General features: G+C 35.8%; 1 protein-coding gene and 4 pseudogenes across 4 annotated transcripts; 4 read left to right on the plus strand and 1 right to left on the minus strand.

The window, feature by feature from the left end:
* The first annotated feature begins 8081 nt into the window (after positions 1-8081).
* LOC120118669 lies at positions 8082-11250 on the plus strand (annotated as a pseudogene).
* A 15431-nt stretch (positions 11251-26681) lies between these two features.
* LOC120118296 lies at positions 26682-27650 on the plus strand (annotated as a pseudogene).
* A 4521-nt stretch (positions 27651-32171) lies between these two features.
* On the plus strand, positions 32172-33139 carry LOC120118298 (annotated as a pseudogene).
* A 5394-nt stretch (positions 33140-38533) lies between these two features.
* On the plus strand, positions 38534-50004 carry LOC120118512 (GATA transcription factor 25-like). Of its 4 annotated transcripts, XM_039138544.1 has the most exons (8): positions 38619-38918; positions 39173-39256; positions 39330-39460; positions 46109-46204; positions 46393-46498; positions 46771-46830; positions 46942-47096; positions 49667-50004. In XM_039138544.1, exons 1-7 carry the CDS (start codon positions 38619-38621, stop codon positions 47050-47052), a joined length of 888 nt encoding a protein of 295 aa, XP_038994475.1. In that variant the 3' UTR covers positions 47053-47096; positions 49667-50004. The 4 variants fall into 4 exon arrangements, with proteins under 4 accessions (XP_038994477.1, XP_038994476.1, XP_038994475.1 ...); XM_039138543.1 differs by lacking the exon at positions 49667-50004 and having other exon boundaries at positions 46942-47244; XM_039138546.1 differs by lacking the exons at positions 46771-46830; positions 46942-47096; positions 49667-50004 and adding an exon at positions 46568-46682 and having other exon boundaries at positions 38534-38918.
* A 5916-nt stretch (positions 50005-55920) lies between these two features.
* Positions 55921-70963, minus strand: LOC120118515 (annotated as a pseudogene).
* Positions 70964-72089: the final 1126 nt, after the last annotated feature.

Below are 72089 nucleotides of genomic sequence, written 5' to 3' on the forward strand. Positions count from 1 at the left end.
AATATATCATTTCAAAATAACTATCAGAAGCCTAAACTTTAAACTTGATATTAATAACTTAAACCGGTTTAATGAATCAAATTCTATATTTTATTTAGGGGGGAATCGATACCCCCCCCAGGGGAATTGATACCCCCTGAACATACTGGAATTTTTCGTTCAAGAGGGGGAATCGATTCCCATTCATAGAGTATCGGTTCCCTCTACCCAAAAATTGTATTTTAAGCTCGAAAATCATCAAATTTTCCTTCAATTCTTCTATTTTAAACCCCTACCATGTCATTAAACTCAAATACCATTACTTAAACTAACTTATATCCATGAAAATCCTCTATGACTTCAAAATCCTATTCTTCATATGAAATTCAAGAATCATACTAAAATTTCAATATGTTCTAAATACAATTCTAACACTTCTATCTTCTTATTCTCATAGATGACAAGTCAAATTCAACTTAAAATTCAACTTATCAACTCTATTCCATGATTTCATATAAAAACTCATTTTCTTTAATCTATCATAACTCTCTTTTATCTTTTGCTTTTAAGATAACTTAAGCTTTCCTTAAGCTTAATTATCATCTAGTGATCATAACCCAACTTTTAAAACAATAAACAATTAACAAAATAGCAAACTCACCTTTGATGTCTCTCTCTCTCGTGTGGAAGAACAAAGGAGATGAAGTGGAGAAAAATATCTCCTCATCCTTATCCCACATGCTTATATATCATTTAATTATAATTTTCAAGTCAAATGACCATTTTGCCCTTTAATTCTTTGGATAATTACTATAAACTTTTAGGAAATATTTCTGAACAAATCATTAAACTATTAAACTATTCTACTTTAATCATCATATTCTGAAATTTTACAATTTTGGTCACTAACCCGTATTTTGGGATGTTACATTCAGCCTCATCACCCATGGCTGCAGCACAGACACCTCCTGTACAGTTTTTACACTCAACGATGTCTGGGTTTTATGAGTTTTCCCAGTTTTCGCAGGCCGGTGGGATAGTCAGTCATACATCTTTAGGGTCCTTATTCTATGGAGGTGCTTCATCGTCATCAGCTCACCATCAACCTAATGTACCTACTCAGGACGACGACGACGACGGTGGTGATGATGATTACAGTGAGGAGTCACAACCAGTGATACGAAGAAATCCTCCTCGAGACCGACAACCACCGCCCTACGGAACACATTCGCGTCGCAGGCATCGATAGATTTTGTTTTTTTATTATATTTGTATTTAGTTTATTGGACTTTTTAATTGTAATTTTTTATTATTTCTCATTTAATCCTTACTTTATTTTGTTAAATTTGTTTGACTTTTGTTTTAATGTATTTCAGTTAATTTTGTTTATTACCATTTAATATCAGTTATTGTAATTTGGTTATCATTTACCATTTAATACTTATTGTAAGTTTGTTGTATTTAAAATTATTTTTGAAATACCAAATTGTTTGATAACTTTCTTAAGTTTGTCACTTATTATCTCTTTTATTATAATCACATATAACGCAAACGTCCAATCTCGTATTATTGTATCATTTTTTAATCTTCATCAGCGATTATCAAATGACATTAACTTGAAGTAAATGCAAATCAAAGTACAAAATTATTATTTGATAAACAAATACATCATTTCCTCATCAATTATTACTTGATGGCAACAGAAGTGGACATGTTTTTCTAGTGTGTCCTGGGTTTCTACAATGCCCACATCTTCTGTCTTGTCTAGATCTTTCTCGAATATTCATATCGCAATGAATTCGATTGGATTTTGGACTACCACACTCCCTCAATAAACTCGGATATGGTACAATCGAAAGCCAATCTTGAACCTCATCAGGGTCTTTTTCATTACCTATAGGGGGAAACTCAAATTCGTATACCTTGAAAATTCAGATAGTAGGTATACGAGATCCACAAAATGGTTATAGTCTTGACGTGTATACGAGCAAGCTGCTATCACATGAGAGCATGGATACTTAAGAGCTTGAAAAAACCCGCAGTCGCACGTTCTGTCCCTTAGATTTACTCTTAACGACACAACTTCAATCCCTTGAAGAGGTCGCGACAACTCTGTGACACGAAACATTTCATGCCTTCTAGAGAAGCTTGTTGCAGATATTCCATTTGATGTAAAATTTTCTATAGATCTGCAGCTAATCTAGGGTAATAGATATGACCGCCTTACATCCAGGTTTGAGCTTGTCCCCCGAGCTTCGCAAAAAGTGCCATCAAACGAAAATATATAGTCTGTACCAAAGCCGCTACTTGTAAGTGACGTGCACCCTTTAAAGTTAAATTGATTGCCTCTACCAAGTTGTTTGTCATGTGTCCATATCGATATCCACCATCATATGCGTTTGTCCACATTTCTTTATCGATGAGGCTGATGTAATCGTATCCTTCCTCGCTATTCGCCCGCAAATCTTGAAGCATTGATTCAAACGTTCGAGGAAGTAGTTCGTAACCTGATCAAAAAATGTATAACTTACTAACTTGCTTTCTTTGCAAAATTAAAACGATCAAAAGAAAACAAACTACATCAGTTTCAGTTACCCATGCGCACAATTAATTGACGCTCATCATTCTTCTTATACCTTCCATGGTAGTTCTCAGCAATGTGTCGGAGACAATACCTATGTTGGACAAAGGGTGGTTGCCACATTGGACCCAAAGACTCCATTACTGCTTTGATCCCAGCTCTACGATCTGAAATAACACAGATGTTTTCCCTTGTGATAACACGTGCACGTAAATTTCGGAGGAAAAAACCCAAGAATCTGTATCTTCTCCTTCGACAAGAGCAAAAGTAACTGGAAGAATTTTGCGATTGCCATCTTGGACAACTGTCAATAATAAAACTTGCTTGTATTTTCCATACAAGAAAATCCCGTCAATCTGGACCATAGGCTTACAGTATTTGACAGCATTAACGCACTGTGGGTAAGTCCAAAAAACCTAGTAGAATTGGCATCAATCGTAGAGAACTCGATCATTATGGTATGCATAGGAGGTTTCGAAGTCCACAATTGTCCCAGGATTCAACCTCCGCACCAGCCTAAACCAGCCTGGAAGTTTGTTGTAAGATGCATCTCATTCACCATGAGTTTGACAATGGCATTTTGTTTTGCCAACCAAGCTTTTTTATAGGAGACAGTGTACCCATACTGCGATTGTATAGCTGAAATCAACACAACAACAACTATATGAGAGCTTGCTTTTACCATGGGCATGATGGCTTGACATATCTCTTCAGAGTCCAAGTTGGGATGATCTTGGTTGACCCCTCCAGCACAACATGTGTGAGGACCGTTGTATATTGTTAGTTCCCATCTGTTGTTTTTCCTATTCCTCTTCGATACACGAACCATCCAACTACATCCGTTTTCGCGTCGGGCACAATAGCATACATATTTTTCGGTCGTAGAGCGGTCGACTCTAGACTGAACAGAATTACAGAAATTGTAATTTTTGATAGCCATCATCGCTTATTCCTTGCTTGAAAACTCCATGCCTAAAGTTAACTCACCATTATTTATTGATGAGTAATATCCATAGTCACCGAGATGAGGCATATCCGCAAATTTTGGCCCGTACATTGCATCATAATCAGCTTCATACACGTGTGTTGGAGGGCCATTTTGTGCCACATTTGCTGGAACTTCATCTACATCATCATCACCATCGGAGTTAAATTGTGGTGATTATGGGTGAATGAATAGTCCAATCTCAGCACCATCCGCACCAGGCTTACGAAGCGGTTCTTCTGGTGGAGATGATGGTTCCTCTATGCTCTCCACATTTAGGTCGAAGAACCTACTACTGGCATGCCTTCCCCTTGAACTAGAAGGCATATCTGGATTGAGATCGAAAAAGCTCGCAGTCAAATGCCTCCCCCTGGAGCTTGAAGTCATCGTGTCAAATGGAAACTGCACAGATTGTTGCGTCAATGGCATCTCCATGTTAAGGTCAAAGAAATTTGCAAATGAATGCCTTCCCCTCGAACTGGACGAGATGTTGCCATACAGATTGTTTGTGGACCCACCTCGGTACATATCGTAAGGAGTTGAGGATGAATGTCTCCCCATTGAAATTGATGTGTCAGCACCATGATGTGTATTTCCCATTATGGCATTAAAATCATTACACATTACTGTAGTTGGGCTGTCAACTTGATCAACTTGTTCAGCCAGCCCATAGTGTGAGCTTAATGGCTGACCCCGAACAGCACGCACTTGAACAAACTTTGCATACATCTCAATATCGCCGTCTGAATAATTACTTTGAGAATCAACCATCATTTCAACATCATCATTGTTCGATAGTTCAAACGCTGTATAAATAATGGCAACAATGATGTTGGAAATCTGTACTGCAACGACGACATTCTTCTACTACTTCCAACATGAACCTTCCTTGAATCCTTCGTTATCAGCTCCTCAAGAGTTATGTTTCTCTTGAATGATATTTTAACACACTCATTTGAAACGAATACACGCCAGTTTCATCTTCTCGAATTTCTCCATCATAATAAACAATAGCTGAAAGTCGCGTCATTCTTAGAGTTTAAAAGTGCAACAATATATATTTACAAAAAAAAAACAACTGAAACAAACCTGATTAAATAAATAATATATGACCAAAAATATAACAGAATAAATTTTTTACACATAAACATAAATAATTTAAATAATATAATTTTATATTATTACCTGCACCGCAATAATATTTCGACGTATGCTCCCACTTTCTAATTCTACAAACAAAGAAATTAATTGAAAACAATTAGTATAATATTTTTTCAAATAATCATATATAACTATAAAATAAATATTATAACAAAATTACCTTATAACGAAAGATCGAGCAAACTTCTGAATCAAATATAAGATGATTATTGGATGTTATTTACTTATTCAAAGGATTGTTGGTGAGAGAGTTTACGGGAGACGACTATTTATAGCCGAGAGAGGATGTCTTAAAGCTGAGAAGTTTGGGAAAATAATGCAAGGCGCGGTCCCTACACCGCGCCTTGCATTATGCATGTTTGATAATTGAGATAATTGAATAGCGCGACCCTTGTCCCGCGCTATATCTTACGTGGCGTAAGGCGCGGCCCCTGCCCCGTGCCATACACACGTGTATCCATGTCAGCATAAGGCGCGCCTCATGGGGGCGCCTTACCCCACGTGGCGCCAAATCAGCGTATAGCGCGGTGCAGGGGGTGCACCTTACTGCAAAGGGTGTTAGATCGGAAATATAGTCTGACCGGTGCCTGATCGAGAATATTAAATTAAAAAGATGATTTTTCAGGAAAAACACCCAAAATTAAGTTGACATTATTATTATTAATTTTATATTTAATTAAATATTATATAATAAAAATTACTAAATAAAAATTATTTATATGAACACAACTCTCTTAACTCTTGAATCTAAGGTAATTGTGTTGAAGCGTATCCAAACTCAAAATCTCTTAAATGTTGCAAAAATAATGGTTCTAGCTGAACTAATGTTTAATTATAAAAAAAAAGTTATCTTTGGTTTATTGTAATATTAATATATGATTATTTGTGAAAAATTAAAGTTAGGTTGATTGTTTTGATTCAGATATGAACCTTAAGTTGAGTCGCAAATTAATCTATATCTACGTAATATTGATATACTTTCTCTAAATATTTTTTGTTGAGAATTTCGTTGAGAATTGAAATATATAAAGTAACAAAAAATTCAAAATTTTATTGAATAACAAATTTTTAATTGAGATAGTATTTAATTTAAAAAATTTCTTAATTACATCGACTAATATATTATTTAAGCATAAGAAAAATTTTAGAATGACCATTGCACATCAAAATACAATATTAACTAGAGATACCAAACTACATTATTAAATAAATTATGTTTTAAGAAAATATTAAAATATTCAATCATTTCTCTATAATTAAGCTCTTATAAAAGTTTGGTTTTGATCCTAATACAATTATATTTAAATTATTTATTTTTCTATTAAAAACCATAATTAATATTCGATAGAAATACTGTGGATATAGTTTTTTAATAAAAAAAGAGAAGAAAATCTTAAATTCCGACACCAAAACCTTCAATACAGTAAGCTTTGTAACTAACGTGCCGCTATCTTTTCACTACATGCCCACGCTCTTCCGTTCGCTTTCCCTCTCTACTGCATGATCGATTATCCTAACGCGTGGAAGAATTATAGACGTGGACTCTCAAAATACAGAAAAGAAGAAAAATATGTATAAATATTTGTAGAATATTTTAAATTTATACAGCCTCTATAAAATTTGTGATTTAAACGATAAATTCATTATATCATTTTTTTAAATAACAAAAGAACTTATTTTGATTTTTTTGGGACAACACTTACAGTCTACAAATAATATATAATCCGATAGAACTTTGTGTTTTACTTCAAAATTAAACGCTAATGAAAAATATTTTATATCTTTAAATCAGGAAAATAACAAAAAAAAACTTAATTAGTCGCTGTTAGATCTAATTAAAAAGCGCTTGAATTTTTGCACGCCTTTGGCTCGCGCTTCCATAACGAAGAGACATTGATGTGTTAATTTTCATGTGTAAATTTAATATTTAAATTATTTATTTTTATTCTGTTTTGATATATAAATTTTATTTTTTTAATAATTATTTTTAACATTTATTTTAAGTTTTAATTTGGTATTCTATTATTAAAAAATTAAAAGAATTATTGAAATGACATATTTTATTTTTAATAATGATATGATATTTACAATATTATTTTATTATGATATATCAACTTAGCATTAGATTTTTAGTATAAGAATATCAAACGAAAATAAAACTAATAATTAAATATAATTTTAAAAAATAAAAAATAAATAAAAATAAAAATAATAATTTAAGTACTAAATATTAATTTAACCTTTTAAAGAAAATTGAGTGTGCACGGTCAAAGTGTTGTTAAATGACTTACCAAATACCATGCACGCGAGGGGTTAAGGTGATAGGCGGGTGCACGGATGGATTAAGGAGGACAGTGATCGATGAGGGACACGTGTGTTAGGATTTGGTTTTAACCCCGGCTTCTACGGACGTGTAGCCGCCAGTGGCGTGCCTTGTGACGTATTACGATTTGTCCCCCCCCCCCCCCCTTTCTGCGAATTTCTACATACTTTGCATTGAAATATTGTAAATGAAGAAAATAACCAAAAAGATTTTTCCTTTTGGAATTCGATTCATTTATGAAAATTAAAGGGTCTTGTACCAAGGAAAAAGAAAAGGAAGTGATATGGTTGTTGGCTTTTGGGCCATTGGGAGTCACAGTTTTTCAAGTACCGAATGTACTACTATCACCGAGCCAAAGATGGGCTGCCATCTCATTTTAAGTACAAAATATGTTCGATATAGGCGTGCCACATGGATACTTAAACAAAATGAAGAATCAAAGCAACATTAATCCACGATGAACATGCAAGCAGAGTTTCATTTAGTCCACCAAAGAATAAATCATAGAACAAGTATGATATAAATTAATCAAAATTATGGCTTAAGCATGTTGTGACGTATGAATAATGAATGACTACAATGAGAACAATGATAGTAATACAAAGAGCAGAATTTTGCATACCTTAGTCTGTTCAAGCGACAGCGAATATGCAGCCATGAAACATGCAATGCCTTGTACAAAGAGAACATAATCTTGTTGATCCAAATCAACAACTTCACCTTGCCAAAGATCATTTGCATTGACCACGTCCCAACATAAAATTCACACCCCTTGAATTATTTTAAAATTTTTCATCCAAAATTCAGGAAAAAATCAAAATTGAATTGAAAATAATTGATATGTATAGTTTTAATTATATAAAATATAGGAATAATAAAATTGTAGGAGAAGAGAATCTGGCAAATGAAGGCCACTGACAGCAATTCCTCTATTTAAAGGTGTTTATCAGTGGATGGAACACAATCCGGGCGAGCTATCCTCTCCTCCTTTTCTATCTCCAATTACTTTCATTGATCGCCAAGTATCTACGTTTTGATCCATCGTTCTTTGATGGCCTTTGTCGATGGGATCTCTTCTTCTTCTACTTGCGATAAAAGGAGAGATTCAGATTAGCAAGGCAAATAAGAAAATATGATGCTGCATAAAGTTGCCAGCAATGCATTTTCCTGGTGGTGGGCTAGCCATATCAGAACAAAGCAATCCAAATGGCTTGAACAGAGTCTTCACGGTAATCTAACAATTTCTTTTCATTTTATGATTGTATTAATTCATCTCCCGACATGAATACGATGATATCGCACTCTAAATATATGATGATATTAGACAACGAGTAACAATGCTACTAGTTAATATCCAACAGACTATTGCTTTTTATTTGACTTGAAAATCAGAAGTGTATGAGAAAGTATCTGGCATGCATGAAATCATTGATGATGATGGAGAATCCTTTGTGCGAAGGGTAAATATGTATTATAGGAGACCGGAGCTTTTAATCATTCTTGAAGTATTTATGGAGCATTAGCCGAGAGGTATGATCTCTTATCAAGGGATCTACAAAGTGCCAATCGCACCATTGCCACTGTGTTTCCCGATCAAGTTCTGCATTCCATTCATGACGACGAAGAAGAAAATGGTTGCTTTGCATCGACTTCTTCGAGGTCCGATACACCGGTGTCATCAAAACCGGGATTGAGAGCTAATATTCCGAAGAAGGATTTTCGGAGCCAGTCGATGTTGGCGTTGAGAAAGGGACAGTTAAAGAAGTCTTTTAGTTTGGCTCATGCCGGTTTATGTCCGAATTTGGGGTTGAGCAAAGAGGAGGCATCGGAAGAAATAAACAAGCTCCAAAAGGAGATTTTAGAGATGCAAACTGAATGGGAGTTTGTGAAGAACTCATATGAGCAAGGGTATAAGAGATTATGTAACATCGAAAGTAGCATAACCGAGAAGCAAAAGAGGATATACAGTTTGCAGGACGAGTATGATGTCGGATCCGCTATCGATAATAACGAAGCTCGGCTTCTAATGGCGAATCGAGTTCTTAAATCTTGCCGAGAGTTGTTGGTTAAGTTGCAAGAAACACATGAGCAATCAACTGAAGAAGGAAGAGCTGAATCCAAAAGGATTAAGAAAGTTAATGATACGTTTGAAGCTCTAAGGAGGAAGTTTAATTGCCCACCAACAGTTCAGCAGGAGGAGCTAAAGAAGGTGAGCCTATCTACGGATTTCAATAAAATGGTCCACGAATTCGAGAATGCTGAAAAGGGGAGACAGTATATGGAATCGTTGCAAAAGGAGATCAAACAGAAGTTAAGCTCGAGTGTCTCCCTTACATTGTCACAGCTTGCCGAAAAAATCTATGACCTCATACAAAGAGTTGTTAATCTGGAAAATGCGGTCTTTTCCGAGACTGCTTCAGTAAAGAGATTGAAATCCGATGCTGATAACCTTCAGGAACACGTCAAGAGCCTAGAAGAAGACGAGGAGGCGCTGGTTGGAGACTCAGACAGCACAGAACATAGGATTAGTGCATTGGAGGGGGAATTAAGTAGAGTTAAAGATCTTCTTAGAACTATTATAGATCAAAATAACAGCCTCAAGGCTCATTTCACTGAAGCAAACTGTAAGATCAATCATTTATCAGTGCATTTACATGCTGTGAAGATGGATGAGGAGGTCGACGATATGTAACTCTCCAAAGAAGGAAAAACCGAGGTGGATGAGTCAGTTCCTGGGATAGTTCAGCCTTAAAAGGCGCGGTTGGTTGAAATGGAAGTGAAGGAAGGAGATGACTCAGCTGAAGGAAAAAATCATATTGATTCCGAATCAGGTAATAAGATTGATGCTGAGTCGGAAAAGTGTACGGAACAGATGGATGAATACGAAGCAGAGAATAATTTTTTGTCGGAAACAGCAAGCAGTACCATTGTTGATTCTGAATCAGGCAATAAGATTGATGCTGACTGGGAAAAGGGTACGGAACAGATGGATGATTACAAAGCTGAGATGATATCTTTGTCCGGAACAGCAAGCAGTACCATTGATACCGAGAATCCGGAATTAGAGACCGATGAAGAAGAAGAGCTACAAAACTGGAGGAAGCTCTACAAGAGTGGATCAGGTGAAAGGGAAAAGATTTTACTAGATGAGTACTCTTCGGTTCTTCGGAATTATAAGGATGTAAGAAAGAAGCTTAAAGAAGTTGATCAGAAAAACCGGGACGATTACTACGAATTGGCATCGGAGATCAGAGAACTGAAGAATGCTCTTGCTATTAGGGATGAAGAGATTCAATCATTATGCCGAAAGTCGAGCTTTATCGATGAAAATAAGGATGGGAACTTAACAGAATATGAAGCATTCAAATACCATGACTAGTCCGGAATCTACATTGTCAGATTTCATTCAGACAACACCAGTGGCAGCTGATGAGGGGAAAGGCGAATCCCTTGAAAAAGAGACTAAAGAACCGAGACTAAAAATCAAGACTAAAAAGATCTTTAACTCGATCCCATTCTTTCTTAACCCCGGAAGGTAAAATCCTATCCGATATCAATGAACTGCTGGAGGATAATCTAGCCTTTTGGCTGAGGTTCAGCACATCATTTCATCAGATACAGAAATATCAAACTTCAGTGCAGGACCTGAAAGGTGAGTTATCAACATCGAGAGAAAGAAAGAAGCAAGAACATAATGGAAAAGGAGCCTCTGGGATCAGAAGCACGCCCCATTTACGCTCATCTACGAGAAATAAAAGCAAAACAGACATGGCTGGAAAGCAATTCAGTGTTGAAAGACCAAGTGCAGGGTCGATATTCTTCCTTGTGCAACATCGAAGAAGAGGTATCAAGGATGAGCAATGCAATCGGCCACGAAGGTGAGCCTGAGCTCAATGGGTACCAGGCTGCAAAGTTCGAAGGCGAGATTCTAGGCATGAAACAGGAAAACATCAGGGTTTCCGACGAGTTGAAAGGAGCCTTCGACTGCATGCAACAACTCAAGGAGCAAATAGAGAGTATAATGGCCAATTTGGAGAATGAAATCGAAGCATCAAGGCAACAACAACAATCTGGAACCGGATCACGGCATAGAATCCCTCGCGATCCTTCTTATTCGGAATCAAGTTAAGGAACCAAAAACGGTCTTCGATGTTTATGTGCGGGCAGCCACAATTTCAGAGACAACGCAGTTACCTTGCAGAACCTACAGACCCTTCGTGAGACACTGTAATTTTCTTAGACACCGTTTGGAAGATTTCTAGTTTCTTTTTTTACTTTGATTCTAACTGCTTTAAAACCTTTTTCTGCATATATTACTCGTTGGATTCTTAATATTAATTTATAGTTCTAACGTAGAACTTAAGAGATGTTTTGTATGATTATAGTGCGTTGATTCTTTCGTTCTCCATTGATGGATCCGATTTGGCTCCTATTTTTGTTTTTGTTGTTGAAATTCATAGCTTTGAAAACAACTAAATGTCTTTGTATACGTTTAATCAATAAAATGTATAGTCTAAGTGATTCTCAAACTTTAAAATTTTTACAATTAAATCCTTTTTATGACTTGCTGGTTAGTCATAATTATTATACTTCTTTTATTTGATTTTTAGAGCTTCGATTAAGTTAAAATGAAAATGAATCAAGGAATGAATGTGACTTAACATACCGATAATATTGAACCTATAATTTGATTAAATATGTAAGATTAAAAAATGAAACAGAATTAGATTAATTAAAGAGATAGTACTTAATCAAATATGCATTAATTAAAAATCGACAATCAAATGAAAGAAAGAATTTTTTTTGAAAGAGGGTACTTTGAATTATCAAATGCAAAGTACACCACCTCAATGACCTAATTAAAAAACCTCCCTAATCCTAAATAGAGGAAAAAGAGTGAACCTAGAGGCGGAAAGGATCAAACATAAGTAAAGCTCTTACAACAAACAAGACGTACCCCAAACCACAACAAAACTCAAACTAACACCCATACAACCCATGTAGCAGTGAGAAATAAGAGCAAAATGAACAAAAAAATCTGAACTTAAGCGAACACAACAACATTGGAGACTATCCGAACAACAACATAAACCAGGTACACCAAACCATCTAAACACAAGCAGACATATCACAAGCAGAACAACAAAACTTCAAAGGACAAGCATAACATGAATCACTTCCTTTAAATGCTCTAATGAGACTGGTAATACCAAACTTGTCGCTCATCCAATCTAGATTCTTCAAAGCATAACTAAAATGGCAACTAAATCCAACCCTTTAATCAATCATCAATATGCATGCACATAAACGAAACACTGCTTTGTAAAACAAAACAATAATTGATTCCCCTTAGACAAGCCAATATGACCGAAAATTTCCACCAAAAAACCTCCTGCAATACTACCACATACTCTCCATACAGTCAATAATTCTTGACAATCATTTGAGACAGCGAAACTAGTCCATCCACTTACCAAATTCCTTAAAAACACTGATCCTTAATTTCGGCGTATAATTTGTACAATTGGAGTACAATTGGCGTAATCCACCATAAAACAGCTTGACAACCAATTAAACTTGAACCCACAATAATTCAGATTAATAATTAAAACAATACAATGATATCCTTACACTACGAAACTAAAAAAACCAACTCCAACTCCTCTAAAAACTACAACAAAAACCTCATAGCCCAAAACCTTATACCTCACGCAACTCCTAACAGTCACGCACCAACTCAACACAATTTTGGTGGCTTAAGAACATCAACTAACTTAAGACCAAGATTCTTACCTAATGTCAGTGTCTCCTCCGCTTCAACATAAGCAACAACCCACCTTTTCTTTAAATCCAAATCTGAAGGAGATCTACCAGATAATTCAGAGGAGATTAGATCAGATTTCAACAAATTGAGTCTCTTCAAGGCTCAATCTCTTCTTTTTTTCTCTGATTTCGATAGGAGATATCCAATAGAGAACCAAATTTATTCTTCTTCTTTTTATTTCTAGTGGACATATTATTTTCACTCGAGTTAACATAATTAATCGTCTCAGGAGACTTCGATAATAATCACTCATCCACTAGTCTGATTGAGCACATCTCTTTAATCGGAATCTCCAAAAGCCTTGAACTGTTGGATAAAGACTTGGACTGCCATAAATCACCGTCTCTATTTAAAGTCATGAGCCCAACACTATCGTCAATAGCCTTGTTTTTAAGCCCATCATTAGACACAATCGACACATCATGCAAATAAACTTCAATAGCATCATACAATTCCACCTCAGAACTCACGTGCCCCCTACTTGCTGCCTCCAGAACATTAAGAGTGCCACTCCTCTGACAAAGTGAAACATGCGTAGCTACCCCATTATGATCTGTCTGGGGACCAATTCCATCAGCCCATTCCTCATCGAACATATGACCATCACCTACTTCCTCAACAATTGAACACCACGCTCCACCTCCAGTAAACGAGCCATCTATGAACTCTCGAAACTCTTCATGAACTTCTGTTGAGATTTTTATGGAATATAATCTTCCATTGAAGACGATAGAAACTTTCTCTGGAATGTCCGAAACATATTGAACTTCCATCAAAATCCTTGCTACATCGAATTAATAAATTGTCCAACGTGATGTGCGCATTTCACATGCGTTAAATGCGTATTATAAATATCATAAGATTATGTTAGACATTCTGTATTCTCTTTAAATTAATGTGTAATATAACACTAAATACTAAATCCGTAACAAGAAATTTTGCTCATGATTAAAAAATGTTGTTGAATTGGTCAATATAAAAATAATGATTGATTCTTTCTTTACGTAATTATTTTGGTTCGATAAATATTAATTCTAATCGTCTACCGTGACATCCCTGACTCAATTTACAATTGAGTTGGTACGAGGTGTTACACTAAACTCATATCAACTCTGCCTAAACATCATGGGAAGTTCTATGGTGCGACACCCTTAATATACAACTAAAGAAAGTCGTTATCGGTTTTATTTAAAAAAATTGAATAAAACATTATTATTTCTACCTAAAACATCAATATTTTTTAATATTTTCGGTAAAGTGCCCAACAATAACAAAACCAATAAAGCGTCCAATAATAACAAAACCGATAGAAATAATAATGCTTCCGGTAATTTTTTACCGATGTTATTATTTAAATAATAACAAAACGAGTAACACCTTTTTCTAATTGTATATTAAGGCTGCCACACGTGATTATTTCTCAAACTTCATTGTATCAATTTTTTTATTAAGTGCTTGAGGTTTCTTTGTATCAGAAGTCTTCCGTACAACACAATCCATAACCATCAATTTTGTGGGATAAGCATTTATAATTCTACATAATATATTTTTAACTTATAAATATATTATTTATATACACATAACAGTCTCAGCTCAGTATTTATATACATGCAACAGCCTTACATCAACATTTTAAACACACAAATCTTATCACATTAATGAAGAATGTTGACTTTAATCAATTTATGTTTTCATCCGATTAGGGGTTATTATATCTTAAAATAAAATATTAAAAATTAAAATATTGAGAAAAAGGATTAAAGTGTGTTGAATTAAGATTTTGATATAACAATAAGTTGCAAAATTTTATTTTGGACTTAATCGAAATTATAAAAAATTATAAAAAATATTTCAAAGTCCAAATTATCTTGAAAAATATGTTTTAAATGTTTTCCAACTTAGTTAAACCTTTTCAAAACCATACTCGATCATTTTTGCGCATTAAAGTTAAGTTTCCAAGGATTTTGGCTCAAAAGATCGATCCCCTAGCAAAAAGATCGATCCCTTTGAGCAAATGATTGATCCCTTGGATTCTAGTGAGTTTGGGATCGATTCTTTTATAAAAATGATCGATCCCTCGAGGAAAATGATCGATCCATTCACCAAAATGATCGATATATTTGTTTCAACAGTGGAATTTTTTGAAAAAAGATCTATCACTCGATGAAAAGGATCAATTCCTTCCCTTAAAAGATCGATTCATTTGTTTCAACAGTTGAATTTTTTAAAAAATGATCGATCCCTTTTACCAAAAGATCGATCCCTTGGGCATTAAATGTTGTTTTTGGTTATAGGTATTGGCTATAATGATCCCCAGCTCCAAACAGCTAAAATTAATGGAGAAGCTATAAATTGAAGGTCAAAGCTTCACAAGGTAAACAAAAATCATATTGAACCAACCTACCAAAATCAAAGTTTTGTTTTGTGCTTAATTTGTCAAATTCTTTGTTATAAACACACTTGTGAGCTTTATTGCTTATTTTGCTCAAGTGTGATTTGTGTGAGAGTTTAATTATTTGCAAACACATTTGCCTTTGTGAGATTTTTCTTTTGTTTGCTAAATTTGTAATTTCTCTTTGGAAGAGTGTGTAAGCAAGGTTTTGAGGTATAAACCTTGTGTGTCTTTGTAAGGTTACACCTTATCCTTAAAGGTTTGCAAATCTAGTAGATTTGAGAAATCCTTAGTGTGGATAGCTAAGGTAGTAGATGTAGACTTGGTTTAGAAGTCGAAACACTCTAAATTGTTGTGCAAAGTTTTTATTTTTTGATTGCTTCTACAAAATTCTTAAAAGGCCAATTCACCCCATCTTGGCTTTATTCGGTTATTCATAATAGTTAATAATTGGTATTAGAGCGGGTCACAAATGGAAGGTTTAACAACCTTGTAAAGATCCTTGAAATCGAAAGGAGGGGAAAATTGAAGATAGGAAGCTCGCCCAACTCAATGCCAACGCCATGCACATATTCTTTTGTGTTCTTGGCTCAGACGAGTATAGTAGAGTGTTGAAAATATTTTGATATTTCGATATAACAAATTAAGGGTTATTTAATTTTAAGATTTCACAATCATTTTTAAAGTATATTCGACTCAATTATTCGAATATCAAAATATTACTCTAAGTTTTTTCAAAGATCAATTTCAATCCTTACTAAAGTGTAAAATTTTTAAACAAAAAATATTTTTAAAACAATTTTACAAAGTATTTCGAACAAAAAACGAGCCAAAAATCAATTTTATGAAGGGATGTACCAATGCACTCCATGATACATCGATGCACACCCATTTCGAATGCATTTTGTATACCGATGCACAAACCATGCATCGATGCACTCCTGAATATTTTGAAACATCGAATGTATTTTGTGTACCGATGCACAGACCATGAATCGATGCACTCTTGGCTCTTTTGAAACATCAAATGTAATTAGTGTACTGATGTACCCCTAGTTTACCGATGCACTAAGTCTTATAACGGTCGAAATATTTAAATTTTACACATAGTGTACCGATGCACTATGTTAGTGCACTGATGCACACACGCTCCCAACTATTTTATTTAATTGTTTTCACACAATAACGACTCTATTGACTTCACCAATGATCCCCAACGTTCAGAAGTGATCCAAGGTGTATTTAAACAAGCTTAGGAGCCATTGATAAAAAACAATTAAGAAGAGAAGCTAGAGAATCAAAGAGAAAGCATCTAACCTCAAGTTTGAGCATTTCAAGCTAAATTTTCATTCAATATTCATTTTTATTTCATGAACACTTATTGTGCTCAATTGTATTCATTTTTAGTGTCATTTCTTTGTTCTAGATTTGTGCAAACATCTTACCTTGTGAGGTTTTCAGTAAGTTTGCAAATTTGTGTATTTCTCTTTGGGAGAGAGTGTTCTCAAGAATTTGGGGTATAATTCTTGAGGGAGTTGTAAGGTTACTCTTTGTCCTCAAAAGAAAGAACAAATTAGTGAATTTGTTGGAAAATCCTTAGTGTGGATAGCTAAGGTAGTGGACGTAGACTTTGGTTTAGAAAGTCAAACCACTCTAAATCGCTGTGCAATTATTTTCTATTTTCTGTAAAAGCTTCCACCAAAATTTTTATTGCCAATTCACCCCCTCTTGGCCGATTCGTCGATCGATTAACTCAACAATTGGGATAAGAGTCTCACTTATTTGAAGGTTTAATCACCTCTTGAGTCAATTTGGGAAGAGTTATATCGATATTCAAGTCATCAATGGCCTCCACTTCAAACTCCTACTTCGGTCTTGATTTTATGCCCGTCAACAAGCCTCATTTCTTCAATAAAGCTAATTATGCTTACTGGAATAATATAATGAGGTATTTCATTCAAGCAAGTGATATGAGAGAATGGAATATAATAGAAGACGGATACTTCATTCCTTCCACTCATTCAAGATTATGGAGTGAAGCAGAGACAAGAATGTTTCAGCTCAACTCAAAGGCTATCCATATTATTTTTTGTGCTCTTGGACCAGATGAATACAAAAGAGTTTCATCTTGTACAACCGCCAAGGAGATATGGGATAAACTACAAGTCACTCATGAAGGCACAGACGAGGTAAAAGAATTTAAAATTAGTCTTCTAACTCATAGCTATGAAAATTTCAGGATGAAACCAGATGAAGATATCAAAGCTATGACAGATATATTTTCCACGATTGTCAACGGTCTCAAATCATATGGAGAGATCATTCCAAACGAAAAGCTTGTGAGGAAGTTAGTTTACTCTCTTCCAAAATCTTGGCAATCAAAGAAGACGACAATCATCGAGGCTAAAAACTTAAAGGCTCTAACTCTTGAAGAGTTAATTGGTTATCTCCTCACTCATGAAATGATTCTTCAAGATGAGGTAGATCTCGAGAAGATTGACGAGACAAAGAAGGAGAATGAGAAAAAGAGAAACGTGAGAGTTGCTCTCAAATCTACAAAACATGAGAGTGATTTGGATGAAGATGACGATGACAAGGAAATGACATTATTTGCCAAACGGTTCAGAAAATTGATGTTAGGATTTTCGAAAGCTCAAATCGACAACCGGAACAGTTTGTAAAGAGGGGTCGGAACGATTTTGTGTTTAGGGAGTAAAGAGATTGAATGATAGAGAATTGCACAGCGATTTATAGTGGTTTGACTTTCTCAACCAAAGTCTACGTCCACTACCTTAGCTCCTCACCAAGGATTTTCCAACAAATTCACTAATTTGTTCTTTCTTTTGAGGATAAAGAGTAACCTTACAAACTCCCTAGATTTTCCGGGCTAAACTAGAACCTTTCCCTAGCTTTTACACGGGATTAGCTAGAACCTTTCCCCTTTACAAAAGGATAAGAAATGTAAACAAGAAAACCTCTCTAAGGTAGGTGTTTACAAGATTGAGCTCACAAGAACAAAATATTTACAAGAGAAAGATGAAATAAGATTGAAAATTTCTTCTCTTGTGCTTGATTGCTTGGATAGTTGTTCTCTTGCTTCTTCAAGTGTCCTTAGGTTGTATTTATAGCTTGGAATGTGTTTGAAGTCGTATATAGCCGTTAGGGATGTTTTGGAGCCGTTTGGAGATGAGAAACAATTAATAAAATAGCTTGGAGCGTGGGGGGAATCGGTACCCCCCTCATGTGGAATCGGTTCCCTAAGTGCAATCTATTTTCGACCGTTAGACAGGGGGAAATCGGTACCTCATGGGGGGGGAATCGGTACCCCCTGGGGGGGAATCTGTACCCCCTGGACATTCTGTTTTCTCGGAGCCAAAAACCTGCAGGGGGAATCTGTACCCCCTGGGGAGAATTTGTACCCCCTGAACAATCTTATTTTTCTTGGCTTTGAAACGGTTCGAAATACTTTGTAAAATTGTTTTAAAAATAGTTTAAGTATAAAACACAATTTTACACTTTAGTAAGGATTAAAATGAACTTTGAAACACTTGGAGTAATATTTTTATATTCGAATAATTACATCGAATATACTTAGAAAATCTTTTGTAAAATCTTAAAATTCATTTAACTTAATTTGTTATATCGAAACATCAAAATGTTTTCAACAATCTCCCCCTTTTTGGTATAACAAAACATTTGAGTAATTTTAAGATTTTGAAATCAAGTTTGAAATTACTCCCTCTTACTTTAACACTTCTCCCCTTTAACACCTTAACACTTCTCCCCCTTTTTGTTAAATCAAAAAGACTCTAATCTTTAAAGTTCAAAATAACTTTGGAGAGTAAGTAGTAAATTTGACATTTTAAAAATCATTTGAAAAATCAAAGCTCCCCCTCAATAAATGCATTCCAAATAAAATTATGCTTTTAGGATCTTGACACTTAAACAAAATTGAATTTCAACAAAGAATAACAAACATGTTAGTAGCACAAGAAATTCAATACATCCAAGTCTAAAATACTTTATGCAATATCAATTATTTAAATTAAGTTCATATGCATAAAGTTTTCCAAAAATGTTATGCATTTGAAAATTTTGATATCAATTGTTAGAGAGATATCATTTTCATTTAAACCACATGCATAAACATTTAATTTTAGGTCAAAAAATTTAAATTTTATAAAATCAAAACATTTGAAAAGTTGATATCAATTGTTAGAGAGATATCATTTGCATTAAAACCAATTTTGACCAAAATTCCTTATGATGAACTAAAAATTAAAAAAATCATTAAAACTTTAAAATGTTCATCATAAAACCTTTTTAACATACATGAGATTAAAACAATAATGTATAATTATTTAAAAACAAAACTCATGCTTGCTTAAAATCAAATGAGCAACCAAATAACTAAAATTAAAAACATTAAGCTTAGAGGTTACCCATTCATTTTCATGTGTGGCTAGAGCATCTTAAATATCGTCATTTTAATAACAATTGCTTCCACACACCTACAAGAGACATTTAAGTAGATTTTGGTATCCAAATTACTTTGGATCCTTGGACGTTAGTTTTAATGCCCCTTGTTCCTTTCGGAACCCATACTTGCCTAATTTTAAAATGTTTTCCTTTCTTCAAAGGACAAGTATGTTCCAAATGACCATGATAATGTCAATGTGAGCATTTTGCCATTTTTAAACATAATAGATTGTTTTTAGAAATTAATTCTTTTTCTTTTGTTAAGCTTTCAAGCTTAACTTCTAACTCAAAATTTTTCTTTTCTAAATAATTTATTTTGATTTTTGAAAGTTCTAAATCATTTTTCAAAATTTCATTTTGATTTTCAAAATCAACTCTAGCTTTCAAAATCGATTTATTTTCAATTTTGAGTTTTGAAATTAATTTCGTATATTTGGAATTCATGGTCTCAAATCCCAAATACAACCTATTATAAGCATCTTTCAACTCATCAAAAGTAAATGAATTAAATTCATTTGAGTTAGAAGATATCTTGGGCTCTTCAAGAGCCATTAGAGACACCACCTTTGTTGGTTATTCTTTCTTGTTTCCATGGATTTCATCTAGCTTATTCCAAAGCTCCTTGGCACTTGAACATGAAGAAACCTCTTCATAGATTTCAGGACCAAATGCACACAACACCACGTGCATGGCCTTGGCATTAAGTTGAGTTTTTTTCCATTCTTTGTCACTTCGCTTCTTATCCTTCTTCTTTGAAGAAGAGTAGCCGTTCTCGATTATCTCTCATGCATCAAGATCATTGGATTGGATGAATACCTTCATTAATTTCTTCCAATGACGATAGTTGTCTCCATTGAAGTATGGAGGCTTGTCCGTTGGTAGGGAGTCTTCCAATTGTTAGGATTTTCAGAAGCTCGAATCCACAAGCGGAACGGTTTGTAAAGAGGGGTCGGAACGGTTTTGTGTTTAGGGAGTAAGGAGATTGAAGGATAGAGAATTGCACAACGATTTATAGTGGTTCGACTTTCTCAACCAAAGTCTACGTTCACTACCTTAGCTCCTCACCAAGGATTTTCCAACAAATTCACTAATTTGTTCTTTCTTTTGAGGATAAAGAGTAACCTTACAAACTCCCTAGATTTTCTGGGCTAAACTAGAACCTTTCCCTAGCTTTTACACGAGATTAGCTAGAACCTTTCCCCTTTACAAAAGGATAAGAAATGTAAATAAGAAAACCTCTCTAAGGTAGGTGTTTACAGGATTGAGCTCACAAGAACAAAATATTTACAAGAGAAAGATAAAATAAGATTGAAAAATTCTTCTCTTGTGTTTGATTGCTTGGATAGTTGTTCTCTTGCTTCTTCAAGTGTCCTTAGGTTGTATTTATAGCTTGGAATGTGTTTGAAGTCGCATATAGCCGTTAGGGATATTTTGGAGCCGTTTGGAGATGAGAAACAATTAATAAAACAGTTTGGAGCGTGGGGGGAATCGGTTCCCTAAGTGCAATGTGTTTTCGACCGTTAGACAGGGGCAATCGGTTTGGAGATACAATGTCAATGACTTTACAACCATTAGTTTCAAACATGAAATTGTATCCCTTATCGCATAATTGACTAATACTTAATAGATTATGCTTTAACCCATTTACATATAAAACATTCTTAGTTTGTATGGAAGATGTATTACCTATTGTACCTATACCTTCAATGTGACCTTTTGAATTATCACCAAAAGTCACCTCTCCTCCATTTTTGTCGTTAAGCTCTATGAACTGGCTCTTGTCTTCGGTCATATGTCTTGAGCATCCACTATCAAGGTACCATGAGTTTGAACTTGTTTCTCATTCCTTGTAGCAATGCTCATTTCCCTACAAACATAGATTAATTTTTTATTTTTGGTACCCAATTTCTTTTGGGTCCATATTCATTAGTCTCTAAAATTCTAGTCCCCTTAGGTATTCATTTATGTAGGATATTCTTGTCTTTAGTAGTAATGAGTTCTTTAGGAACCCATATACTTCTAATGATTTTTTCATTTGAGGTTTTTCGGGGACCTATATGATTGTAGTTTTTAAAACTTTTTCTAACGAAGTTGGTTTTTGAACTTTCTCCATTTTCAACACGTTTTGTTCCAACTTTATCAAAAGAAGCTTTAAGATCATCAATTTTCTTTTGATGATCATCATTTACTCTTGAAAGTAAATTATGCAAATCAATATTTTTCTTTTCAAAATCATCTAGTTTGATTTGCAAATCTTTGATTTTACTTTCAAGATTATTGTTGGTCTTGAATATGAGATTATTTTCGTTTTTCAATTTTGAAATATCATTTTTGTATTTTAGAAATAATTTCTCATAATCTGAAGCCAACCTAGTATATTACTCTAACAGCTCATCAAAAGAATAATCTTTGAAATTAAATGAGCTAGAGGTTACCTTAGAGCTTTCCCTGATGGCCATCAAACACAAGTTTGCTACTTCTTGTTCCTCTTCATCGGAAGCTTCTTCATCGCTCCATGTAGCCACATGTGCCTTATGCTTCTTCTTGGATTGACCATTTTTCTTTAATTGTGGGCAATCATATTTGACATGCCCGGGCTTTTTGCATTCATAGCAAATAATAGGGTCATTCTCTTTTGGTTCATTCTTGAAGTCTTCACTGCGTTTGAATTTTCTTCCTCTATTGGGCTTCATCAATTTTCTGAACCGTTTGGCAAATAATGACATTTCCTCTTCATCGTCATCTTCATCCGAATCACTCTTATTTTTTGTGGATTTGAGAGTAATTCCCACGTTCTTCTTTTTCTCTTTCTCCTTCTTTGTCTCATCAATCTTCTCGAGGTCTACCTCATCTTGAAGCATCATTTCATGAGTGATGAGAGAACCAATTAACTCTTTGAGAGTTAAAGACTTTAAGTTTTTAGCCTTGATGATTATCGTTTTCTTTGATTGTAAAGCTTTAGGAAGAGAGTAAACTAACTTCCTCACAAGCTTCTCATTTGGAATGATCTCTCCATATGATTTGAGACCATTAAAAATCCTGGAGAATCTATCCGTCATAACTTTGATATCTTCATCCGGTTTCATCCTAAAGTTTTCATAGCTATGAGTTAGAAGACTACTTTTAGATTTACCTCATCTGTGCCTTCATGAGTGACTTGTATTTAATCTCATATCTCCTTGGCGGTTGTAAGATGAAACTCTTCCGTATTCATCTGGTCCGAGAGCACAAAAAATAATATGGATAGCATTTGAGTTGAGCTGGAACATTCTTGTCTTTGCTTCACTCCACAATCTTGAATGAGTGGAAGGAATGAAGTATCAGTCTTCTATGATATTCCATGCTCCCATGTCACTTGCTTGAATGAATTACCTCATTCTATTCTTCCAATAAGCATAATTAGCTCCATTGAAGAAAGCAGACTTGTTGACGGGCATTGAAGCAAGACCAAGGTCGAAGTTTGAAGTGGAGGCCATTGATGACTTGAATATCGATATAACTCTTCCCGAATCGACTCAAGAGGGATTAAACCTTCAAATGAGTGGGGCTCTAATACTAATTGTTGAGTTAATCGATCGACGAAATAACCAAGAGGGGGTGAATTGACAATTAAAATTTTGGTGGAAGCTTTTGCAGAAAATATAAAATAATTGCACATCGATTTAGAGTGATTCGACTTTCTAAACCAAGTCTACGTCCACTACCTTAGCTATCCACACTAAGGATTTTCCAACAAATTCACTAATTTGTTCTTTCCTTTGAGGACAAAGAGTAACCTTACAACTCCCTCAAGAATTATACCCTAAATTCTTAAGAACACTCTCCCAAAGAGAAATACACAAATTTGTAAACTTACAGAAAACCCTCATAAGGTAAGATGTTTGCACAATTCTAGAACAAAGAAAGAACACTAAAAATGAATACAATTAAGCACAATAAGTGTTCTTGAAAGCAAAATGAATATTGAATGAGAAAATAGGCTTGAAAATGCTCAAACGATAAGTTCAAGGTTTTCTCTTTGATTCTCTAGCTTCTCTTCTTAATTGTTATTGATCAATGGCTCCTAAGCTTGTTTAAATACACCTTGAATCACTTCTGAACATTGGGGATCATTGGTGAAGTCAATAGAGTCGTTATTGTGTGAAAGCAATTAAATAAAACAGTTGGGAGCGTGTGTGCATCGATACACCATCAGGGTGCATCGATACACTATGTGTAAAATTTAAATATTTCGACCGTTATAAGACTTAGTGCATCGGTACACTAGGAGTGCATCGGTACATTAATTACATTCAATGTTTTAAAAGAGCCAGGAGTGCATCGATGCATGGTCTGTGCATCGGTACACAAAATCCATTCGATGTTTCAATAAATTCAAGAGTGCATCGATGCATGGATGTGCATTGGTACACAAAATGCATTCGAAATAGGGTGTGCATCGATGCATCATGAAGTGCATCGGTACATCCCTTCATAAAATTATTTTGTTTGCTCGATTAAGGTTCGAAATACTTTGTAAAAATTGTTTCAAAAATATTTTAAGTTTAAAACACAATTTTACACTTTAGTAATGATTTAAATTGATCTTTGAAAACTTGGAGTAATATTTTGATATTCGAATAATTGAATCGAATATACTCTAAAAATGATTTATAAAATCTTAAAATTCAATAACACTTAATTTTTTATATCGAAACTTCGAAATGTTTTCAACACTCCCTCATTGACGTGATAGAGCATTGTCAAGATGTTACGATTGTGGAGGTTCGAGCAATCCAATGTTAGTTTGATGAATTTTCCTTTCCTTCTTTCATCACCATCTTAGGTCATGCATATCATATCATATCATATCGTTTTTATCGCATCTTTAGACTTTTCTACATTTTGGATATTTGACTTTTGATGTTTGGTATTATGAACATATGTTGATTTGATATTTGGTTAATTTTTATGGATATTTGAATTTATATGCATTTGATATTTTGGGATATTTATGCTTTTGATACCTTATTATATTTATTGTTGATTCTATCTTATTTTTTTTATTTACTTTATCTCCATTATTATATGCTACTAACATTGTTGAATTATTTTTGATATAACAAAAAAGGGGGAAAATAAGTATAAAATGAAAAATGATTTCTTCAAAATTAAAATTGGAGCTTAAATTTTTCATAAATTCTCAAGTTGTTTTATTATTTTTCTAAGGTGGAGCATTTTTCAAAAACAATTTTTCAAAAGGTTTTGTTATTTTAAAAATTGGGGAGATTGTTGAATTAAGATTTTGATATAGCAATAAATTGAAAATTTGATTTTGGACTTAATCAAAATTATAAAAAATGATTCAAAGTCCAAATTAACTTGAACAATATGTTTTGAATGTTTTCCAACTTAGTCGAACATTTTCAAAACCATACTCAATCATTTTTGTGCTTTAAAGTTACGTTTCCAAGGATTTTTGGCTCAAAGGATCGATCCCCTAGCAAAAGGATCGATCCCTTGAATTCCAATGAGTTTGGGATCGATCCCTTTACAAAAAGGATCAATCTATTGAGGAAAAGGATCAATACCTTCACCAAAAGGATCGATTCCTAGATGAAAAGGATCAATCCATTCCCTTAAAGGACTGATCCCTTTGTTTTAACGATCAAATTTTTTGAAAAATGATCGATCCCTTTCACTAAATGATCGATCCCTTGTGTATTAAATGCTGTTTTTTATTGTAATTAATGGCTATAATGATCCCTAACGACTAGAATTAATGGAAAATGTATAAATTGAAGGTTAAAGCTTCCCAAGGTAAACAAGAATCATACTGAACCAACCTACCAACATCAAAGTTTTGTTTTGTTCTTAATTTGTCAAATTCTTTTTTGTAAACACACTTGTGAGCTTCATTGTTTGTTTTGCTCAAGTGTGATTTGGGTGAGAGATTAATTATTTGCAAACACATTTGCCTTTGTGAGATTTTTCTTTTGTTTGCTAAATTTGTAATTTCTCATTGAGAGAGTGTGTAAGCAAGGTTTTGAGGTATAAACTTTGTGTGTCTTTGTAAGGTTACACATTATCCTTAAAGGTTTGCAAATCTAGTGGATTTGAGAAATCCTTAATATGGGTAGTAGCTAAGGTAATGAATGTAGACTTGGTTTAGAAGTCGAACCACTCTAAATTGTTCTGCAAAGTTTTTTTTTCAATTGCTTCCACCAAAATTCTTAAAAGGCCAATTCACCCCCTCTTGGCGTTATTCGATTGTTCGTAAGAGCTAACAAAGTGATTGTTAATCAAACATTAGAAGTAATTTTTAGTACTATATCAAAAAATATTTTTAAAAAGTTTATAATATACAAAATATTAATATTAAAACATTTTTAATAGTTTTTACAATAAAATATGTAACACCCTAATTTAGGGGTTATGTTTCTTCCATATTAATTATGATACTGAATAAGTTATAAACTACTTTATATTGAGAATTTTTATATAGTATTTTTTTTATCGAATGAGTATTTTAAAAAAAAGTCCGCTTTTAAATTTCTAAATATTTTTTTAGTACATAAATTAAGAAAGTGAAATATTTTATCACATGGATAAATATGTGTATTGGATTTATAAAGCTAAGATAAGTGATTGATTGAATACAGTGGAGTGATTTGTTTTTATATATATATTTCAAGATAAGAGATAAGTGATTGATTGAATATAGGGGAGTGATTTGTTTTTATATATATAAATCTCAAGATAAGGGATGGGTGATTGATTTAAAGAAATAATTCTTTTATTATTATTTTATTCAAAATATTTAGAAATATAAATTTATAAAATATTTTGGGGTTTGTTTTATAATATTTCTTTGTTTAACGTGATTGGCCATTGTTTCTGGAATTCTGGTATATCTCTAACATAAGGATTTGCTTGGCCAAAGGAGAAAAGAAAAGGTTTTGATGGAGAAATTTGGCTATGAAGAGATGGTATTTTCTGGTTTTTAAGACTACCCCTTCTTCACCCCAAGGAACCAAGTGTTTCCATTTTTCTTTTCTATTCAGAAACATGGGTTGTTACCCTGATAAACCAGCCCTCATCGATGCTGATACTGATGAAACTCTCTCTTTCTCTCAACTCAAATCCACTGTCCTCAAGCTTTCCCATGCTTTTCTTGATCTGGGTGTCAACATAACCGATCGAGTCATGATCTTTGCACCCAATTCTATCCACTTTCCTCTTGGTTTCTTCGATGTAACTGCCATAGACGCCATTGCTACAACGATCAACCCCTTGTATTTTCTCCATGAACTCTCCAAACAAGTCAAAGTCAAAGATTCCATTCCCAAGCTTGTTGTGACTGTCCCGGAGTTGTTAAACAAGGTTAAGGGTGTTGTTTTAACACTGGAATTTCATTGCAGCGGCTTTGATGGTAACCATGGATCAAGAACTTGCGAGGAATATGCATCGGGTTTACTTGTGTGTATTGTCAATGTTTCATGTGTGTGGGCTGGCAGTTATAGCTTACGAACAGCTGCAGAAGGGGAATTCGTTGGTGTCAATATCCAGGTTTGACTTTAGGATGTTTTTTTTAGGAATATAGAGAAGTATAGAATAACTCATTTATGGGTTGTGCATCCGATTGTGCTTGCCATGGCTAAGCAGACTGTTGTTAACAAGTTTGATCTTTCTTTGGTGAGGCAAATCGGTTATGGTACTGCTCTTCTGAGGAAGGAAATGATGGAAGGTGAAGATATACGATCTGGCCGGCTAGGCTATTGCGGCGTCCTTCATAACTACGCCCTTTGTACCATCAACAGGTTGCGATTGGGTTGCCAAATCCGACTCGGGAGCTTGGTTGATTCTTCATCCCGATGCTTTAAGGCCAAAGAGCTGGTTGCTTTGGGGAAAACTCAGGCATTAACCCGAACCCGAGTGGCTTTGTAATGAGCTGCAGAGTCCACGGGGAAAGGGAGAGCAGCAAACAGTCGGTGCAACTGGCCATGCACACGTAACATGCATAGAGGATGCTTTGGTCTTTGGTTCATTACCACATGATACAACTAGATTTAATAATTAAGAGTGGTGCATGCAAGGGACACTCCATGTGAGTTATGTGGCAATGCTTCACACATCAATTATTTGAAAAATGGAGTTATGATTCCCAAGGAAAATCACGTGGTTGGTTATTAAAATAAGTGGAAAATCATCATGAGTCCTCAAGTCTTGGTAAGAACTTGGTCTTGTCTCATAGTTTCCTATAGTTTTAGTTTATGGCTCAATAGTATAAATTAATTCGGTTAAGTCCCTAATTTTTAGTGATTAATCATTAAAGTAACCCCACATGTATTCTATTATACTAATTGGGTTTACAAATTATTATTTCAATTCTAATAAGTTATCTTTATGTCGAGGAAATTATTTGGATAGATTTAGTAATTTTGATGACCTGGATCGTGAGGAAAATATTGGAAGTTGATTTCAAGATCGAGGGCGTTCAAATGGAATTTAATGGTTAAACAGTATGGCAAAGAAATCGAGGTAATACTTCACTACCTCTTTATGCTTTATGGAACATGTTTATATTGATAAATGCATGAACAAGATAATGTTGGACACTTTGGAGGAGTTGAATAATTTATACACTCGATATGATGTGGTAGAAATTCTGTAACTGATTACGGATCGAATGACTAATATAAGAGATTGAGGAATTGTTAGATTAAATTACAAGTTTGTGATTAGTGATAAAGAAATCAGCCCTGTATCTGCAACTTATAATTTATTTCATCAAGGTTAAATGTTAAAAGTACTTGGATGAGAAATTGTGAGAATAATATGGTAAGATAAAATTACGAAAATACCCTTATGTTCTAAGATGACAAGAATTGTCCCTGGAAGCTGGTTAATAACTCTGAAAAGACATATTGATCTGGTAAAAATTATTGATGTGCATAAGAAATGCTAGTTTTGATTAGGAAATGCGGATAACCGATTTTTAGTCTTATGAGGGTTTATGAAAGATACTAGAAGTCTGTTAAGGGAATCATTTCAAGATCAGAGAGTGTTCAAGAAATCAATTAATCATAGGATCTCTAAATTATAATTATTTTCGTTAAAAGCTAATATCGAAATTATCTGGTTAAGAAATTACTAAAAATGCCCTTAAGAGGTTGAATAGTCTGAGTTGACTCTGAATGAGAAAATACTTTAAGGATTCGTACTTAACTCGATTAAGTACGGATTTGATTGTTAAGATCCTGACTTAGTTCAGGAAAATTCCTGATATTCTGTTTGTAAAATCTGAGAAGACATTTGACCCAGAAATGTCCGAGTTATGAATTTAATAGTAAGATCAAGACGGAAGGAAATGATTGAAATACGCTGAATCTGTAAAATGACCAAAATACCCCCGTAATGGAAATGACTCAAGAATATCACCAAGCTCAGGAATGATTGGATATCCTCGAGCTCTGAAATGAATGGAATAAAACTGAACACCAAAATTACCAAAATACCCTTTTGGCCTATATTAAGTAAATGCCTTGGATTAATTAAGGAATCCAAATAAGCATAGGTATTGGACTACCTTTAAAAGTTATGGAACATAACTTAAGTGACCCGATCAACCTTAATAATATGTCAGTACCTGAACGACATAGATATTACTTGAATGCGTGTTCGTCTTCTCAAGTTTGGCTCAATGATAAATTTTGGAAGTATTCAACTCAGCTCAACTCTAGATCGTATTCAGTATTAAGAATTGGACGTTTGTTCGACAATCAACCACGAAGACCAAATTGAATGGAATGGAAGTACAACATTTATCTGAATTCAGGAACGTTTGAATTACTCTGGAAAATCCTGAAGTAACTGGAATGGAGATGACTGCTAAATGAAATAGGTAACCTCAATGACTGAGGATTTAGTAAGTAATTTGGATAAGTCTGGAAACTCTGATGAGTTTACGTAGTGTACAATTACAATGGGTTATGAACAAATTAATCAAGTATGTCAGCATTTCATGATATTGTGGAAGTGTGGAAATGAAATAAAGACATTGGAAGATCTATTCAACGATGATTCCGAAAATGGTCTATGGACAAGAATTATGGTATTAAAGAGTAAATACCCTGGAAGAACAATGAATTGACCAATCGACAGGCATTAGTTCTGGAAACTATTCATGTAAGAGTTGTCTGATAATCCGATCAATCGACATAGAATATAAATGTCCTGAACCTTCATTTCTTCCTTATTAGCTCAAGTCACATTCTGAATAACTGATGATTCTGTCAGTTAATGAACTCTTCCAATAGTGATTCTAAATTCCAACATTCTATCGACATACTGAAGAACTGTGTTTCTCTGCCTGATACAGTACCTCTAAATAATACCTGTAAACTCTGGTGTGTTCCCTAATTTCATGAATATTTTATATGATTTCAAATTTGAATTCTGTTATGATACCTGACCTGGATTCTGATCTGATGTTGACATGGATTCTGATCTGATACATGACCTGGATTCTGATATGATACTTGACTTGAATTATGTTTTGATTTTTGATATATCCGTTTACGGACGGAACATGTTTTATTGGGGGGGTATTGTTGGAGGAAGATTACTTGGAGGCTCCTCGGCTTTGTGCTCATGGCCTTACTTGCAGGCTCCTCGGCTTTGTGCTCAGGGCCTTACTGTTCGTGACGGGGTTGTATGGTTCTGGGGAACTTACACATTTTGTTCGTGACGGATGGGGGTATATATATATATATATGTTTTAAAAAGATCTGAAAAGTTACATGGTTTTTTTTGGGAACACACTAGATAACCTATTCTGATCTCCTGAACTCAGTCATCCGAAATATTTCTCTGAAACGAAAGCTCATTGTCCGTTACCACCTGAAATATCAGTAGGATCTCTGCTCAACATAAAAATCTGTAAATGTTGGAAACAAAAAGGAAATATATATTTATCTGTATCTGTACGTTCATCAGCATCATCTGGTAGTTCTGTATTAATGAGCTTTCCAAAGCTCACTCTGTTACTCATCTTTTCAGGCTAAAAGAATTGTACCAGTGCAGCTATCGACTTCAGTAAGGGAGTTCTTCCGGCGTTGTTGCAGAGTATGGTACATGTGATTAGGGGGCATGTAATTGTATTTTGATTTATGTACGAGTCTGAAGATCTGTTTTATTTTTAAATAGCGACAAATGAATTTATAAGTTTATATGTTCTGATAAAAAGTTTTAAATTTTCCGCTATTTTTACAGTGGGTCGCTCCGGTGGCCCTAATGTGACTTCCCGGATCGGATCGGGTTACCCTTATCGGTCTGGGGGTTACATTTAGTGGTATCAGAGCTATGGTTTGAGTCAAAATTTTTCAAGATAGACCGGCCGGTTGAATGTCAAAATATGTCTGATCAATACATGCCCCTAGACTGCAATCGTACCTCTCTGAGCCGGAACTCCAGGGCTGAGTCCCTATCTGTAATGAGTAAACCGAAGTTTCTATCTGTTAAGGCTATACTTGTACTAAAAGGAATACCAGTAACATCAGTTTAAACGCTGTGAAGTACCTCACGATCCATGTGAGAGTTATTTATCTGAAAAATTCTGACTTGACTCCGGAAATGAAATTGGTATATGCTACTGCTCTATGAGCCTATTCTCATGACAAAGACTGAATTGATTACTTAAGGAAATTTTCGTTCGGATTCTTTTTTTGAAATGAGGAAAAGTTGTGATAAGAATGTATGCTCAGCTGGTTAAGGATTAGTGGATGATTCGTACTTTTGTAAAAGCTACTTAAAGATATGAAAGAACCGATGGAAGTTTCAATTCTGCAATAATGTGACATGAATAAATTTCAAGGACGAAATTCTTTTAAGGAGAGGAGAATTGTAACACCCTAATTTAGGGGTTATGTTTCTTCCATATTAATTATGATACTGAATAAGTTATAAACTACTTTATATTGAGAATTTTTATATAGTATTTTTTTTATCGAATGAGTATTTAAAAAAAAGTCCGCTTTTAAATTTCTAAATATTTTTTTAGTACATAAATTAAGAAAGTGAAATATTTTATCAAATGGATAAATATATGTATTGGATTTATAAAGCTAAGATAAGTGATTGATTGAATACAGTGGAGTGATTTGTTTATATATATATATTTCAAGATAAGAGATAAGTGATTGATTGAATACAGGGGAGTGATTTGTTTTTATATATATAAATCTCAAGATAAGGGATGGGTGATTGATTTAAAGAAATAATTCTTTTATTATTATTTTATTCAAAATATTTAGAAACACAAATTTATAAAATATTTTGGGGTTTGTTTTATAATATTTCTTTGTTTAACGTGATTGGCCATTGTTTCTGGAATTCTGTTATATCTCTAACATAAGGATTTGCTTGGCCAAAGGAGAAAAGAAAAGGTTTTGATGGAGAAATTTGGCTATGAAGAGATGGTATTTTCTGGTTTTTAAGACTACCCCTTCTTCACCCCAAGGAACCAAGTATTTCCATTTTTCTTTTCTATTCAGAAACATGGGTTGTTACCCTGATAAACCAGCCCTCATCGATGCTGATACTGATAAAACTCCCTCTTTCTCTCAACTCAAATCCACTGTCCTCAAGCTTTCCCATGCTTTTCTTGATTGGGTATCAACAGAACCGATCGAGTCATGATCTTTGCACCCAATTCTATCCACTTTCCTCTTGGTTTCTTCGATGTAACTGCCATAGACGCCATTGCTACAACGATCAACCCCTTGTATTTTCTCCATGAACTCTCCAAACAAGTCAAAGTCAAAGATTCCATTCCCAAGCTTGTTGTGACTGTCCCGGAGTTGTTAAACAAGGTTAAGGGTGTTGTTTTAACACTGGAATTTCATTGCAGCGGCTTTGATGGTAACCATGGATCAAGAACTTGCGAGGAATATGCATCGGGTTTACTTGTGTGTATTGTCAATGTTCCATGTGTGTGGGCTGGCAGTTATAGCTTACGAACAGCTGCAGAAGGGGAATTCGTTGGTGTCAATATCCAGGTTTGACTTTAGGATGTTTTTTTTAGGAATATAGAGAAGTATAGAATAACTCATTTATGGGTTGTGCATCCGATTGTGCTTGCCATGGCTAAGCAGACTGTTGTTAACAAGTTTGATCTTTCTTTGGTGAGGCAAATCGGTTATGGTACTGCTCTTCTGAGGAAGGAAATGATGGAAGGTAAAGATATACGATCTGGCCGGCTCGACTATTGCGGCGTCCTTCATAACTACGCCCTTTGTACCATCAACAGGTTGCGATTGGGTTGCCAAATCCGACTCGGGAGCTTGGTTGATTATTCGTCCCGAAGCTTTAAGGCCAAAGAGCTGGTTGCTTTGGGGAAAATTCAGGCATTAACCCGAACCCGAGTGGCTTTGTAATGAGCTATAGAGTCCACGGGGAAAGGGAGAGCATCAAACAGTCGGTGCAACTGGCCATGTGACACGTAACATGCATAGAGGATGCTTTGGTCTTTGGTTCATTGCCACATGATACAACTAGATTTAATAATTAAGAGTGGTGCATGCAAGGGACACTCCATGTGAGTTATGTGGCAATGCTTCACACATCAATTATTTGAAAAATGGAGTTATGATTCCCAAGGAAAATCACGTGGTTGGTTATTAAAATAAGTGGAAAATCATCATGAGTCCTCAAGTCTTGGTAAGAACATGGTCTTGTCTCATAGTTTTCTCTAGTTTTAGTTTATGGCTCAATAGTATAAATTAATTCGGTTCAGTCCCTAATTTTTAGTGATTAATCATTAAAGTAACCCCACATGTATTCTATTATACTAATTGGGTTTACAAATTATTATTTCAATTCTAATAAGCTATCTTTATGTCGAGGAAATTATTTGGATACAATTTAGTAATTTTGATGACCTGGATCGTGAGGAAAATATTGGAAGTTGATTTCAAGATCGAGGGCGTTCAAATGGAATTTAATGGTTAAACAGTATGGCAAAGAAATCGAGGTAATACTTTACTACCTCTTTATGCTTTATGGAACATGTTTATATTGATAAATGCATGAACAAGATAATGTTGGACACTTTGGAGGAGTTGAATAATTTATACACTCGATATGATGTGGTAGAAATTCTGTAACTGATTACGGATCGAATGACTAATATAAGAGATTGAGGAATTGTTAGATTAAATTACAAGTTTGTGATTAGTGATAAAGAAATCAGCCCTGTATCTGCAACTTATAATTTATTTCATCAAGGTTAAATGTTAAAAGTACTTGGATGAGAAATTGTGAGAATAATATGGTAAGATAAAATTACGAAAATACCCTTATGTTCTAAGATGACAAGAATTGTCCCTGGAAGTTGGTTAATAACTCTGAAAAGACATATTGATCTGGTAAAAATTATTGATGTGCATAAGAAATGCTAGTTTTGATTAGGAAATGCGGATAAACGATTTTTAGTCTTATGAGGGTTTGTGAAAGATACTAGAAGTCTGTTAAGGGAATCATTTCAAGATCAGAGAGTGTTCAAGAAATCAATTAATCATAGGATCTCTAAATTATAATTATTTTCATTAAAAGCTAATATCGAAATTATCTGGTTAAGAAATTACTGAAATGCCCTTAAGAGGTAGAATAGTCTGAGTTGACTCTGAATGAGAAAATACTTTAAGGATTCGTACTTAACTCGATTAAGTACGGATTTGATTGTTAAGATCCTGACTTAGTTCAGGAAAATTCCTGATATTCTGTTTGTAAAATCTGAGAAGACATTTGACCCAGAAATATCCGAGTTATGAATTTAATAGTAAGATCGGACGGAAGGAAATGATTGAAATACGCTGAATCTGTAAAATGACCAAAATACCCCCGTAATGGAAATGACTCAAGAATATCACCAAGCTCAGGAATGATTGGATATCCTCGAGCTCTGAAATGAATGGAATAAAACTGAACACCAAAATTACCAAAATACCCTTTTGGCCTATATTAAGTAAATGCCTTGGATTAATTAAGGAATCCAAATAAGCATAGGTATTGGACTACCTTTAAAAGTTATGGAACATAACTTAAGTGACCCGATCAACCTTAATAATATGTCAGTACCTGAACGACATAGATATTACTTGAATGCGTGTTCGTCTTCTCAAGTTTGGCTCAATGATAAATTTTGGAAGTATTCAACTCAGCTCAACTCTAGATCGTATTCAGTATTAAGAATTGGACGTTTGTTCGACAATCAACCACGAAGACCAAATTGAATGGAATGGAAGTACAACATTTATCTGAAATTCAGGAACGTTTGAATTACTCTGGAAAATCCTGAAGTAACTGGAATGGAGATGACTGCTAAATGAAATAGGTAACCTCAATGACTGAGGATTTAGTAAGTGATTTGGACAAGTCTGGAAACTCTGATGAGTTTACGTAGTGTACAATTACAATGGGTTATGAACAAATTAATCAAGTATGTCAGCATTTCATGATATTGTGGAAGTGTGGAAATGAAATAAAGACATTGGAAGATCTATTCAACGATGATTCCGAAAATGGTCTATGGACAAGAATTATGGTATTAAAGAGTAAATACCCTGGAAGAACAATGAATTGACCAATCGACAGGCATTAGTTCTGGGAACTATTCATGTAAGAGTTGTCTGATAATCCGATCAATCAACATAGAATATAAATGTCCTGAACCTTCATTTCTTCCTTATCAGCTCAAGTCACATTCTGAATAACTGATGATTCTGTCAGTTAATGAACTCTTCCAATAGTGATTCTAAATTCCAACATTCTATCGACATACTGAAGAACTGTGTTTCTCTGCCTGATACAGTACCTCTAAATAATACCTGTAAACTTTGGTGTGTTCCCTAATTTCATGAATATTTTATATGATTTCAAATTTGAATTCTGTTATGATACCTGACCTGGATTCTGATATGATGTTGACATGGATTCTGATATGATACATGACCTGGATTCTGATATGATACTTGACTTGAATTATGTTTTGATTTTTGATATATCCGTTTACGGACGGAACATGTTTTATTGGGGGGGTATTGTTGGAGGAAGATTACTTGGAGGCTCCTCGGCTTTGTGCTCAGGGCCTTACTTGTAGGCTCCTCGGCATTGTGCTCAGGGCCTTACTGTTCGTGATGGGGTTGTATGGTTCTGGGGAACCTACACATTTTGTTCGTGACGGATGGGGGTATATATATATATATGTTTTAAAAAGATCTGAAAAGTTACATGGTTTTTTTTTGGAACACACTAGATAACCTATTATGATCTCCTGAACTCAGTCATTCGAAATATTTCTCTGAAACGAAAGCTCATTGTCCGTTACCACCTGAAATATCAGTAGGATCTCTGCTCAACATAAAAATCTGTAAATGTTCGGAAACAAAAAGGAAATATATATTTATCTGTATCTGCACGTTCATCAGCATCATCTGGTAGTTCTGTATTACTGAGCTTTCCAAAGCTCACTCTGTTACTAATCTTTTCAGGCTAAAAGAATTGTACCAGTGCAGCTATCGACTTCAGTAAGGGAGTTCTTCCGGCGTTGTTGCAGAGTATGGTACATGTGATTAGGGGGCATGTAATTGTATTTTGATTTATATACGAGTCTGAAGATCTGTTTTATTTTTAAATAGCGACAAATGAATTTATAAGTTTATATGTTCTGATAAAAAGTTTTAAATTTTCCGCTATTTTTACAGTGGGTCGCTCCGGTGGCCCTAATATGACTTCCCGGATCGGATCGGGTTAACCTTATCGGTCTGGGGGGTTACAAAATAAGTTGTCAGAGATTCTTTAGATTCGCTCCCACTTGAAACTCTCGTAAAATGTTTAAAAAAACATTTGTTAAAGAAAAAAAGGTAAACTACACAAATGGTCACTAATGTATGAGTAAATTTTTGTTTTTCTCACTAAAGTTCCAAAAGTAACAAATTGATCACTAACATTATCGATTTATAATAAATTGGTCACCTCGTCGTTAGTAACCATTACTGAAGTAACAAAATGCTGATGTGGCATGTTACAGCTATGTTGACCCCTCTTTGACTCTATAAAAAAATTTGTTTGTTTAAAGAAAACTACTCTTTCTTCTTTTCTAACCTTTCCTTCTCTCATTGGTACTTCTTTTCTCTTCTTTTCCAAAATTTTTTCTCTTACTTGTTTTTCATCCTCTTCCTATGTGACTGTGTATGGCCATGGAGAAACAAATATTTGGATTGCATATTCATCTCAAAAAGAATTATTTTTCAGGGTGAGTTATCATATATGACTTCTCTATATTATCTTAAATCATCCCACAATATTGACATCGTCTTTAACTTTATCAATCGCCGTTGTTGGCAAATAAGTTTGAACATGTAAACTTTGGCATCGAGTAATTCTTTCCAACATACCAAAAAAAATGTATCCATATAAAAGGCAACCGTAGTTGCATGACTGTAAGTAATACCTGATGGACTATAAATTGAGGAAAAAGGCAACTAATAAGCAACATAACATCGAAAGAACTTTATCGAGCATGTAAGGTGCATGTGTCTCTAAATTATGGGTTTGGTTCATTTATTAATTTGGAAATTAATTTCTATATTTTAATATTTTTATTTCTCATGATTCATTATTTATTTCTATGATGTTACTTGTTAGTCCAAATTAATAATACTTTTATAATTATTTATCATAATTATAACTTGTAGTTCTGTTTATTACTTGTGATGAGATTTTTTTATATAAAAAGAAAGAAAATATACATCTATTTCATTCTTCAAACTCCAAATAGAGCTTTCTTAGATTATTCACTACTACCCTATATATACTATATAATATTTTTACTCATATGTCAGTGTTGTATATTTTCTTTTTTCTTTTTATATCAAAAATCTCATCACCATTTTTCTCCTTAAACTTGATCGAAATCAGGTTACATTCAGCTTAAAGAACGAGATTATTTGATTAGAAAAATCTCTCTATGAATCATCATGGCTCAAACAAGGGTTAACGGTTGGAGCTATTTCTTAAGCAACCATTCATATTTAATCTCAAAACTTTATGGGTTTTATAAAGAATTTGCCAAAAAATGCAAAAGTGGAGATAAAAAAATACTCTGGGTCTAATGAAACTGTAGAAAGTAGTAAGGGTTTGCATATTGAGAATTGAACCGTGGTAAAAGCATCTCCAATGAGTGAATACATGAAGTAACTAAGTTAAGATTTGATTTATTCTTGTATGGTTTGTTTACGAGTAAATCCCGTTAATCATGTTTTTATTAGGTGCCTAAAAGATGATTTTTGTGTTATTGTTTTTGTAGAGCCATATAGAAAGAAGATGAAGAACAAGAAGGAGAAAAAAAGGTTGGAAAAGCATCTCTAACCTTTCCCTTTTCTTCAAATAAGGAAGAAGATGAAGCGCAATGTGGGGAAGGAAAGGTTGGAAAAGAAGAGGGAAGAAGAGGAAGGATATGGACGAGAATGAAAAGTTGGAAAAGTTGAAAAAGAAAAGAAGAGCTTTCGTTGAAAAAATAAATTCTTTTTCATGGAATCAAAGAGCGGTCAATGTAGCTGTAACAACCACATCAACATTCGGTTACTTCAGAAATGGTTATTAATGACGAGAGGTTGATTTGTTATAAATCGATAATGTCAATGATCAATTTATTACTTTTGAAGCTTCAATAAGGAAAACAAAAATTTACTTAAATTTTAGTGACTATTGGTGTAGTTTAACGAATAAAAAATAAAAACCATTTTAAAAAATTAACCACACCCATTGATTAATTAAATACTTAATTAGGTTTTCGCTTTCACTTTCCTTTCCCCAATTTGTTCCCTGTAATGCTTCAACATTCCAATTTCATCAATGTACGGACAGTCCCAGCCCATGAATGTTTCAGCTCCGATCTCCGACTCCGGCACCGACGTATGTGACGATGTTTCAGCCTCGGCGTCCGTTGATAACCACCAAAACATTGGTTACGACGCTCATCCTCTCGACAACGGCATCGGAGTTGAAGGCGTCGCCACCGATCCTATGTATGCCACAGCCGCAGTTGCTTCAGCCTCTGACTTAGCTATCGTTCAGCGAGCCGACGATGCAAGCCAGCTCACTCTCTCGTTTCGCGGTCAGGTCTATGTATTCGATGAAATTACTCCGGATAAGGTATCGCCTTCCCCTTCAGTCTTTTTTTTCTTTCCCGTTAAGCCAAATTAAGGTTTGCTGAAACGCTTGAGTTTTGAAGAACCAAAAGACGACTTAAATTGAAAAGAAATATGACTTCATTTTCACTTAATTTAAGTTGTTAAAGTAATATTGAACCTCAACATCAGGCTTCTCATCATTCCTGTTTCTATACCCCTCCCCCCCCCATTAAATGCACATTGTAAAGATTTTCATTTCGAATCGAATTTCTGCAGTTCCACGCCGTGTTATTACTGCTAGGGGGATGTGAACTGACTTCAGGTCCCCATGGTGTTGAAATGTCATCTCAGAACCTACGGGTAATTCTCTTAAATTTGTTGAATTTAGAAATTGTTTTACATTCTTTGGTTTTTACCCTGTTTTCATTCTTAGGGTGGTTTGGACTTTCCGAGATCTAATCAACCACACAGGGCAGCTTCGTTAGATAGGTTTCGTCAGAAGAGGAAAGAGCGATGCTTTGTTAAGAAAGTCAGATATGGTGTTCGCCAGGAAGTTGCTCTTAGGTGTGCATTTTCCTTCCCTGACATGCAGTTAGTTTAGCTGTCTGTGCTTGCTAAAGTTCCCATCAAATATCAAACTAGAGAGATCCTTTTATCAATCTTGCAGTTGATGTTAACAACCTACCCTTGGAATTAATATAGTGAGTATGGCCCTTTTGGGGTTTGAGGAATTACTGAGCATCAACACTTTGAGGACAGTATGGTTTATATTGCTAGAGTTATGATGATTGTACGGATAGCTGAAGTAAATGATTTTTATTTACATTTTTTTTGCATCTTTTTCTTATGGCCCTTTTCATTTCTCCTTTTCATGGTTTATGTCATGAGAGTTATGTTAACTCTCATGTGCTACTTATCCTTTCACGTGCTCATTTTCATGGGAGTTTATGATTGTATATCTTAAATGTTATTTTATATATGTACGCGACACACCTATGTAAAAAAACCCATGTATGCTGCACCTTACTTCATTCAAGCAAGCACATTCTTTTTGCATTTTGTGCCTCAATAATATAAGGGTTCTAGTGACTTGCACCCTTCATAACTTTGCATTTAATATTACCAAAGTTCAAACTCATTAATGGTTTATTTATCCAAAAATATTGTTGATTTAGGGGGTTTTGTTATTAACCGAAAGTGTAAGGTTTAAACTGTTACAGTCGGGCAAGTTAGGACTGTTAGGTGCTTTTATGTTGAAGAAATGGATGAAGTCGAATAAGGGTCTCTCAAGAGGGGAAAAAATTAAATTAAAGAACTCAAAAAATAGTAAAAAAATACTATTTTAATTCACTGCTCTAGGTGTAAATGCAGCAATAGGATTACATGGACAAATGGGGAAGGATTATACATCTACTAATGATTAAGTAACTGCATAATTTAGAAATATGTATATAGTTGAGTCCATGTAAATTGAATATTGATATCTGTGGTGGTTGTAGAAACTAAGTGTTATGACAAAGATAAAGTTGATTCTCTGTGATAATTTTCTTTGAAATGATGTCTGGTTTGCAATTAAATTTATCAAAGAGTAGGCTGTATGGAATAAATGTTAGTGAAGTTGTTCTTAGTGAGTGGGCTACTACAATTGGGTGTACAATGGGTGCCTTTCCAACGGAATATTTGGGGTTACCTCTTGGGGCGAAGAACTCGGCATTCTTGTGGGATCCTGTTATTCATAAGTTTTACAAGAAATTGGCTGGTTGGAAGAATGCTTCATTGTCTATTGCAGGAAGAGTAGTGTTGATAAAATTAATACTTTGTTCCCTGTCGATTTATTTTATGTCAATTTTCAGAATGTCAAGTTGTGTCTTGAAGAGGCTTAATTCAATTATGGCAAAATTCTTATGGGGGGATTCGGTTGAGAAGAGTCGAATTCATTGGGTGAATTGGTCTATCGTATGCAAGCCTAAGGCTTTGGGAGGGCTTGGTGTTCCCAATTTGGAGCTTATGAATAGAGCGTTATTAGGAGGAAAATGGGCATGAAAATTTGCTAATGAGAAAAACTCGTTGTGTAAAAGGGTAATCTAGTGTAACAACAAGATTGATCCAAATTCAATAGGGATGGAAAACATGGCCTCTTATAAAGCTTCGTGGTTGTGGAAGGGAAGGGGGTGGTTAGAAATTGTTGTTCGAATGATGATTTTGGAGCTTGTTTTCAGAGCAATTTTCACCTGAAGGTGGGTAATAGGGAACCAGTTTCGTTTTAGCATGATGCTTGGCTCGATGATGTTCCTTTGAAAGTGCGATTTTCAAGATTGTTCTCTCTTTCGAATAATAAAGAGGGGAGGATTGCCGATTTCAGAAAACCGAACTCCTCGGGTTGGTTTTGGGACATTCCATTAAGAAGAAATCTAGTCAATTAGGAGATGGTGTAATGGAATGAACTTATGTCTTTGTTGTATAACTTTAATTCTTTGCCTTTGCTTGAGGATAGTTTTGTTTGGTCAGGAGAAAGGAATGGTTGTTTCTCGGTCAAGTCTTGTCTAAGAATACTGCTTGACAAGTTTGATGCTAGCTGTTTGTGGTTAAGGCATGTATGGATTGGGGTGGCTCCTCCTCGGGTGGAATCGTTCGTCTAACAGGTGGTCCATAAAAAGGTGGCAGTTAAAGTGGAGTTAATTAAGTGTGGGATTCAAGGGATTGAAGATTCTTTTTGTCTGTTATGTGGTTTGGTTCCGGAATCTGTTTTTCATTTGTTTGTTTCCTGTAAAGTGTCGTGGGATTTATGGATATGTTTTTTGCGGTTATGGAATGTTTCGTTTGCTGTTCCTGAAAGTCCTGCTGCGTTGATTTCTACCTGGTTTGATCTTGTGCCTCGATCGACCATTTGGGGGTTTATTCCATGGGCTATTTTATGGTCGATTTGGAAGCTAAGGAATGAGATTGTGTTTAATAAAGGGAAGGTGGATTATGCTTTATTATCTTTTCTCACAAGGTATAGGGTGGCAGCATGGTTTTATTCAAAATACTCTAAGGTGTCAATTCCTTTTGACAGCTTGGTCGGGGATCTTACCTTAGCAGATTGTCTTCCGAGTTATAAGGAGGTGCCATCCGAGTATGTGAGTTGGTCTCCTCCCCCGGTTTTGTTAAAGTAAACGTGGATGATGCTATGGAGAAGATGTGGTAGAGAGGTGGTATTGGTGGGCTGCTTAGAGATGAGAACGGTGTGGTGTTGGGAACTTTTGCATAGAGCGTAGGTCTTGATCCTCCTATTTTGGCAAAATTGTTGGCAATTAAAAGAGGGTTGCTGCTGCTTTTGGAGTCAGGAAGATCGGCGAATTGGAGGCGTATTTTAGAATCTGATTGCTCTGTGGCTTTGGATTGGATTAAAAACCCTGGTGCTAGCACCTTGTTGTTTGAGTCAGTGGTGAAAGACATTGCTTCTATTGTGGTGGATAGAGGTGTTATTGTTAGGCATGTTAAGAGAGTAGCTAATTGAGAAGCAGATAAATTTGCTAAGTTAGAGATAGGTTAAAAGTTTGTGTATGTTTGGTGTAATGGGTCTGTTTCTGTTTTCGGGTTGTTTTGATTGTAACTGGTGTTATTGTTCGGTGTAATAGGTTTCTGGTAATAAATTCTTTGAGGCACTCTTTTCCTCCTTCCAATGTCCGTTGAGTTACTTTGTATTCCAATGGTTATGAAGGGGTTTTAACGATGCCTCTTATTTTTATCAAAAAACGTGATTACGTTAACTAGATTTTCCCACACAAAGGCACAATATCCAGTTATTGACCTTTTGCCGGTCAACTTTCCAGCCCAACTAGAATCTGTAAAAATTATTATCTATCTATCTTCACTTTTCTTGAAGATTAAATCATGTTCCGGATTCATCCTAAGATACCTTAAGATTTTGTTCACAACATCGAGATGCTCTTCTCTTGGATCATTCATGTGCTGAGTAACCACACTAACTGAAAAAACTATGTTTGGCCTTGTAAGAGATATAAAGTAGCTTACCGACCAACTTTTGGTACTACTCTTTGCAAACCGGAATGCCTTCACCGTTTTTTCTGAACTTCAAGTTAGGCTCCATTGGTGTATTGGCTAGTATACAACCCAGCATACTAGCTTCTGTCAAGAGGTCTAGGATATACTTCCTTCGACTAATCACTATACTAGCCTTTTATCTTGCCACTTTATTCCAAGAAAATACCTAAGACCACCAAGGTCCTTGATTTAAAATTCTTTGGCTAGCAAATTTTTTAGCCTCTTAATTTCTTCAGCATCATCTCTGGTGATCATGATGTTATCCACATAAACAATCAAAATTGTTCTTTTTCCTTTTTTTATTTACTTTGATAAACAAGGTGTGGTCAATTTGACATTGCTTGTAATCACTACCAATGACTTGACATTGCTTGTAACCACTTCCAATGACCACTTTGGGAAATCTGTCAAACCAAGCCCTCGGGGATTGCTTCAAGCCATACAATGATTTCTGCAATTTATAAACTTTGTGAGTTATTGAATCTTCCTTCATACCAGGAGCAATTTCTATGTACACCTCCTCAGTCAAGTTGCCATTCAAGAAAGCATTTTTAAGGTTTAATTGATGAAGTGACCAATCTTTGATTCACGGCCAAAGACAACAAAACCCTCACCGTGTTTAGTTTTGCAACTGGAGCAAAGGTCTCATGGTAATCTATGCCATAAGACTGAGTGAACCCCTTTGCCACAGTCTTGCCTTGAATCTTTCAATATTGCCATCTGAGTTGTATTTTACAATGAAAATCCATTTGCAGCCAATTGGTTTCTTTCTTGAGGTAAATCTGTCAGAGTCCAAGACCTATTTTTCTCGAGAGCCTTGATTTCTTCCTTGACTGCCTTCCTCCACATAGGATCTTTTAGAGCCTCCCTCACTTTTCTAGGAATCTGAATTTTATCAACATTTGTCGTGAAAGCCTTGACTGAAGGCATTAATATGCTATATGCATCGTATTTCTGTACAGGATGAGCAGTGCATTTCCTCACACCTTTCCTTGGGGCAACCGGCAAGTCATTATTATCAATAAAAGGAATAGGATTTTCATTATGAGGAGATTCTATACCTTCCAAATTTTCCACGGTAATAGGATTCAGTTCCAATTATTGACAGCGTCTAGGTTGTAAAGTGGACTTTTCTCTTCTTTTGTAGAATTTTAGGTGGGCCGGAATTTGTAAGGATTACAATAATTGTAAAGATGAAAAAGACAAAGGCTGTGAGGGTAATATGGCATGTGGCGAGGATGTAGGTTGTGAAATTAAGGGTAACATGGCACGTGATGGGGATGTAGGCTGTAGAGTCGAAGGCAAATCAATCGAATTCTGAAGGCTATAAAAAATTGAAACTAAAATTCATTTTGAATCTCCCCTTGAATTTTGGTCTTTTTTGTAATAGGGGAATAACATTTTTTTAGTGGGTGAGTAACCTAGAAAGACACATTTGAGTAACCTGAGATCTAATTTAGACCTATGTTGTTGATAAACATGAACAAAAGCAGAACAACCAAAAATTTTTAATGGAAGGTTGCAAGACATAGGTTTAAAACAAAGAAATTTGTCAAGAAGAACATTCCTTGAGGACTTAAACTTAAGTGGTCTACTAGGCATTCTATTAATAAGTTGAGTAGCAGCAAGAATAGCTTCCCCAAAAAATATTTAAGAACATTGGAAGTGAATAAAAGAGACCTAGCGACTTCCAAAAGATGCCTATTTTTTCACTCAACAATCCCATTTTGTTGTGGACAATCAACATATGAACTAATATGAATTATTCCTTTTTCTCTGGAAAAAAAGATCCTAAAGTGCTTGAGAAGTATTCACTCCCATTATCAGTTTTAAGAATTTGTACTTTGCTTTGAAACTGATTTTTAACCATGCCACGAAAAGTTTTAAAGATACCACTCGTTTCTGATTTGTCTTTCTTCATATGGAAGTTCCAAGTTGTTCTAGTGTGGTCATCTATAAAGGTCACTTTCCATCTTGAGCCAGTTACACTTTTAACTTTAGAAGGACCCCATATCACTATGGATGATGGAAAAAGGATGAGATGGTTTATATGTAGATGGAGGGTATGTGGTTCTTTGATGTCTAGCAAACTGACAAATGTCACAATGAAAAGACTTGATGTTTTTATGCCGAAACAAATCAAGGTATATCTTGGCAAGATAAAAGAAATTAGGATGTCCTAACCTAAAATGTAATAACATAATCTCACTGGGGTTATGGTCTGATGTGGGAAGAGGTTGTGAGATGCAGCTGGAGTAGGCTTGTTTCGATGGAGATAGAGAACCTTGAAGTATGTAAACAAAACAACGTAGCATTGCAACTCATTTTTCCTGAATCCAGTACCTGAAATTCACAACCATTTAAATCAAATTGAGTGCAACAACCCAAGTCAAGAGACAATTTACTGACAGATAACAAATTGCAGGCCAAGTGTGGAACATAAAGCATTGATTTTAATTCAATTTCTTGATTGACTTGAATTGTCTCACTTCCCTCAATAGCCACTAAGGAACCATCTGTTGTCGTAACACTAGATTTGGTCCCTATTCTGTTGAATTCTTTAAGCAAGCACAGATCTCCCGTCATGTGGTCAGAAGGTCCAGAATCCACAATCCATGTAAAATTCTTTTTGTCGGCAACATTTGCAAAAGAAAGACTACCTTCATGTGTAGTTGTCGGGATCCACATGGTGACTCGAGACATAGCTGCATCTGAACTGATCGAAGAGATTTCATCTCCGGCCATTGAATTAGGGTTTGTAGATGGATCAACAAACCTAAACTGATACCATGTAGAAACTAAGTGTTTGTGATAGAGATCAAGTTGATTCTCTGTGATAATTTTCTTATTAAAAAATAGAGGTACAAGTTTCCTTTAAATAGACTAAATACATAGAGTTACAATACAAGTCAAATTAGTCTAGATAAAATTCTATCCTATTAAGAGATGAGAGTTATAGAATATCTAAATTACTTACAGATAAGAGTTATAGGATAAGAGTTATAGAATATCTAACTCTTTTTACCATCTATAATCTACAGTGGTTTGTTTTAACTGAAAAGGAATCTAGAAAAACTCATTAGGGACCGTCCTTCCTCATTGATAACTTTATATCTGTTCCCATAGTTGGTTAATTTATATTTCTGATTTCTGTGAGTGCTTCAGGATGCAGCGTGATAAGGGCCAATTTACATCTTCCAAGAAGTCTGATGGAACTAAGAACTCGGCTACTCAGGATAATGATAAACTATCAGATACTTCGTGAGTTTTATACCGTCTTTAGTGTGTTATTGTTTATTTTTTCTTTCTCTGAACTATGCTATATTTCTCATCTCTCTTTCGTAAGGCATTCCATTTACTGATGTCAGCTTCAAAATTTCCTGGTGAATTCTCAATATAAGTTTATAATAATTGGAGTTATCATATAATGTCATTTTCTACTTTTCCAGGTGTACTCATTGTGGCATCAGTTCAAATTCCACCCCAATGATGCGACGTGGACCATCTGGTCCGAGGTCTTTGTGCAATGCTTGTGGACTTTTTTGGGCAAATAAGGTTGGTGTCTTTTGTTGTGTTTGATAGTTCACAGTTCTGGGGTGGGGGTAAATTGTTTCTGGTTCACAAATGCGGATTGAGAAGGTTTGCCAATGTGCTGTGTCAAGGAAGTGGGCTCCTTCCCCTCTCCCTCAAACCCCTGGTTACAGTTAAAGTTTTGTCCCGTTTCTCTTGGGCTACATTTTGCTTTTAATTTTGCATGTGTATCAATGCTTTCCCTCTGCGAAGCATGCCTCGTGTTTTGAGTTGTTAACAAGGGAACTTTTATGCAGGGTACTTTGAGGGATATTCCCAAGAAAACTCGGGATCATTCCCTGACTCTAGTTGAGCACGTAAGTTTCTTAACGCATACACTTATTATATTAGACTTCTTGACCGCCTGTTCTAATTTAAGTAATTATTTCATCAACCTAATCTATGATTTGCATTTTCTTATGACATAGAGAGATAATGAAGCAAATGGCTCAGATCCTGGAACCGCTATTCCTACTACACAAAGCATTGTAGTTCCTTTCTCAAATGGTGATGGCTCTGCGCTAATTGCTGATCACTAATTGTCTGTGCTAATATGGCCATTGTTTCAGGTGGATCTTGATTAGTAAGTTCCTTCAAACTTGTGCTATATGTACAGATATCATAGCTTCCTTCATCTGTATACAAGGTTTTCTCCTCCTATTCCTCTGTTTAGGGTACTTTTGCATGAGATTACCTCTTTTAGAGGGAAAAAGACCATTCCGGATGTATTACCCGAAGCTTCATCTATCTTGGCTTTTATAATCTTGTAGGCCGTATGCTCCAGTATCTTATCCCTCACAAAAATAATCTTAGATTAACTATCTAACCGTCCTTTATGTACTAATCAAATGCCGTATTTGTTGATGTAAAAGATGACTAATCTTTTTCTGTAAAAATTAATTGGACTTTATATTTCATTCCCTTTCTTTGTCAAATCCTTGTTCTCATCTATCAGTTTCCTAGTGGTTGGTGGATCTGTGCGAGTTAAATGTCTGTGGAATGCGAGTTTTAATCCAGTTGGTTCATATAAATATAGTTAACAGGTAGCTCTCTGTTCTTTGTTGGGCAGATAAATTTAAACTTCATCAAATATTTTTGTATCAGTTTCACACTTCGGGCCTCTTGTTGTATTGCATATTGTGATTATATCTAGTTAGTTGCTACTTTTAAAGTAAAAACATTTACCCATTATCTCTACCGGTATTATAGATAGACAACTTTAATGTTCCTCACCGCACGCCTCTTGTCAGTTTAATCCAGCCCTTGCAATTTTTAGCTAGTTGTTCCCCAAAATTGCTCACCACTTAGGGTTCCATCTTTGACCATGTTTTCCCAGGCCTCAACAATATAGAGGATTATAAGTTACAATGCAATTTTTTTTTCTCAAACAAGGTACATCGTCAGTTCATCAGTGCGTATAAATATTTTATATGTATATATATTGTATTTTTCTCTAATATTTGGATCACAATTTGTATCTTTAGCCTTAAATTTTGAATTCATTTATCATTTGCATACATGTGAGAATCATTCAAATTTAAATTAAATAACATTTCGCAAGTATCTGAGTCGATTAACATTTACAGGAATAGCTCAAATATTTTGAAATAGAACTTAAAACAAAGTGAATTAAATGTTTGAATACACTATCCTAAAGGGGCAAAACTTGAATTCATCTTTTTTTATATATAGGCTAGTGGGGTACTTTTACCTCTCAGATTGTCCTACATAATCAATGTTAGTCTGTGTGAAAATACACTTAATTTGGTCCGTTAACTTGTGAATTGTATTAAATTAACCTTTTGACTAACGTTGACTGTTATTGTGCTGAAGCGGTGGTTCACTATACTGATGTTGTAGTCAATGGTGTTAACATAACATGACAATCTATGATAATGATACATTTGTCCACATGTGAACGATGTAGAGGAATAACATTTGGTTTTTTAAGAAGTTCAAGGGTATCATCGACTTTTTAGGAAGTTTGAGGGCAATATTTATGTTTTAGGAAGTTTAAGGGTAACATTTTCCCTTAAACTTCCTAAAAAGATCAATATTGTCCTCGAACTTCATAAAAACTCAAATCTTGTCCTTATTGTATAATCATCATTCACATTCTGACTGTGACATAAACACTATTTACGACTATAACAGTATAGTAACAATTACCGTTAGTGAAATTTTATGCAATCTGTGAATTCGAGGGTTAAATTGGGTATGTTTTTTTTTTGTGAAAGGCTAAACTGATTATATATCTGGATTCATTTAATCTGGGATTCTTCACAAACTGGCCTTGAACACGAACTGTTCAAGTTCAAAAGCTGGCATGTTACCCTTAATTTTATTTGCAAACATTTTCTCCCATCATCAATCTTGTGTGATTTGAGTGTGCGCAAATGTTAACATTGTGGTGTTAGTGAAAGTAGTAACCCAGAAATTTCATGTAATGCTGGTGCGATTATGTGCGCAAGTGAGGTTTGTCTAATTTAGTTCTTACTTCTGGGTGATGCTTTACCTCTAGGATGCTTTGGTTTTAAGCATTAATTTGTAAGTTATTTTAGGTTAGACAAAAAAAAATTGAATTTGGTATGGTATGTTATTTCATCGAGAGTGAGCTATCAATAGAATAAAATTTAGTAATGTTTTAACAAATAATTAGAGTATCTCATAAATTTATTTGCTTTTCTAAATATATATTTTTAATTAAAAATTGAATTAAGCTTCGACTTTCAAACTTAAGCATTTTATAAATCTGAGATTGTCATTTGTTTCTTCCTTCTAACATGATATGAAGTTTATGCCACGGAAATCCTTTGAAGGATGTCAAGCGAATAGATCAATAATGTCATGTCAGTGCAGATGAAATATGTTTTAGGTCTTTATCTTGAATTTAATTTCTCCTCCTTTTAAATTCATTACTTAAAACAATTTAATGATAGTTACTTGAACAATATAAGATTATATTGATAGTTTATCCTTTTTATTGAAGCATCAGTTTTAGTTCGTGTATGCGATATTTGATTCACGTCTTAGAAATGAACTCAAAAGGAAAATACTGAAACTTTTGATTACTTTTTTTTTTTTGCAAAATAAATTATTAAATGTATTTTACAAAATAACAAATTATTTGACTCAAAGCTGCAAAACTTTCAGAATTGAACTGCTTGAACCACTTGGTGTACGAGGCAGGTACTCGGTAATAGGGGAAATAGATGAAGGGCATATCATCCAATAGCCTATATAACCAAGCAGAGGAATACCTTCAATTTTTCAATGCTCAAATTGTGAAGATCAGCAATGCAAGTCTGCACTTTCAGATAGTTGTTGAAAAGCAGCAATGGTCATCAGCTTTTTCTGATCAGGCAATGATTGTATTGTGACAGTGGGCTCGGTTCCTACTCAAAGCCTTCAAACGATCCGATTCCGTTATGTATGGATCTATTACTGAATCCTATTCAATTCCTCAATGAATTTGGATCCGCTAGAAGAGTCGGATTAATATGCCAGTTGGACTGGTAGAATTCATAGGAGACGATTGGTTTAATTCTTTATCTATATCAATTGAACCTGAACGAGAACCAGAAAAAAGTTGGGTCTAAACTTCATCCTTTCATTGGCTGGTCTCAGGAAATTGACACAATTGTTTGAAACAAAACTAAATGAATGGAAAGAAACAGATGCATACCTTTCTGGATCTTCTTTGTGTGCCGCCTAATAAGTTTCTTAGCGTTGGTTATTGTCAACTGTCGAGCAAACGGAGAGATCTCGGCTTCACCTTCACTCAACTGTCCCTGCTGATCGCCCTCCCTTTCATTTCTCATAGTTCGAAGCACAAATTGCTTCGCTTTGCGCCCTTGAGTGTTGAAGAGGCCTTTAACGGAAGTAACAAATCCATCACTGGCTCCATCAGTCGGACGCTTAAGAAAGGTTGCTTTCTGATCAGACTGATCATCGTCACCGGGATTGAATTCACCATCAGAAGCAGCAGTTATACTTGATTGTTTACTATTTCACTTGACTTTGAATTTCCTACCCTACCAAAATGTAAAAGGAAATTCAGCAGATCTACATTCCAAAAGCTCCTACACACGTGCATATAGTATGTTACTCGGATCCTAACCCAACAAATAGGAGGGAAACAAGACTGGTTAAGTTTGAAGTCAGAAAAGAATCAGAGGACGGAGATTTGAAGGTAGGTTACAGGAGTATCATTAAGATCCCTTACCTGCATTCCAGTTACAGACTTTAGGACCCCATCAATAGGGCTGTAAACGAGGAGAGTTGAGTTCGAGTATTGCTAAGTTCGACTCGACTAGAAAACTCTGAAATGGAGCTAGATTTGAAAACTCGCGAGTCTGAAATTTTCAAGCTCGACTCGAACTCGAAATAATAAACTGAAGCTTGTAAAAGCTTTAAAAGGCTCGAAAAGAAAAGAAAAATCTTAAATTTAATTCGATTAAATCTTCAAACTCAAATTCGAACCTGAACCTTAAATACATGAAAATCTTATACCACATTTAAAAAAAATCAACACATATATGTTAATATTATTAATAATTTATTTTTAAAAAAAATAAAATCTTAATATATTATATTTTCAAGCTGCTCACGAGCTTTTCGAATCAAGTATCAAGTAGTTTGTTTCGACCCATCAAGAACTCAAGTCGAGCTCGAGTCGAGTCCATTTGTGTCTAGTATTTATCGAGCTTTGATTGAGTCGATCTCGAGTAACTCGCGATCTGTCTTGTCTCATTTACTGACCTACCCATCAGGGACGAACGTAGAAATTTACTTCAGGGGGTACGAATTTAAGAAGTTATATTAAAAATCATAGGTGTGTGAATTTATAAAATTTTAGAGGGTGCGAAATTAAATAATAAATATAAAATACAAAGAAAAAATCTAAAATATAAAAAAATTTAAAATTTCTAGAGAGTGCGATTGCACCCTCTCGGTCATCCCTGCTCCCCATATAACATGATTCTTAACTCGAGAGATCAGTCTCCTCCATGTTCCGGTGAACTGGACTCGGTGAAATGTATCCACCGGCAACTTGAGATCACTTGCAACAAATCTGGACCCTTCGTGCGTAAGTGGTAGCTCAACCTAATGCACAATAACAGATACGAAAACAATTTTTTTGGAGAAAGAAGCAGCTTTCATTTAAGAGCAAATGACATTAAGAAGTACAACAGATTTGATACATTTAGATTCATCATAATAAAACCAAAAAGGATTAGTTCTCGACAAGGCCTACTGAGCAAAGGAGTGAGCAACTTTGTTTGCCTATCGGTTGATGTAACGAACTACCCCAAAACAAAAGGGTAGACATATCTCTGGTTTCGCCCGACAGCTGAGTGCATCAAAATTAACATTGATGGTGCCATTTTGGATACTTAAGGAGCGGCGACAATTGGAATTGTCGCTTGATACCACCACGGTACGGTGATAGGAGGGGTGGCAATGAAACTAGAACCCCCCAAACAGCAGAATCAACTGAGGCAACGGCCTTTATCTATGGCATTCGTTTGGCCTTGGAAAATGAATGGAAACATGTTATTATTGAAGGCAATGCATTCTCGATCATGAACAGACTGAGAAATCGTCAAGAAGACCTATCGATCATTGGATTACTATTCAACGATGCTTTGGAGGCCCTCGACAACAAACCAAATTTCAAAGCAGACTGCTTTAGTGTCTCTGTTGCTCCTCTGTACTCGGAGACCAGTTCTCATGCCTTGTTAATTCACTTCTCGGTCAGCTAGCAGTTCCTCCTCGTGGACCCACTTGTTTCTTCTATTCCACACGTTACAAAGCAGGACCAAAAACCTAGTGAAGCCCGTGCTGTCCAGTTTAGCTGCTGACATGGTTAACCAGTCTTTACATGATTGGCCATGCCACTCCACGATTGAAGACTCCAAAACCGAGATAGTAAGGACAGTGCGAGTTTTTGTGCAGTTCTTAAAAGCATGAATGGTGGACTCTGTATCATCCTTGCATAAGGGGCAAACCCCATCACTGATTTGAGCAGCTTTTGTTCTTTCCCCTATTGGTGGAGCGTAGTGGCATAGGTGCCAGCCAAAGATTTAGGGGTGCGTAAGAGCAAAATTCTATCCCTACTAAATAAAAATTGTTCATATGAGAAAAAGTTTAATCTTATATAATCAATTCATCTATTATTTCCAAATTAGATTCTAAGAGTCACTATAGATAAATTCGATCAATCAAATACTAGCTTTATGAAAATTATGTTCAAATATAGTGGTGCACCTCTATTTCTAATAGCAAGTTCCTATCTCCTTTTTTCTTATAGGACTCTTGCACTTCTTTTATTATACAGCCAACAAAATACCATTCATATACTATTTAGAAATGCATAAAATTGAAAATTAAATGCAAATCGATGAAAAAGAATAGAGGATAAAATGTAAAGCCTCCCTATCACAGCCCTTCAAAATCTCTTTATTATTATATTTACTATAATTTTTAAATATTGTATTTGTTACACCCCAAAGTGGGGGCTAGATTTTTTCTTAAGTTAATTCAGATTAAGTTGTAAATTTCAGTTAAATTCGGGACCAAAGCAAAATTTCTGTTAGTTTCAGATTCAAATTTGGATATCTCAAAAGTTCAAGGACCTCTGGCATGATTTTACCATTTCCCAAGTTTGGTCCCGTAAATATGGTCAACCCTTTTTAGAAACTCTCACTTTGCTACTTTTTTTTCTATTTCCTCTCTCTCTCTCTCTCTCCTCTTTTATCTTTCTTCTCAAAAAAAAATATTTAAGGTTTGTTTCATCGTCGTCCGTCTCTCCGTTTTTGACACCGCCCCTGCCATTGTGTTCCTCTCGTCGTCCTGAGTCTACCTGTACCAGTTTCGTGGCCACCGTTGCCGGTGTGTGAAGGGGTAAGAGTGAAGAAGTTCTGACGAAGTTTTATCGAGTTTTCCGCCGTTCACCGTCGTGAACGGAGCTTGGTAAGTGACACCATTAGCTTCAAATCAATTTTTAATTAATTTTGGTAATTTTTTCGGCCGCCGGAGTCACCACACCCCCCCATGCGCCATCACCGCTCGTGGGGCTTGTTTCGTTTGTTAGCCTTTCTAGAAACCTTCCGATCCAACCCATACTCGCGACCCGACCTGCAACCCGAGAGCTTGGTAAGTGACACCATTAGCTTCAAATCAATTTTTAATTAATTTTGATAATTTTTTCGGCCGCCAGAGTCACCACACGCCCCCCATGCGCCATCACCGCTCGTAGGGCATGTTTCGTTTGTTAGCCTTTCTAGAAAACTTCCGATCCAACCCATACCCGCGACCCAACCTGCAACCCGATTCGACCTGTCCGTCCGACCCAATTTCTGAATCAGCCCAAGCAGAGTTGTGTCGCTCCGCATTGCCACTGTATGATTGCACCGTTGTTGAACGTCAACGTTTGACCGTTGATCGTCGTTGACTTTTTTCGAAAACCTCCCTCTTGACATTTTTCGACGTCTTGAATCCGATTTTGCGATCCTTTTATCCGAAAATACTTAATATTTTTAGCATTTCTATTTAATTATATAGAATTCGAATGTAGAATTGATTTGGAATTATATTTTCGTGAAGGTACTTGTGTTTCTCCTGACTGAGGGTCGACTTGATTCAATGCTTCCAGTTCGACTGATCAACCTGACTCACGTTCTTTGAGGGCTACACGTAGGTTTTTGTAAATTACCAATTTAGGGTTTGATATTTATTTCTAGACTTGTTACCTAGTTTTCCGATTCATAGGATCTAGCACTGCCACCGCTCGTGATAGGTAGACCCGCTAGTGGACTATCGTACCAGAATACTCAGATCGGTTCAGGTGTGTTCCTATTGGTGTTATAATTCCATTTTAAAATATCTGTCTAAACTATTTTAAAATTCTTATGATATTTAATATTCAGAATTGCATGACATCTGTTTATTACATGTTTTGACTTCTGATATGTGGTTTCTTTATATTTCCGACATGATCACTGGTTACAGTATTTCTTTATTTGATTCTGGATTTTGGTCCGATTTAATGTTTTGTAAACTGAACTATTGTTTTTACTATCATTGGGTGGGTATGATTGGAGGAAGTGTTTCAGACATAGTCTATGACTACTAAGATCTTATCGTAGACACCTCCACTTTGTGCACAGGCTAAGACCTTACCGCAAGTCCTTATGCTATCAGTAAAAGGTCCTTCTGAGCGTAGGTGGGTGTATGGTTTAGGGGAACATACACATTTTGGTGTTCGGATGAGGGTAGTGGACTATGATTTATAAAGCATGTTTCGTAAATAAACTTTTGCCGAAATATTTATCTGAATGTTTTCATATACTGTAAGGAACACTATGAGCTTTTTACCTCACTCTCTTAAATTTTTACTTTTCAGATACTATCTGATGGTAGGTTAGCATACTGGGCATCTAGAAAGTCGACCGTTCTCCCTTTTGATTTTTGTATATTTCTACATGTCTCTTTTGATATATTTTGGTGACACATGTTTTACTATTGTCTTGGTATATTTTATCACAATTATTTTGGTTTAAACTCTGAACTTTATTTATTTACCATATGAACTTTCTGGTGGTTATTTTGCACCACTATGTTATTTGGATTTTATTTTCTGTAATGCATTTTTTATATGTTTTAAATATGAAAAGAAATTTATATTTGATATGCAACCGCCTAGATTTAGTCATAACACCTAGGCCGGGTCTAGGGGTTACGATATTAAAATAGGATATATTAGAATTTTCATTGTCAAATCTATTGAAATATTTTATGGGGGGGGGGGGACTATGAAAGAATATCGTATTACTTGTAAATGTGGACTTCAAAATTCTTACTAGAGATCTATTTGTATAACCGATGATGCAGCTATTTACAATTGATCTGCATAATGTCTCACTATTTCATGTTAAACTCTTCTGATATTGTAGTTTGTGCTAAATTATCTATTTTCTCATAGTAAGGAATTAATGGTCATTCAAATTCTTAATTTATACTTTTATCTCACATATATCGTATAAAGTATACCTATGTATTGCTTATTGAATTTCATTCCTATTAATGAATTTTACTTTGTTAAAACAGAATTGAACCGATAATTCGATTTTACAGTCTGCAATTATATATATATATATATATTCATACTTGAGAATAAAAACTAACCACCAGTTAAGCAGGTCATATAAGATCATTTTAGATCAAATCATTTCCCAATATTAAAAATTTTCCAAATCATTTCCCAATATTAAAAACTTTCCAATCATTTTTGCATTTGAACGGTTTAACCTTGAGTTTATATTAAAATTAAGAGTAAGCCTCTTCGACCACCGTTTGTTCTTCTGAACAATGGGATTGGGAAGGCAAAACCCGAAAGAGAGAAATGAAGGAAAATGATGGCAAATTTAAAACTGCCAGAGCCATTCAAATAGTTGATATGTGACTTTATAGAAAATATAAACATGTATCAGTTCAAAAGTCCCGTTTATACCCCCCCCCCCATACCTAGATCCCAATCCCGGTCCAGATATCTACATTAATTATCTTAACCAAATCCGAACCCTTCATTGGCTTCGTGAATTGCGAGCAACAATCTCTCTTGTAGATGTTCCTTCGATGGATACTCGGGTAAATCCAATTGATTGAAACTGCATTAATCACAAACAAAGGTATATAAGTAACACAATGCAAATTACAGAAAACCTGAAAAGGAAATCATTAGCCGATAAGCTTCTTAGGGGCCGAAAACACGGAGTAGCACAATTACGGGCTAAGTGTATAAATTTGGAGAAATAACATAGAGATTACAGGACTGACTGATTACCAGGTGTGAGCAGAAGGCAAGTGGTTGGAGCTACCATATGCTTTGTGTATCTGAAATTTTTGGGAACCTGAAATACCTTGAAGTGCACTAAAACCTTCTAAAGGCACCTGTGAAATTACAGATATCGAGAATTAGTATTTGAGATATGTTATGAAACAAAAGTTACCTTCTAAATTAATATATCTCCCTACAAACTTGAAAGAAATAAACAGGTTATGCTTTTCATACCTGAATCCTAATTCAAGTATTAAATAGTCGACCTATAGATTTAACTACAGCTAATCATTTTAAATGACAAATACTAATAGTACTTATCTGACAATTTCGGGTGTTGAATTACCTTTGAGGTGCCAGTCACAAACTGTAGAAGCCGAGCTTTGTCCTCCTTGCCGAACCCTTGAACAACCTCCCAAAACCACTGTATAACAGGTGATGCGGTACTATAACCAGAGTACTCGGTATTTGCCCTCATATCATCCACTAGGAAAGATGAATCACAAATCAGGTCAATATTCAGAAAAAGGTGGCAAAATAAAGAATTTTAACATTAAATTTATTGGCTTACAATCTATTTCTGGAAGACCACTTATCAGTAACTCAAGCTCCTTATCGTTAAAAATGAATATTAATTCCCTGGGAATTAATTCATTGAAGCCTTCCAAAAATGCATTTATTTGAGGACGAATAGCAGTGGTCAAATGATGCTCAGCAACTAAATCAACGTACTGGTGTTTGTTCTCCTCGGTAACTTTGATGTTCCGGCCGCCAGGAATCAGTTCATAGTCAGTCACCTGCATCATATATGGTAAAGCAGTTTTTAGGACCAAGAAAATGGTTTTGCCACAAACGGCTTCATGAAAGAATCAATGAATAATAATTAGTACCTGTGTCCTTTCACATAATATTAGCTTCTCCTCATCAGCATCAATGCTAAATGTAAGATCGGGGACATCACTTATATCATTCTAAAAACAAACAATGAAAAAAATGTAAGGGGGAAGAAAAGCTGCAAAATGATACTCTCAAATGAACCATGAAAGGTAAATGCCAGCAAACTATCAAACTCAATTGTAGTTATGAAAACGGGGGGAAATGTAGAATTTTGGCATATGACAGACCTCAAGCATCCACTTTAGGTTTTTGAAGTAATCAGGATCAATTGCTTCGATGTCATGGTAAGTAACTTTGGCACCCAAGATATGCTTATAGAAAGATCGAGTAAAGTGGACATCCAAGAGCTGCCCATCAAAAAGTGCTTTGCCAACCTGGAAAATTTCAGTTACAAGTGAATAAAAAGTTCCAACGAAAAAAAGTGTCAATCCAATAGGAAACAAGAGAAGATACTAACAACTCGCCCAACAAATTTGAAGTATGAAAGATGTTCAGTTTGGAAGACAGAATTGGGGTTAGGCTGGAATGTTGACTCATTGCCCACTGTTGTGAAAAGCAATGCACCTTTGTCAAATATAACCCTGGATAACAGCTGGTACCATTCCCTTGTAAGCCCACCAGCATCAATACCTTCCTCTCCTTGGAAGTGAACGGTCAACCTCCCCTTCAAATCTTGAGTTGACCGCATCCGTAGTTGGTTATATGAATCCTCAAGTATGTAAGCTCTTCTAACCGATATCCTTAGAGGACTGTGGTGATGATCATGTTGTTGATGCTTTATTTTGGACCTGAAGTGAGCACGTTTATTATCAAAATCAACAAAGCGCGGAACCTTCAGCAGTAGTGAAAATGACTTCTCAAGGAGCCCAGGATTCTGGCGGATGAAAGTATTTAACAACTTCCTATGCCTCTCAGAGAACTTCACAAAGGCAACATGTTTTTCATCGAATTTTGATACAGAAGCAGTTTTCTGCTGGCCACCAGATGGGGTGCTGACATCCTCAACATCAGAAAGTACAGCCATGCCAAAATCACTACCAGAACCTGGTTGTGCAGGATGTAATTTCTCGCACATCACAAAGAAAGATTCTATATATGGTAAGATGTTCTGTGTGCCTGCAGGTAGCGGTGGTGTTAAACCAGATTGTCTTGATGTGGAAGTCCTGGGTGGAGCTAATAAATCTGGTGCAGAATCTGAATAGCTCTCGATTTTGCTTATGCAAGTGCTCAACTCTATCCACAAAGGTTCTAAGGCTGTATTAATGTCACACACCTGAGAAAGAGCAGAAGAACGCTCTGTTTCAGGATGCAGCTGAAGATCCGTCTCTTTCGCTGTTATTGAGGTAACAAGAGAACTTAGAGACTGTAAAACCCTTAAAATTGCAGCTCCATCAGAAGATGATGTGCTGAGTAGAGCTTTCACAGCTTCACTGAACATCTTTAACTCATCCATGGCAGATTTAATCAATTTTTGTACAGCATCTGCTAGCTCAGAAATAAAAAGATGACAATGGCTTGGAGCAATAGCAACCAGCTTTTTCATTACCTCCGCCACCAGACTATATGCATTATCTGACAAACTGGGTAGGAAAGACGACATGAATCCAAGCAAATAGAAGAAAATACATATATTCAAGAATTAACAAAGAAAAAATCATCAAGAGGTGCTAACAGCAAAATTCATTCTCTAAGTTGTATTTTATTTTCCCAGTGGTGTGTGTGTGGTGGTGGGAGGACAGGTGAAGTTTGTTGGGGGAGGGGGGTGTCAGCATCAGTTTCAGAAGTTGCACAACTTACCTACAACTGACGCATAAGAGAAATGCTGGAAATATGGACTTCGGCCAAAATATATGGCATAAAGAGACATATAACTTACCCTTCCCGTGCAAGCAACGAACATAAAAGCCGGAGCTCTGTTTGTGGGAGATTGGTCAGTACACTCTGTGCATCACATTCCTTACTTGAACAAGATGTTGAGGGTGTGGATGATTCAACGGGCTTTAAAGGTGATTCAGTAGCCAAAGGAGCATCAGGGTTCTCATCATTGATGTCATCAGACATTGAAATTTGCAAAGCAGGTGTCTGTTCTGTGGAAGATGCCTTCAATTTCTCAGATAAAAGAGGTTTCCTTTCCGCATGGTCAATGATGACATCCAACAGGTTAAGCAACTGGAGCAAAATCATAAATGAGCAAATAATGAACACAGATGAAAATTTATTTAATTTATCAAGGTAATCAGTTATCACCTGCTCAAGATGCGCTATACTTCTCAAATACAGGGGTTGATGGAGAAGGCTCAAAAGCAGTGCAATGGAAATGTTTCCTTCCTCCTGCTCCTCAGTCATCAATGCCTTTCCACGTGACTGATCATTATTTCTTGGCTCTTGAAAGATAGGAAACGGCAATCTAAGCTGAAGTAAGATCGTAGCAACATATGGATGGTTTCGAGTCATGTAAGTGAGAGTTTCAAGAACTCGCCTAGACACCAAAGGAGGAACTCCTACAACGAGAGAAGTACAGGATTAAAGAAACCGCACAGAACCCATATACTACAGGTTAAATCATGAGCAAAACCACAAAACTTCTCCAGATATTAAAACTCATTCAGAATAAGAAGTAAAAGATCATCCTCATAAAGGATAAATTGTTCTAAGAAAAATGGATGAGAAAAATGAAAATGGATGGCATCCACATTGAATCACAAGGTTCGTGAACTCAAACATGTGTATATAATATCTCACCATCAAAATGCTGAGGACGAGAATACATCACATTATTCCGACAACCATAAAGCCTGTACGGTGGTTCAATTGAATTTGAATAACTGACGGGCTTTCTTGTTTCAAGCGTCAACATGTCCATCAAGATTTTAACTAGCTCTGTTCTGGTTTCATTATGGGCACATAAATTCAAGAGAAGCTTCTGCAATGAACCTTTATATAGTGGCTGCAAGATAAAAAATGTTGTGTATAAATCAAAATCAAATATAAACATCAAAAAGAACAATTTACTGTGACAGTACCTGCACCATGCGAAGTAGCCGAACCATTGCTTGAAGAGCTTCTGGGCCAATTAAAGGGGTGCCTTCAGCTTCAATTAGCCTGGCAGAAACAGATCTGCGTGACACAATACTTCCCCCCATCCTGTCAAAGCTAGATCCAATACCTTCACGTCTCCTAGAAGATTCACCTCTGCGATTCCTAGGGTACATCCCAAACAAGTTACGATTATGATAGCGATGTGCAAATCTCTCGCGCAACATGTTTGCCTCGGCCACAAGGGCAGGTGTGAGATTAGCAAGAATAGCATCAGAAGATGTTAATAGAACCTGAGAATAAAAAATAACCAAAAGGACAAATGTTTAGACATTCAACTTACACTTTAGATTTAACCACAATATTATAAGAACCATACCTCTTCCCTTAAATCAGAAGGAAATGTTGCAATTATTGAGACCGTGTCCATTTCAACTGGTTGACCTTCAAACTCTTGAGATTGATGAACCCTTTGTGCTTGCTGTTGTGCTAGGACTTCAGCTCGGATGTCTGGGGGAAGGGCAGCAAGAAATTCAGGATCAATATCCCCAGAATTCTGTTGTTCAGCATTTGAAGGCTGTGCCACTGGACCCTGCTGAGCTGAAAGAACTTCACTACGCAGCTCCTCAGGGAGAGCATCTAAAAATGCAGGATCAATTGATCCAGAACCACCATCACTATTCATCTGCTGCTCAGCAGCTGTACTATCCTGATCTGCTTCACGACTAGAATTCTCTGAAACCTCAGCAACACTGTGAAGAGGTACATCTCTCCCACCAACAGCACCAGAATTCCCAAAAGCCACATTTGTTCTTCGTGCACGCACAGCCTGTGGATCAGCAATTCTGTCAGAAGAACCTTGCCTTTCTCCACCATCTTCATGGCCATCTGCACTTCCAATCTCAACATCAAGGCTGCGCAGGCTTTCCCCTAAAGTAGCCCCACTACCACTACTTTCTTGGCTCACTGCTTCAATAACACGAACAGCTGCATCATTCTGATCAAACTGCATTTCAACAGATTGTGGATGTATGTTTGACGCATCCGTTCCTGGCAGAGAAGCAGTGACTGCAGGACTCCCATCAGCATGGAGAGAGCTATCAATCGCTACAGAAGATAGAGCCACATTAGCATTTTCACTGCTTTCGTTGTTTACAACAGGACACTCAGGTCTTTCGCCAGGCCCTGATCCCTGTAACTGACTACCTTCACCATGGGTCTGAGGTTCTATCGTAGATATGTTGTGATCAGAAGATTTCTCATGGACAGGACGCCTGAGTTGGGAAACAAGCAGCTCTTCAAGGCCTTGTGGAACAGTAGCTGCACTTGACCCATTGCTTTGCTGGCTCTCATCAACCCACAAGTTCAAACGCTGGTTGTTACGCCCATTCCTTAAAGAGCGGAAAATAGTATCCAACCGTGATGAGGTGCTGTCTGAGTTTCTGTTTGAATGAATCATATCACGGGAATTTTCTGGAGAAGACCAAAATAGAGAAAGGTAGAGGGTTGTTAAAAATATAATGTAAAACAAATTAACAAGGGTTTAAATTGTAAATTACAAAAAATATATATTAAAATACAGAAAATAGAAACCTGACTGCCTTGAGGCTGAGTGCAGTGACGAAGGTCCCACTAAAAGAGGATGTGTTGAAGAGCTTGAATTCTCACCACTGCGCCCCAAAGGACTGTAAATAGATGTTGTACGTTCATGACGTCTAGAGCCAAAAACGTCAACTGGCATTACATGAAGAGTTTCACCGGCAAAGCTGTGGTCTCTGCCAAACACCTCAATTTGGTCAAGCATATCCATTCCATTGAGACCCTCCTCTAGCCTTAGAATAACTCCACCCTCATCATCATCGTCCTCCAATACTTCATCATCAAATTCATCATCATCAATTTCATGATCATCTTGATCTGTATCATGATGAGACAGGTGATGTACATCATCTTCCTCCATATCATTATGGTCCTCATCTTCGTCATCTTCGTCCCCCTCATCTCCAGACATCTCCTCATCCTCATCATCAAGGTTTTCTTGCTCATGGGGCTGGATTTCAAAATGAATCCCCAGATTTTCTACAGCATTTCCAAGGCCCCTTCCATCCTCAGAAGTTTCTCGCATATGATCATCTTCAGTAGCAGGACCAAAACTTCCATCAAGATCCTGATCATGATCCATATCATCTGTAACAGCTTCAGACCCACCATAATTTTGGACAGCATTGAATGGCTCACCGCGGTCAGCAGCAACAGCATCAAGATTGGACTGAAATGCCATTTCCATGGACTGTGATGCATCAGCAATATTATCTGCTCCCCCAGACTGATTGTGATCGGGGGGTTTGACAGAATTCTCACCTTTGACAGCAGAAGAATCAGCAGAATGAACATATTCCTTGGTTACAAGTTCCAAAGCTTTGATGATCCCTGTTACGAATTTAGGTGACTCGGCATGATCCAAATCCAACACTTCAAGCATGCGTGTTAATGATGCAGCCAAACCAACATCAATAAAAGTGGCAGAAGCTTCTGCTGAGATGCATGAACCAGTTGGTGTACGAGCAACTAGTATATCATTCAACAAATCAACAAAGGTCTGCATATCACTACTTGGAGGTTTGAAACCTTCACAGGAATCGATAAAGTCATTGAAAATGCAATTAATCTCAGTAAATACTCTCTTCCTGGCTTCTGCAGACCGCACACAAGATGCAACCAGAAATTGACTGGCCCTGACTGCTAGTTTATGCCTCCAGTCACCATCAATTTTCCTTTCCTTCTTTGAACTACGGGAACATGGAATAAAATTGTGAAGGAAGTGGTGAAATATTCCACAACTGGATAAAGCAGCTGAGCTCCTCTGATAAGGGACCCTGCAGCTACTAATTTCACCATCTCTCCGGAGCAGTACATGAACAGATGAAGCGTACATCAACAGAATCTCAGACAAAAGTTTCAAGATGAAGACCATCTTTGCAAGTGATGCAGAAGCATCTTGCCCAGAAGCTTCATTCTCCTCAGACACAGTTGCAATGGCTTTTCCTTTACCCTTGCTGGCAGAAACATCAATCTCCATATCAGTTGATGATGGTGCATCAACAGGCACCTCTATGCTGATATCATCTGTCAAGGGAGGTACATATGCACTAACTGAATCCAAAAGAAGCTCAATCACACTTACAAAGCTTTGAGGAGATTTTCTATGCATTTTAACCGACTTAGAATTCGAATCATTAAACTTCCCAGGACCTGCTGAATTCACATAGCACAAATTACCCTTTCCATCACTGTGTTGTGTTTTATCTTTGTCAGATGCTTTCACCTTCTCATTTTCTTTTTCCTTGAATTTATCTTTATCACGGTCTTTGACCAGAACAACATAGGGTCTCTCACCAACCATCTCAACTTGACAGAGAGACTTAACAGACTGCAAAAATATAACTGGGTTACGTGAAATGACAGAACTTAGGTTGGCAAGGAAATTACGTGGACTGACCCTTCCATTAGAATGCCTGTTAGCTATAGCCGAAAAACTGTGCTTTATCTCAGTTTCCATTGCCTGCTGTAAGGTTTGAGGATCTTCAAGGACATGATGGATAATGGTAGCAGCCACATTATCAAACCCAGGAAAAAGACTATTTGTTGGCAATGAAAGAAGTGAACTTACACCCCCACCATCAAGAAAATAAACAGCAATAGAATGGGTTCTAGTAAGAGTAGCACATAGCTGTAGGACAGCATGCATTGTTTCAGATGGAAACCGGTTTCTTATACAATTACAAGCAATCTCTATCAATCTCTTCTGCTCGTGAAGATCAATATGTCTTGCAGACGCAAAGGAAGAATGCGCCTTACTATTTTTATGCTCATCAATACTAACAGTGTCCCTTTTCAACTGCTCAACAATTTCAGTATTCAATTTTTTATCCACCTGAAGTAGCCTATCAAGAGCAAGGAAAGCAGTTGTTACCCACTTTGGAGCTTGACCCTTCTCCTTGTCTATTGAACCAGAATCCCACTCAGAAAGTAAATCAGTCGCAAGTTTTACAAGTCCGGCCTTTGAGGCAATTTCCCGTGACCCCACATCCTCATTAAGAATTAAAGCAAGAACATGGAAAAGGGCAGAAAGCAGAGAACTGTTTCTGTTCTCAGAAGTAGAACCTCTCACTTGATCAAGAATGAAGGAAATGACACCGGACCTATATTGGCCATCATTTTGGGAGCATATTAATACAAGGAGATCTCTAACTGGGAAGGCTAGAGGTTCCTTCATTTGAAGCAGCTTTGTACATGTTGACAACAATTCCTCAACAGGAGGAAGTTGGAACATCTCTTCTTCAAGTTCCTGGTTACTTTCATTTGTAACATCTAAATTTGTGTCAGTTTCAGAGTTCCCAAGAGACATGGCAAGTGCACGAGCAAGTTCATCCTCCTCCTGGGTTTCCTCTGGATGTGAGAATAACCACTCCATTGCCAACTCCACACTATTAGATCCAACTTGCCTCAGAGCTTCTTCTGCCCTAGACCTGGAAAATCCCATCTCCACAATTGTTGCTATGGAAGTTTCATTAGGAGGGGGGCCCGTAATACGAGCACTATTGCTGCGGGGAACTTCTTTCACTTCAACACCAGAGTAAATGTGCCTAATGATAGAAATAACTGCAGTAATGAAATCATAACTGCAATCAGTAAACTGTGGATGTGTCCATACAGGAAGCACAGCCTTGAGCACCATAGATTGAAGCACCTTTACAAAAGTTTCTGCATCTCTTGGGAAAGGTACATCTCCACTTCCAAGTGGTTGCACAAGCAGGTGTTTGGTGAATGGAGACAAAATAAAAGAAGATGCCACCAGGTGAGACATAAGTTTGCCACAGCTAGCTAATGCACCATAAATCCATGCATGATCTCCGTGTTGCTTTACATTACCATCGCCCATATCCGTTGGAGATGCTGATGCCCTATTAACTTCAAATAGATATTGGCTGGTAGCTTCGAAAGTAGTCAAAACTGATTGAACAACTCCACATCCAAATAAGCAGTTTAATATAATAGTATTACATGAATCGGGCCTGTCCTGGAGAACCCATCAATGAAATCGATAACCTTACCAAAGTAGCGACACTTTGTTGATATGGATGCTTCTGAACCTGAAGAATTTACATGACCTCCGAAGTTCATGTGACTCAATGCAATAGAGGCAAAACTAGAGGCAACAGATTTTGATGCAGGGGATGCATTAACAGTATCATCCCGACGATGAGAAGGAAGTAACATCACTTTTCCCAACTCTTGAAATAAATGGGTGATGTGGAAAGAAAGGGACCTCATCATATCACAGCAAGAGGTGTGATAAGATCTCCGCTTGTCATAATCCCTTTTGTTGGCAGTTCCAGAAGCATTTGATGTAGTAGAATGATTAGCTCCAAACCAAGTGTTTAAACCATCAATACTCGGTCTCTGATGAAAACCACTAGCTCGCCCAAGGTCACGATAAAGATTTATGAGGTCAAAGAACTGGGATTCAGAACTCCATCCCGGTGTCCTTCTCCTCAATAATGGATCAAGGAACCGTCGAAAGGAGTTCAACCTTTGATCTTCCACATCAGTTGCACTGGATTCCTGTTGCTGTGAATCAGGCTCAGCAGAACTAGCACTAGCATCATCATCATCCAGTTCAAGCTTGGCATCTTCAAGGAGAGCGATCTGCCATAAAATTTCACGATGAACACAACCAAGGTCTTCCAGAACATCTTTGCTGTCATTTCCAAGTTCAGCAAGCAAAGCACTAACCCAACGATTATCTTTAGAAGCAGCAAGAAATAGAAGGAACTCAATGAGGAAAAGGGGAGAAAAGACTCCATCTTCAGGCGTCAACTTGGGATCCAGTAAAAAGGACCCTGAAGCTGAACCAAATCCACTCAAAACTTTCTTCAAATGTTCCCTTAGAGAATAACAAAATGCACGAGCTAGAGGAGCAGAGTGATGCTGTGTAAACCCTTTAAAAACCATGGTGCTATGTAAAGCAATAGACATGCCCTCAGATGATTTTACAATACTGGGCCTCAAAAGAAGCTTAAGTAGAGCATCAATTCCTGATTTCTCCACAAACAGCCGACATGTTTCAGAATTCTCTGTAGTTCTATGAAGCAAAACCATCAGATGCAAAATGCACAATTGAAGAAATTGCTCATCACTGATTCCTTCAGTTACAGAATCCGCCACAGAACAGTGCTCTTCATTTCCTTTTTCTTCAGAATCAGTTTCCATTGCAGTGCTCTCATTAACTTTTTCCAGAGATGATGACCCAGAGAAACTACTACTGCCCCCAAAGGAATCAATTCTATTTACAATTTCAATGATGATATCAACACCACTGCTTCTCAATGAAGCTACATGGCGCAAAAGCTCTTCAACTGCATTAGCAAAAAGAACGATTGCTTCATTCATCGGCAGCACATACTTCTTGCTAGTAAAGATGTCAACAAGGAATCGCAATGCTGAAGTTTCTTTCACGGCCTCCAAGCCTTTGGCATTAAGACATATGGCACCAAGGCCATTTGGGACACATGTTATAGCCTTTGAAGATGGAAGCATGCCAGATAACACTGAAGACAAAAAGGCATCCGGAAGACCCAAATCAAGCAGTGCAGGAAGACATGTGGGATCTTTATGGATAATTTCACTCATAACAGTCACAGCAGAGTAGTAAATATCCCCTCCAAATTTGTCTGCATTCCCAAAAATGAGCGACAATGTACCAGGCAGTGAATTTTCATTAGTATTCTGCAGTCTAGTGGAGTTTGCAGGGGCATATGTTGCAGAGCCAAGAGCCTTCAAAAGTACCTTGATAAGCCTCTTTTGGGAATACAACTGGTCATCACTGTATCCAGAGCATTCACCATAGACCATTGAATTATCATTTCCACCCGACATACCAATAGCTCTATGCACTTCTATCTGTAGCCTCTGAGCTAAAGCTCCACTCCACCCAGTTCTCTAAGCAATGTTACAGCTGAACTACTGTAATCCATTAGCTTCTGTAGAGCTTTACAGCCAAGTAGACAAGATGCATATGATTCGGGTCAGAATCCTCCAAAAGAGGTAAAAAGGTTGGAATCATTCCTGACCCTCTAATATTACTCCCTGATGCAGAGGATGATGTGATATGAAGCAGATAGAACTGAAGAAGAGCCTCAATAAAAGAGAGATGATGGATCACTAGAACCTTTGAGTGATAAAACTGCCTTCTGGAGCACATTAAGGAGGATCATCCGATTCCCTGCAGTAAAACTAATACTTGATCCACTCAAAATCCGTGCTCGGTCATGAGATGCTGAATACGCAGCTAACTGAGCACCCAATGCAAGCACCGCAAGAGTTCTAATATCTCCCGGAATAGTTTCTTCATACCGCACTATCCTGATTAATTCATTTGTATACTCCGGTTCATTTGCAAAAATGATGTCAGCTCATCATTAGCATCACTAGACTTGACAAGCACAATAATGCCAGAAGACAAATCCTGCTATACAGCCTGCATATCCTGGGCGACCGAAAGGCATGCACATATCTAATTCTTGTTAGCAATGAAAAACGGAGCTCACATGGTACATTATACTGCTCAATACACTGCTTCATTATCAACAGATCATCCTCCTTCCGCAAATGCAGATCTGGAATATGTATGACTCTCGTAGAACTTGAATTGCCAATGCATTCTTCGGTGCTTTGAGAATTGAGCCCATGCAATTCAAAATAAAGGTTAGACCCAATCCGATGTTGAGACTTATCACAATCATTTCCCATGTCTGATGGAAACAATCTAAGCCCTTCCTCCTGTGATCTCTCATTTGCCAATACACACGAGTACAGGCCCAGTCCCTCCTCCTTGCTTCCCCATCCCTGAGCAAGAGACAGGAGATAGCTGTTTACTGAGCCACATCCAATCAACTTACCAGTACCATGGACCTTAGACGGATTTATTTTAACAAGCGCAGAAAGAGCCTCCAATGCAGCTATAAAGAACTTCAGGATCAGTAGATGAAAGTAGAAGCTTGAAGTGCTGAAAGGAGAATGAAGTTGTATTAGATAAAGCAACATTAAAAGACATAGATAGTGCATACCATACATTTACAAGTTTGCAAGTCACTGTAGTTAAAAAACAATATGACTCCATCTTAGCATACCTCCAAGCCATCAAATGAACTCTTCTTTTGGCAATTCTCCAAGATTGTTTGCATTACTCGTAGTATTTGAAGAACTGTATGCTTCGGAAATGGACTATCATCTTCTAGAATTTTATCTGATAGTAGAAGATCATTCCTACAAGACAAGTAAGTCTTGAAATATGTATCAAAATGAAGAAACAGTGGCCTCCAATGATGAAAATTCCCCTGCGTTGAAAGCAACAAGCAAGTGAGTGACTTAAAAAAAATAAAGGATAAACAAAGATAATAAATATAAAAAAAATCACCTTACTGTACTCCCATCGAAAGCCTGAAAGAGGTATTGCTATATCCTGTAATGGAGTCTGAATCACCTTATCAATAAATGCTTTAATTTGAGGCGGCTGCAGGTGACAGTACATGTAAAAGTTAATTACCAGAAAATATATATTTTTTGAAGGAAGAAAAAAAGGAGCATGGAAAAAGTTTTAAAAGCCATTCCAACAAGCTCTTTGAAAGCAGTATAATTCCATTTAAGCGAATTTAGCAGCAACCATTATATAAACGGCATACATGTATATATTCCCCAAATGATGTGCATAAATTATGTTGACTCATTACTCCCTAAAGGGCAGTGGGGGTCAAACCAATATATGACTAATAAAGGAAACAATAAATAACTTATTTTAAAGGATAAAATTAAAGAGACATTGAGGATTTAAGACGTGAAGCAAACTGATGGAAATATTTAAAGGTTGGGAACTCAAGAAATACCTTTTATTTAATTTAAAGTTTTCTAAGTATTTGGCTAACTGGTGGATCATAATTATATTTACAAGACTATTGCATTGTAATATATGTTTCCTAATTGCCTTCATAAGAAACATGCTCAAATTTCACACAGAAAATGATAAAGAAATTATATCAATCTTCTAACACAAAGTAGCAACAGAAAATATATACTATCAAGTATATAAGCAGCACCTTTTTTTTTATAGAAAAGATGGCCTCGTTAAAACCCCCCTCATAACCGCCATGCTACAAAGGTAGCTCAGCGGGCATAGATAGAGGAAAAGAGTGCCATAAAATTTATTACTAAAACCAGATACAACAAAAGCTATTAACATCTCTAAATGAGAATACATAAACATACAAACATGTATGTGTACCATATATCATATCCATTTTGATTGCATATACATAACTAAAAGATCATTACCAGAAAAAAAATTACAGAATACAATGAAATTCATTCCAAGCACCAACACTAAACCACACAATAATAAAATACTATAGGAATAAAGGTTGCCAAAGAATTAGAATGGATCAATATAACTGTCTAAAAACTCCAGAAAATGATTTAGAAAGCATTGAATGGGAGAATACAAAACTGTTAAACAAGTAAATCCGTACATATATTGACAAAAAAAAATAAGAACAAGAAGGAAAGTTTAGAATCATGAAGAAAACTTCATACCAAGCGCAAAATAACACAAAATGCACAATTTACTAACATAACTTTCTTTCCCAAAAAGAAAATGTATAGTGTGAGAACATAATAGAACTGTCGGTGACAAACTACATGTGAAATTTTCCTAATCCAAGATTAATTGTTAAAAAAAAATTAAGTTAATTTTAAAGAATGATCTTCATGAGTAAACGCACATCATCCTGTCAGCCAATATTGTATCTTATGTTTTTATCAATTTTGATACGTTTATAATTCATACTAAAATGTTTTTGAAGCACTCGTGTATTAGTTATTTTTCAAGTAACATGTTGGTTTCTAACATTATTAGGTCTGCACAATATCAGAAAGCATCAGTAGAATCACTGAAGCAGCTAAAGTGCTAAGTATTCCATATAACAACCAAAACTTAACAGAGGAAGCATAAAGAAACAACACCTTATTAAACACTATTACTAGGACAATAGAGTAATAATTGAAACTCTAAGGGTTCGACCAAACAGTAGTAGACTCCGATAAACCCTAACCCGAAAGCATTTGTCAGGAAAAATTAAACAAGTAAAAATTAAATGATATAACGAGAACAATGACTTACGGGTCAGAGTCGAGTTTGATAGAAGGAGTGATGGTGGTTTCACCGGACAAAAGCTGGCGAAGCCTCGAAGGCAAAGTCGATCTTATATTCGCCATCTCACCTCTACTTCTCTAATTTCAATAACTACAAAGAAACACCCAATGAATAATAAAGACAATAAAGCACGAAATCATTACCTAACCAAGAAAATCAAAATTGATCGAAATATTCAAAGCAGATCAGATATTAGATTACATGAAATATAAAGAACACTAATAGTCGAAAGAACTATAGAGAGAGGACCTGAGAAAGGAGAGGAGAAGAGCGATGGATACTTAGGCATCCAAATTATAGAGCATGAAAATCAAGATAATTCGAGAGAGATTTTCGAAGATACCGATAAACAGAGAGAGAAAACACCCAGAAGCGAAAAAAGGGAGCGGATATATATAAGAGGGGCGAAGGCTATGGTGTTTTGATTTTGTGGGTGACTTTACAAGGTGTTTGTTAGGGAAGAAACCGAAAGCCAAGGGATCAGAGAAATAGGGAATTTTTAGGGTTTCTAAGGCGCAAATTGAAAAGAAATTTAGTAAAAGGATTGAAATAAATATGTAAGAGTTTTAGTGAGAAAGCAACCGACAAACGGGCCTTTGACGCTTCAAAGCAACAGGGGTCATTTGTAACTAGGTTTTTGCTTTCTGGTCCTTCAATTGTACTATTTTATTTTTCATTCTAGATTGTTTATGTTTTTCTCTTTCCACCCTCTTTCTTTTTCAATTTATTCCTTTTATTTCACAACAAAATTAAATTAATTCTTTAAGTGTATAATATTAGGGGCTTGTTATAAACCTTTGAAATCTTTCATTTCATCGAAAAATAAATTTTCAATAGTTAATGTTTTTATTTGTTTTTCATAATTTTTAAATTTTATTTAGTATGAAATTTTCAACAACAATAATGTTAAATCAGATAGGCGGGTAGTTATTACTTGTCCCTTAATTTAAAAATTAAGTTGATTATATATTAAAACTTATATTTAAAATAAATTATCACTTTTTGTTTTAAAAACTTTTCAAATTATTATATTTAAATTTTGTTCAAATTATTATATACTAATACAAAAACAAATTTGATGAGGATTTCAAAAACTTTAGTCTACTAGTGTGAATTATTATTTAATAAAAATTTCATTTAAAATGAATTTTATATTAATAGAGATTCTAATTGAATTTGATATCAGAATTTAATCGGCAACAATTCAATTTAAAATTATTAAATTACCCATACTTTTAATTATAATTAATACTATTATAATCATATTTTTATCATTTTCTATAAAATATTTAAATAAATGTATTTAAGAAAGTGCTTTATTCTTTTGCTTATCTCTTAAGGTTTTCTAAATTATTTTAAAAGCAAAGATACCTACTTTTAAGTACCTTAAAACTTTTTTTTCCAAATTGTATAAACTTTTTAATTGGGGTCTTCCTAAAGGAGACTTGACCAATGACTCATTCAGATAAAATCTCATTATACAATTAATTCAGGCACTCAAGTACGCATAGATACGAGTGTTTATTGTTAAATTG

Source organism: Hibiscus syriacus, unplaced genomic scaffold (genome assembly GCF_006381635.1).
Source record: "Hibiscus syriacus cultivar Baekdansim isolate YM2019G1 unplaced genomic scaffold, ASM638163v2 tig00110328_pilon, whole genome shotgun sequence".
Taxonomy (NCBI): domain Eukaryota; kingdom Viridiplantae; phylum Streptophyta; class Magnoliopsida; order Malvales; family Malvaceae; genus Hibiscus; species Hibiscus syriacus.

What these genes read in the sequence shown, in the direction of transcription:
- LOC120118512 (XM_039138544.1), top strand. Translation starts at nt 38,619, where the DNA reads ATGTACGGACAGTCCCAGCCCATGAATGTTTCAGCTCCGATCTCCGAC. An exon ending in CGCCAGGAAGTTGCTCTTAG is followed by an intron (nt 39,461 to 46,108) that starts GTGTGCATTTTC and finishes TGAGTGCTTCAG; the next exon opens with GATGCAGCGTGATAAGGGCC. An exon ending in GACTTTTTTGGGCAAATAAG is followed by an intron (nt 46,499 to 46,770) that starts GTTGGTGTCTTT and finishes ACTTTTATGCAG; the next exon opens with GGTACTTTGAGGGATATTCC.